The 55,416-nt window shown below is 45.5% G+C and overlaps 1 protein-coding gene and 1 pseudogene across 1 annotated transcript, besides 25 other annotated features; one reads left to right on the top strand and one right to left on the bottom strand.

Moving 5' to 3' along the window:
• CYP2A7P1 (cytochrome P450 family 2 subfamily A member 7 pseudogene 1) lies at positions 9,345 to 13,357 on the top strand (annotated as a pseudogene).
• Positions 10,425 to 10,953: an enhancer, noted in NCBI's record as "H3K4me1 hESC enhancer chr19:41532560-41533088 (GRCh37/hg19 assembly coordinates)". NCBI's record gives its function as "activates a minimal SCP1, AML or CMV promoter by ChIP-STARR-seq in naive and primed H9 embryonic stem cells {active_cell/tissue: H9 hESC(naive and primed)}" and the evidence as "EXISTENCE:reporter gene assay evidence [ECO:0000049][PMID:30033119]".
• On the bottom strand, positions 19,210 to 46,326 carry CYP2B6 (cytochrome P450 family 2 subfamily B member 6). Its single transcript, NM_000767.5, has 9 exons — positions 46,132 to 46,326; positions 33,445 to 33,607; positions 33,162 to 33,311; positions 30,543 to 30,703; positions 28,213 to 28,389; positions 27,473 to 27,614; positions 25,123 to 25,310; positions 24,793 to 24,934; positions 19,210 to 20,962 (listed from the first exon to the last, which is right to left on the bottom strand). Exons 1-9 carry the CDS (start codon positions 46,300 to 46,302, stop codon positions 20,781 to 20,783), a joined length of 1,476 nt encoding a protein of 491 aa, NP_000758.1. The 5' UTR covers positions 46,303 to 46,326; the 3' UTR covers positions 19,210 to 20,780.
• Positions 46,287 to 48,555: a promoter, noted in NCBI's record as "-2253/+16 promoter". NCBI's record gives the evidence for it as "EXISTENCE:reporter gene assay evidence [ECO:0000049][PMID:15722458]".
• Positions 46,321 to 47,986: a promoter, noted in NCBI's record as "1.6 kb promoter". NCBI's record gives the evidence for it as "EXISTENCE:reporter gene assay evidence [ECO:0000049][PMID:12571232]".
• Positions 46,372 to 46,396: a protein binding site, noted in NCBI's record as "-94 to -70 TATA box". NCBI's record gives the evidence for it as "EXISTENCE:protein binding evidence [ECO:0000024][PMID:15722458]".
• Positions 46,372 to 46,396: a protein binding site, noted in NCBI's record as "-94 to -70; Cebp binding site found on minor C allele of rs34223104". NCBI's record gives the evidence for it as "EXISTENCE:protein binding evidence [ECO:0000024][PMID:15722458]".
• Positions 46,380 to 46,384: a TATA box. NCBI's record gives the evidence for it as "COORDINATES:motif similarity evidence [ECO:0000028][PMID:15722458]".
• Positions 46,545 to 46,557: a protein binding site, noted in NCBI's record as "DR1". NCBI's record gives the evidence for it as "EXISTENCE:protein binding evidence [ECO:0000024][PMID:18303024]".
• Positions 46,561 to 46,584: a transcriptional cis regulatory region, noted in NCBI's record as "OARE". NCBI's record gives its function as "mediates induction by okadaic acid" and the evidence as "EXISTENCE:site-directed mutagenesis evidence [ECO:0005528][PMID:15563456]".
• Positions 46,570 to 46,581: a protein binding site, noted in NCBI's record as "CA1; CACCC probe". NCBI's record gives its function as "positive regulation of promoter activity" and the evidence as "EXISTENCE:protein binding evidence [ECO:0000024][PMID:18303024]".
• Positions 47,797 to 47,806: a protein binding site, noted in NCBI's record as "CA2". NCBI's record gives the evidence for it as "EXISTENCE:protein binding evidence [ECO:0000024][PMID:19467232]".
• Positions 47,840 to 47,856: a protein binding site, noted in NCBI's record as "CA3". NCBI's record gives the evidence for it as "EXISTENCE:protein binding evidence [ECO:0000024][PMID:19467232]".
• Positions 47,959 to 47,971: a transcriptional cis regulatory region, noted in NCBI's record as "A2 ERE". NCBI's record gives its function as "may mediate induction by estrogen" and the evidence as "EXISTENCE:site-directed mutagenesis evidence [ECO:0005528][PMID:20079471]".
• Positions 48,013 to 48,032: an enhancer, noted in NCBI's record as "NR1". NCBI's record gives the evidence for it as "EXISTENCE:reporter gene assay evidence [ECO:0000049][PMID:10037683]".
• Positions 48,013 to 48,032: a protein binding site, noted in NCBI's record as "NR1, also known as DR4". NCBI's record gives the evidence for it as "EXISTENCE:protein binding evidence [ECO:0000024][PMID:11502872]".
• Positions 48,013 to 48,032: a protein binding site, noted in NCBI's record as "NR1, also known as DR4". NCBI's record gives the evidence for it as "EXISTENCE:protein binding evidence [ECO:0000024][PMID:11502872]".
• Positions 48,013 to 48,032: a protein binding site, noted in NCBI's record as "NR1". NCBI's record gives the evidence for it as "EXISTENCE:protein binding evidence [ECO:0000024][PMID:11991950]".
• Positions 48,015 to 48,062: an enhancer, noted in NCBI's record as "PBREM". NCBI's record gives the evidence for it as "EXISTENCE:reporter gene assay evidence [ECO:0000049][PMID:10037683]".
• Positions 48,045 to 48,064: a protein binding site, noted in NCBI's record as "NR2". NCBI's record gives its function as "positive regulation of promoter activity" and the evidence as "EXISTENCE:protein binding evidence [ECO:0000024][PMID:10037683, PMID:11502872]".
• Positions 48,045 to 48,064: a protein binding site, noted in NCBI's record as "NR2". NCBI's record gives the evidence for it as "EXISTENCE:protein binding evidence [ECO:0000024][PMID:11502872]".
• Positions 48,075 to 48,099: a protein binding site, noted in NCBI's record as "ARE". NCBI's record gives the evidence for it as "EXISTENCE:protein binding evidence [ECO:0000024][PMID:19833192]".
• Positions 48,077 to 48,099: a protein binding site, noted in NCBI's record as "A1 ERE". NCBI's record gives the evidence for it as "EXISTENCE:protein binding evidence [ECO:0000024][PMID:22484313]".
• Positions 48,077 to 48,099: a protein binding site, noted in NCBI's record as "A1". NCBI's record gives the evidence for it as "EXISTENCE:protein binding evidence [ECO:0000024][PMID:22484313]".
• Positions 54,670 to 55,080: an enhancer, noted in NCBI's record as "-8 kb enhancer fragment". NCBI's record gives the evidence for it as "EXISTENCE:reporter gene assay evidence [ECO:0000049][PMID:12571232]".
• Positions 54,859 to 54,874: a protein binding site, noted in NCBI's record as "NR3". NCBI's record gives the evidence for it as "EXISTENCE:protein binding evidence [ECO:0000024][PMID:12571232]".
• Positions 54,859 to 54,874: a protein binding site, noted in NCBI's record as "NR3". NCBI's record gives the evidence for it as "EXISTENCE:protein binding evidence [ECO:0000024][PMID:12571232]".

The following is a 55,416-nucleotide window of genomic DNA, read 5'->3' as shown; positions in this document are numbered from 1 at the left end:
TTGGTAGGCTATTAATTATTGCCTCAATTTCAGAGCCTGTTATTTGTCTATTCAGAGATTCAACTTCTTCCTGGTTTAGTCTTTGGAGGGTGTATGAGTCCAAGAATTTATCCATTTTTTCTAGATTTTCTAGTTTATTTGCATAGAGGTGTATTCTCTGATGGTAGATTGTATTTCTGTGGGATTGGTAGTGATATCCCCTTTACCATTTTTTATTGCATCTATTTGATTCTTCAGCTTTTCTTCTTCCAGTTTTTATTCTTATTAGTTTTGCTAGCAGTCTATCTATTTTGTTGATCTTTTCAAAAAACCACCTCCTGGATTCATTGATTTTTTGATGTTTTTTTTTTTTGGTCTCTATTTCCTTCAGTTCTGCTCTGATCTTAGTTACTTCTTGCCTTCTGCTAGCTTTTGAATCTGTTTGCTCTTGCTTATCTAGTTCTTTTAATTGTGATGTTAGGATATTGATTTTAGATCTTTCCTGCTTTCTCTTGTGGGCATTGAGTGCTATGAATTTCCCTCTACACACTGCTGTGTAGGGAAAAGAAAGAGAGATCAGACTGTTACTGTGTCTATGTAGAAAAGAAAGACATAAGAGACTCCATTTTGAAAAAGACCTGTACTTTAAACAATTGCTTTGCTGAGATGTTAGTAATTTGTAGCTTTGCCCCAGCCACTTTGCCCCAGCCACTTTGACTCAACCTGGAGCTCACAAAAACATGTGTTGTATGAAATCAAGGTTTAAGGGATCTAGGGCTGTGCAGGACGTGCCTTGTTAACAAAATGTTTACAAGCAGTATACTTGGTAAAAGTCATCACCATTCTCTAGTCTCAATAAACCAGGGGCACAATGCACTGCAGAAAGCCACAGGGACCTCTGCCCTTGAAAGCTGGGTATTGTCCAAGGTTTCTCTCCATGTGATAGTCTGAAATATGGCCTCATGGGATGAGAAAGACCTGACCGTCTCCCAGCCTGACACCCGTAAAGGGTCTGTGCTGAGGTGGATTAGTAAGAGGAAAGCCTCTTGCAGCTGAGATAGAGGAAGGCCACTGTCTCCTGCCTGCCCCTGGGAACTGAATGTCTTGGTATAAAACCCGATTGTACATTTGTTCAATTCTGAGATGAGAGAAAAACCGCCCTATGGTGGGAGGCGAGACATGTTTGCAGCAATGCTGCCTTGTCATTCTTTACTCCACTGAAATGTTTGGGTGGAGAGAAACATAAATCTGTCTTACACGCATGTCCAGTCATAGTACCTTCCCTTGAACTTAATTATGACATAGATTCTATTGCTCACATGTTTGTTGCTGACCTTCTCCTTATTATCACCCTGCCCTCCTACTACATTCCTTTTTGCTGAAATAATGAAGATAATAATCAATAAAAACTGAGGGAACTCAGAGACCAGTGCCGGTGCAGGTCCTTGGTATGCTGAGCACCAGTCCCCTGGGCCCACTGTTGTTTCTCTATACTTTGTCTCTGTGTCTTATTTCTTTTCTTAGTCTCTCGTCCCAACCCGACTAGAAATACCCACAGGTGTGGAGGGGCAGGCCACCCCTTCACTGCTGTAAATGTGTCCCAGAGATTCTGGTATATTGTGTCTTTCTTCTCGTTGGTTTCAAAGAACATCTTTATTTCTGCCTTCATTTCGTTATTTGCCCAGTAGTCATTCAGGAGCAGGTTGTTCAGTTTCCATGTAGTTGTGTGGTTTTGAGTGAGTTTCTTACTCCTGAGTTCTAATTTGATTGCACTGTTGACTGAGAGACAGTTTGTTGTGATTTCTGTTCTTTTACATTTGCTGAGGAGTGCTTTACTTCCAATTATGTGGTCAATTTTAGAATAAGTGTGATGTGGTGCTGAGAAGAATGTATATTCTGTTGATTTGGGGTGGAGAATTCTGTAGATGTCTATTAGGTCTGCTTGGTGCAGAGCAGAGTTCAGGTCCTGGATATCCTTCTTGACCTTCTGTCTCATTGTTCTGTCTAATATTGACAGTGGGGTGTTAAAGTCTCCCATTATTATTGTGTGGGAATCTAAGTCTCTTTGTAGGTCTCTAAGGACTTGCTTTATGAATCTGGATGCTCCTATATTGGTTGCATATATATTTAGGATCGTTAGCTCTTCTTGTTGAATTGATCCCTTTACCATTATGTAATGGCCTTCTTTGTCTCTTATGATCTTTGTTGGTTTAAAGTCTGTTTTCTCAGAGACTAAGATTGCAACCCCTGCATTTGCTTGCAACCTCCATTTGCTTGGTAGATCTTCCTCCATCCCTTTATTTTGAGCCTATGTTTGTCTCCACATGAGATGGGTCCCTGAATATAGCACACTGATGGCTCTTGACTCTCCAATTTGCCAGTCTGTGTCTTTTAATTGGAGCATTTAGCCCATTTACATTTCATGTTAATAGTGTTATGTGTGAATTTGATCCTGTCATTATGATGTTAGCTGGTTATTTTGCCTGTTACTTGATGCAGTTTCTTCCTAGCATCGATGGTCTTTACAATTTGGCATGGTTTTGCGGTGGCTGGTACTGGTTGTTCCTTTCCATGTTTAGTGCTTCCTTCAGGAGCTCTTGTAAGGCAGGCCTGGTGGTGACAAAATCTCTCAGCTTTTGCTTGTCTGTAAAGTATTTTATTTCTCCTTCACTCCTGATGCTTAGTTTGGCTGGATATGAAATTCTGGGTTGAAAATTCTTTTCTTTAACAATGTTGAATATTGGCCCCACTCTCTTCTGGCTTGTAGAGTTTCTGCTGAGAGATCAGCTGTTACTCTGATGGGCTTCCCTTTGTGGGTAACCCAACCTTTCTCTCTTGCTGCCCTTAACATTTTTTCCTTCATTTCAACTTTGGTGAATCTGACAATTATGTGTCTTGGAGTTGCTCTTCTCAAGGAGTATCTTTGTGGCATTCTCTGTATTTCCTGAATTTGAATGTTGGCCTGCCTTGCTAGATTGGGGAAGTTCTCCTGGATAATATCCTGCAGAGTGTTTTCCAACTTGGTTCCATTCTCCCTGTCAGTTTCAAGTACACCAATCAGACATAGATTTGGTCTTTTCACATAGTCCCTTATTTCTTGGAGGCTTTGTTCATTTCTTTTTATTCTTTTTCTCTAATCTTCTCTTCTCCCTTTATTTCATTCATTTGATCTTCCATCACTGATACCTTTTCTTCCAGTTGATCAAATCGACTACTGAGACTTGTGCATTTGTCACATAGATCTCTTGCTGTGGTTTTCATCTCCATCAGGTCCTTTAAGGACTTCTCTGCATTGGTTACTCTAGTTAGCTATTTGTCTAATCTTTTTTCAAGGTTTTTAACTTCTTTGCCTTGGGTTCAAACTTCCTCTTTTAGCTCGGAGAAGTTTGATTGTCTGAAGCCTTCTTCTCTCAACTCAACAAAGTCATTCTCCATCCAGCTTTGTTCCATTGCTGGTGAGGAGCTGCATTCCTTTGGAGGAGGAGAGGCGTTCTTATTTTTAGAATTTTAAGTTTTTCTGCTCTGTTTTTTCCCCATCTTTGCAGTTTTATCTACCTTTGGTCTTTGATGATGGTGATGTACAGATGGGGTTTTGGTGTGGATGTCCTTTCTGTTTGTTAGTTTTCCTTCTAACAGTCAGGACCCTCAGTTGCAGGTCTGTTGGAGTTTGCTGGAGGTCCACTCCACACCCTGTTTGCCTGGGTATCAGCAGCGGAGGCTGCAGAACAGTGAATATTGGTGAACAGCAAATGTTGCTGCCTGATCATTCTTCTGGAAGTTTTATCTCAGAGGAGTACCCGGCTGTGTGAGGTGTCAATCTGCCCCTTACTGGGGGATGCCTTCCAGTTAGGCTACTCAGGGGTCAGGGACCCACTTGAGGAGGCAGTCTGTCTGTTCTCAGATCTCCAGCTGCGTGCTGGGAGAACCACTACTCTCTCCAAAGCTGTCAGACAGGGACATTTAAGTCTGCAGAGTTTTCTGCTGCCTTTTGTTTGGCTATGCCCTGCCCCTAGAGGGTGGAGTCTACAGAGGCAGGCAGGCCTCCTTGAGCTGCGGTGGGCTCCACCCAGTTCGAGCTTCCTGGCCACTTTGTTTACCTACTCAAGCCTCAGCAATGGCAGGCGCCCCTCCCCCAGCCTCACTGCTGTCTTGCAGTTTGGTCTTAGACTGCTGTGCTAGCAATCAGCAAGGCTCTGTGGGCATAGGACCCTCTGAGCCAGTCACGGGATCTGATCCCCTGGTGTGCCATTTGCTAAGACCGTTAGAAAAGTGCAGTATTAGGGTGGAAGTGACCCGATTTTCCAGGTGCCATCTGTCACCCATTTTCTTTGGCTAGGAAAGGGAATTCCCTGACCCCTTGCACTTCCTGGGTGAGGCGATGCCTTGCCCTGCTTTGGCTCACGCTCTGTGCACTGCACCCACTGTCCTGCACCCACTGTCTGACAATGCCCCATGAGATGAACCTGGTACCTCAGTTGGAAATGCAGAAATCATTCGTCTTCTGCGTCACTCACACTGGGAGCTGTAGACTGGAGCTTTTCCTAATTGGCCATCTTGGCTAGACTCTCCCCCATTTCTTGTATCTTCATATACCTAGTAATTTGAGATTTCATCCTGGATATTACAAGTGATAAGTTGGAGAGACCATGGATTCCATTATGTTCTGTTGAAAAATACTGATTTTGGTTGTTTGTTTAATTTGGAAAGCAGTTAACCTGGCTAATCTCAAACCCTCAGCTCTGAAATCTCAATTAAGTTCCTTTAGCCTTAGCAGGGTACCTGGAGTTCTCCAGCAAATAAGTAGTTCAACAATTGGTCAGAAATTTGGACAGAGTTTATTTACAGAATTTGGGGCTCCCCCTCTCTGGCTCTTTCCTTTTTGCAATTCTACCACCACTATCAGTAGATGCTATAATCACCTTGAATTCTGTCCTCTGGTTCTTGAAGTCAAAAAAATTAAAACATCTCTATCTGGGATTAAGCCACCCCACAAGGCACTTTCCAGGGTCTGCCTTTAGGCCGAAAGCATTAAAAAAAACACCCAAAATAGGAAACCTGCTTCATCCAACCCCCTTCAGTATCTGCTGCTTTCGTTCACTCTCCAGTAATTTCAGAGAACTGGGTTCTTAAAAATGTTTTCTTCAGAGTTAATAGCTGTTATTCACAGGATGCTTGATCCAATAGAAGCTACTCAAACATTACCAGAAGAAACTCTCCAGACACTTGGATACTGACACCTTCGCCCTGTGATTTAAAAAGTTGTTCATCCCTGTCATCTACCCAACTTCTTTCCTACCTCTCTACTCTAAGCCCTGACATTCTACTGGTAGGGAAGCCCTTTATGGCCAGGAATGTGAGCTATCCAAACACTCAGGAAGAAAGAATCTTGACTTTCCTCTCTTCTTTGACCTTCTTCACTCTATTTCAGCCAATACTTCCACAGGCCCACCTTTATCCTTGTCATCACTCTGAAATATGAAACACAGACATTTCACTCTCCGCCCACAACATCTAGTTTCCCAACTCCTGCACTGTCTCACTGCCAATGGCCTGAGGGGTATACCAGCTGACCGTATCTTTGGTTAATCTTCCAAAGAATGCAAAAACTAGAAGTTGAAGTCTCCCTCCTATTAAAAGACTTTTTTTCCCCCTGACATTTTGGAATCTTTTGTTATGTGCTTACAGGGAAGTTTTTCAAGAACCACAGGAGATTAGGGGCAATTTTCTGATGTTTCATAAAGAAAACAGGTGGGGCTTGGCAGTCCAGGGTGGTGGTTGACAGCATGGACTTGACAGTCACACAAGGCCGTACTCCAGCTCTACCCTCATTCATTGTAGAACCCAAAGCAAGGGACTTCCAATTTTGGGAGCCTTATCCAACTCATTTGCAAAATGAAGATGATAAAACCAACCTCACAGGCTTACAGTGCAGCGTGTAATTAAGATCATGCTCATAAAAAGCTTCACATGGTTTTTTTTTTTAGAAGAGAAATGGATCTGGGCTAGGGATATTTTTGAATCCAGACACAGAGAGGTACAGGCAAATACCACATGTTCATGTGTACACAACAGGGCCCACATGCCTGCATACAGACACCAAAATGTATGCATAAAACATCCAAACACTTATATGTAGTCACCCAGTTGTGCATGAATCCACACAAATGTGAACATGCAGCCATACATCAGGTTGGACAAAGAAATGCACGTCATAGGTACCCCCCAAGTGGCATAACACAAAGCATGCACTCAGGCTACATGCACAGACAGACAGAGACTGGCAAACATTCAGGAAAGGTGGCAGGAACACACATGCACCTCATCAGGTACTCACAAAGATGTGCATGTGTAGACATAAGTTGGAATGGATGCCCACTTATCAAGCACAAACACACACTCCACAAAGCCTGGTGCATGCATAAATTCATCTGTCAACAGGGACATGCTGAAACATACATGCACACAGGAACCTCAAACATGCACTCAGACTGACACACACACAGACAGACGTATAAATAAGGATAAACATGGCAGAGGCATCTAGGAGAAACCACTGGACAAAATCATGCAAAGTTGCAAAGTTGCAGGAGCACACAGGGCAGTTAAGGGTAAGGTTGACTTGCAGGGAACGAGAAAGAGGAAGACAGAAAGACAAGATCAGAGAAAACGGGAGAGAGACAGGTGAGCAAAGTCCTGTGCAGGGCTCCAGGCCCATCCAGAGTAATCTGAGGGCCTAACACTGGCCTTTCTTCCTGCGGATACTGCTTAACTCAGCGCCATGCTCTAGGAGGCAGCCTAAGTTCAATTTCCTATTCACAGCTTCATGGGTAAGGCTTGGCTATGCTAAGGAAGGGATGTGGAGAGAGGTTCCCAAAAAACTCTGTCTCCCTTCCCCCTTCTCAAAGGAAAAGTTTTGATAACGTTAGAGCAGAGAATTGTAAAAGCCAGGAGGGGGCTTAGAGAACATCTCGTCCATTCTCTTCAACATACAGATGAATAAAAACAGCTAATATTCATTGAGCACTTACATGTACCTCCCCTGCTTTGACCCATATACTTCTCACCTAAATAGCTGAAGAGCTAGGAGCTGTTTTTGGCTCCATAAGGTTCAGAGAGACGAAGTCAGCTGTTCAAGGTCACACAACAAAGACGGGATAAGGTTTGGATTCCAATCCATGCCTTAACCTTGCTCTTAACCACTGTACCATCCATCCAGAAAGGCAAACAGAGGCCCAGCAATGGAAAGGGATTTTCCTGGGTTCACCACTAACTCACTCTGAAAGCCTGTACCCGCACCGCCACTGGGACAAGTCCCTCCCACTTAATTTCAGACACCGTTCTCTTACTCCACACTTCAGAGTAATCAACAAGGCCAAAATTGCTTGAACTCTATGTCCCCAAATACTAGAGTTCTCCCAACCTGACTCTCCCCACCCCCACCCTGGCCAGGTCATGGCAGCCTGTCTGAACACTCAGTGCCCTTCCTAGTGCCAAACTCACTGAGAAACAAACTCTCCAAATTTCTACCTCTCTCCTTTTTAAGAAACAAGGGAGAAGAGGAAGGACCCAGGCTTGTGGCCAGCCCAAGTGCAGGCTGGTGACCAGGATTAGATGGATTGATGTCTGCCCAGCTGGTGCTAATCCTCCTTCCCACCTCTTCCCCCACAAAATCAATAAACAGCTTTCCTCTCTCTGCTTTGTTCTCTGCTCTTTGATTCCTCCACACAGGTCTCAGAGCTCAACAGCCAATTTGAGCCAGTTAGAGCCAGTCCTGGGAGTGTCAACCTCACCCACATCCACTTGTCCAAATTTGGTGACCTAGAGGAGAGGTGCAACCCTGGAAGGACCAACCATCAGAGCCTGTCCTGTGGCCATCTGGGGCCCCTCTCAGGATCTGGCTGAGGCTCATCTCAGACCCACATAGGACCAATATCAGCACCTGCCTCATGCTCATGTCACAGCCCACTGGGACCAACCTCAGACCCTATATGGTGCCATTCTTACGCCCTCCTGAAGCAGGACACACTTATGCCCTCAATGAAACCTGAAACAACACACAGAGCCCTCTTGGCACCAAACATGACTTCAATATTCTCCTGGTATCAAGTTCAGTACCAACTTGTTTCCCATCCTCGCATACACCTGGGGGCAGTCCCAAAGCCAACACGATGCCTTTCCCTCCCTGAACACACCTGATGCTGATATCAGAACCCGCCAATGTCATCAGTGTGTCCACTGCTGATGCCAGTCTCAGCACTCACCTCCTGCTAAGCCTGGCCTGCACTTGACTCCCAGGGTGATCTAGGCCAGTCAATGACGGGGGATGAGAAGAAAGTTCACATCCCAGCTCCCTCACTTATTCCCTGTGTGACCTCACTCAAGAGGATTTATGGAGTCTAGATCTGCTCATCTTCAAAATGAGGATGATCATGATGAACAAACCTCACTGTTACAAAGATTCGACCAGATCATACACACCTAGACTTAATCTTCCCATATACGACCATGCTCACCAAAGGGTAACTGCCCCGTTTACTAAGGAAGAATTTCCCTGAGGGAAGGACAGGAGGGCTACTCATCCCTTCTCCACTCACACCCACCCCAGGATCTACCTCTGTGCCTAACACTGGAGTTTACCCCAATCTCTTCTGCGATTGTTCCCTCTGCCTGCTAATAGTAGTAGCCCCTGACAAAGCAGGAATCGCCCTTAAAGGAGACTTAACTCACCCTCAAATATGATCTTTTCCTAAATACTCCCTTTCTACTGGTGGGAAAACCAAATCCAGAAAGGGGAACTAAGTACTCAGAGCAGGAGAGATGGGAGTTCAGGGCCACTCATGCATGTCCCCTGCCTACTGTCTGTTTTCTGTCCTCTGTAGACCCTTATATAAAATGAGAAAGATAAACAACAATCATAATATTAATAGGGATGATACAATCAATCTAGTGGGTTTCCCTAAGGATCTGGGTTGGAAACCAGTGGAGGTCTTTGTAAATTACAACCCTTGGGACACTTGAGCTTTTTCCACCATTTGGGGGTTGTTGTTACTATTTCTCCAGACCTGGCCAATCCCTCTGCCAACTGATAACACAAGGTACTCTTCTCCAGGTGTGTGGAAATTTCCCTTGAAATATGGCTCTGGTCTTCCACCCCTTTGCCAACCAGAGATGGTCAGTGGAGTTTCCATGGCACCCATCCTGGCCTCACTCTGAGGTTCCAGTGAGGATTCCGGGCATCAAGAGACAGCTCTGGGCAAAAGCAAAATCAAGTCAGCCCCTGGGCCCAGTGCTGGGCTGCTGGGCTTTCTGGGACGACCTACTGGGCTTGCTACACACTCCTCCTCCCAGAAACTCCACACCCACAGCCCTGGGTCTTCCTAGCCCCAAGACTCTCAAGTCCATATGCCTGGAATCCCCCCTCCTGAGACCCTTAACCCTGCATCCTCCACAACAGAAGACCCCCAGATGCACAGCCACACTTCCATCTCACCCTAATAAAACCCAGACCTTTGCATTCTTCTCCTCGGAACCCCCAAATCCACAATTTTGGGGTGCATTCTCACTCCCAGATCCCAAATCCAAAGCCCAAGTGCTCCCCTATGCAAATATTCCCAACTCCTTTGTTCTACAGCTTATCTGTTGCCCGCTCCTAAATCCACAGCCCTGGGGCACCCCTCCTGAGGTACCACAGATTTAGTCGGGAGGTACCCTCTCTGTTCAGCTTCCCTGGGGTCCCCCTCCTCCTCCTTTGCTGGTTGTGTCCAAAGCTAGGTGGGGTTCACGGAGAGGATGTAGTTGGGAGGTGAAATGAGGTGATTTTATAACCAGCCAAAGTCCACCCCTTTTTTTCAGGCAGTATAAAGGCAAACCACCCCAGCCGTCACCATCTATCATTCCACTGCCACCATGCTGGCCTCAGGGCTGCTTCTGGTGGCCTTGCTGGCCAGCCTGACTGTGATGGTCTTGATGTCAGTCTGGCAGCAGAGGAAGAGCAGGGGGAAGCTGCCTTTGGGACCCACCCCATTGCTCTTTATTGGAAACTACCTGCAGCTGAACACAGAGCACATATGTGACTCCATCATGAAGGTGTCCCAAGGCAGGGAGATGGGTGGCACGGGGTGGGGGCTGCCCAGTTGGCTGAGGCTTTGTGGCAGGGGATTGACCAGTGTGGACCAGAGTCTTAGGAAAGGGAGTTTTGGAGTTTCAGCATCAGGGTCCTAGGCTGGAAAGACAGGATCTTGGGATGTCCAGCTCCCTGACTGTGAGAACCTGGGGGCAAAACATCCCAGTACATGATATCTCGGTGCTGCGCCCATTCAGAGTGGGGGCTGCTCCCTCTAACCACTCCCACCTGCCTCCATCAGATCAGTGAGCGCTATGGCCCCGTGTTCACCATTCACCTGGGGCCCCGGCGGGTCGTGGTGCTGTGCGGACATGATGCCGTCAAGGAGGCTCTGGTGGACCAGGCTGAGGAGTTCAGCGGGCGAGGCGAGCAGGCCACCTTCGACTGGCTCTTCAAAGGCTATGGTGAGGGGGTGCCCAAGAGGGGGAAGGTGGCCAGGCCGACTCGATGGCCTCCGTGTCCCCAGCCTTCTCCCTGACTCTCCTGCCCACTGAAGGCTGCGGCAGAGCCCCCTGTCTGGCCTTCGCTCCCCAGCTCCCTTCATTGCGGCCTCTCCCTCTTGCCTGTCTCCAGCATCCCTGTCCCTGTCCCTGTCCAGATTTCTCCCTGCCTCTCTCACTGGAGTCTCCTCTTTCCCCATCTCTGAGGACAATCCTGGGTTTCTGTTTTCCAACCCTGGTTCTCTGTCTTCATTTGTCTTTTTGTCCTTCTCAGCTTCTGTGCTTCTCTGAGTTTCTCCTCTGTCCACTGACCTCTCCTTCTTCTTCCTCTGTCTTAGGATTTCGCGGTATTCCTACTTCCACATCTCCAGCCTCCTCTCCTGATAACAGTCTCTCCTCCTTCCCGACCGTCTCTGTTTCTCTTTCCGTAGTTTTCTGTCTTCACCAGCTCAGCTTAGGAGTCTTTCACCATTTTTACGCTTGAACCTGGAAGGTGGAGGTTGCAGCGAGCGGCCAAGATGGCGACAATGCACTTCAGCCTGGGCGACAGAGCGAGAATCCGTCTCAAAAACAAATAAACAAACATACAAACAAAAAAGACTCTTTCACCATTTTTATTTTCTCCTCGCAGATCTCCCCATACCTCACTTCCCCCCCTTCCATCATCTTCTCCCATCTCTGTCTTTTTCTCTCCCTCCTTCCCTCCCTATGCTCCATGGAGTGTCCCGTCTCCCTCTGTTCTGCTGTGCATCTGTCTGTCTGGCCTGTCTCTTTTCTGATCCTCTTGTTCCTGTTCGGTCTCTGTTTCTCTCTGTGTTTCTCTGACTGAGTTTGCAGTTCTCCTGCGCGAGGCTTCTGTGCCTGTTCCCACGGCCTGACCTCTCCCCACCCCTGCGTTCCTCTCCCAGGAGTGACCTGCCGCACCTGGGAGCGCACCAAGCCGCTCAGGCGCTTCTCCATCGCCACCCTGCGGGACTTCGGGGTGGGCAAGCGCGGCATCAAGGAGGTATCCAGGAGAAGGCGGGCTTCCTCATCAAGGCCGTCTAGGGCACGCGCGGTGAGCAGAACACCCCGAGTGTGGAGGCGGGAGAAGGAAAACGCCCAGGGCGAGGAACCCGCGCGCGTTCTGTCTGGGGACCGGGCCTTGGTGGGGAAAGGCGCCCGCGCTCCCAGCCCTGTAGTCTGGCGCTGGGAATGTGGCTCATCAGGGCAGTGCCTCCTGGAATTCTCAGACTAGCATCAGAGCTCTGAGTTGACTCTCTTCCCAACCCCCTTCTCCCCCAATACACCGCCACACCCGCAAGCTCCAGCATCTATCCCACCTTCTTCCTAAGCCGTACCACCTCCAATGTCATCAGCTCCATTGTCTTTGGGGACCGCTTTGACTATGAGGACAAAAGTTCCTGTCACTGCTGTGCATGATGCTGGAAAGCTTCCAGTTCACGGCACCCTCCACGGGGCAGGTAACCGGCTGCAGCCTGGCTGTCACGCCCCTACCACAACCTGCCAACTGCTCCCCTACATGGGGACAGGTGCCCCAAACTCCCACCCCCCTCCAGACAGTGTCCCCTCAAAATCAGCCCCCAATATTGGACAACCGGAAAGTTGCACCAGAACCCAGGATGGGTGCCCAATACCCAGTCTCCAAGGACACCTGGATAGCTCAACAGATGATCCCCAAAACAGAGCCTGAAGGCAGGATGCATACCCTCAGCTCAGCTCTCTCACCTGGGCACATGTTCCCATCCCCAACTTACCATAATTTCTAACAGATGCTCCCTACCCAGTTCTTCTGAATATTTTAACACCTGGACAAGTGACTGCCTCAACCCGCCTCCTGCATACCTGAACACCTGGTGCTGCAAAATCCAGCCCATCATAATCATTTCACATCTACACAAATGTCCCAGATTAGCCCACTGGAATATCTGGCCAAGCGCCCTCTACTTCACCCACTTAAATACCTGAAAACATGGACAGGTGCCCTAACCAATACCCTAAACACATAAATATCTAGACAGATTATTCCCCAGACACCCAAATAAGTGTTCCCCAACCCTTTCCAATCACACACCTTACAGAGGTGCCCCCAGTGCATCCCACTTGGATAGGTAAACACCTCAACAGGTATCCCCTCCTCTTCAACATCTTCACCAGCCCCACTTTAATACCTGAACATCTGAACAAAAGCCCCCAATCCAGACCCAATAAGTATCTCGGTAGTTGTCTTCAACCAGGCCCACCTGAATGCCTACATACCTAGACAGGTGACACTCCCCTCATACCAGCCCCGTCTGAGTAGCTAAACAGTTGAACAGGTGTTTTCCAACACATCCTGCCTTGAATGTCTGAACACCTAGCTGTGCGCTCCAATCCACCTTCATTGAAACCTGGATGTGTGCCTCAGTCCATGTTACCTAAATTTCTGGACAGTAGCCTTCTCACTTAACCCTCATGAAGACTTACATATATGTTCCCATCCAGCCCCACTGAAATACCTAAACACCTGGGCAGGTAGGTGCCTTTAACCCAGTGCCTTTCTTGCTCTGACACAGGTCCCATTCCCATCAGTTCCTGCCTCCTGACAGCGGTCCTTCCCTTCCCATCCTCTCTCTGCAACCCCAGCTCTATGAGATGTTCTCTTCGGTGATGAAACACCTGCCAGGACCACAGCAACAGGCCTTTAAGGAGCTGCAAGGGCTGGAGGACTTCATTGCCAAGAAAGTGGAGCACAACCAGTGCACGCTGGATCCCAATTCCCCACGGGACTTCATTGACTCGTTTCTCATCCGCATGCAAGGGGTACACCCCAGCAGCCAATGGGAGGAGCTGCAAAGCCAGGCAGAGGGAAATCAGGCTGGCAGTGGGGAGGGCAGACAACACAGGCCCATTCAAATTAGCCCCTGTCATAATAATCCTCACAATCCCAACTATATCAACCATCGCTGTTCCATCTACTGAGCCCTCACCCACAGGCAGGACCTGTGCACGTGAATTAAAATAGCAAGCACTTCTACAGAACTACCATGTGCCAGGCACTGCATTAAGTGCTTTAAGATAGTATCCCCTATAGCACTCACAACAGCTCTTGAAGGAGGTTCAATCACGGCCTCAATTTTACAAATGAGGAAACTGAGGCCCAAAGAGTATAAGTGGCTTACCTGAGGTCACACAGAGAGGAAGCTGAGGTCCCCCAAGCTCAAATCCTGGTCTCTCTGAGTCTAAGGCTGGTGCTTTTTTTGAGACAGAGTTTCGCTTTTGTCACCCAGGCTGGAGTGAAATGGCGCAATCTCAGCTCACTGCAACCTCTGCCTCCTGGGTTCAAGTGATTCTCCTGCTTCGGCCTCCCAAGTAGCTGGGATTACAGGTGCCCACCACCACACCAAGCTAATTTTTGTATGTTTAGTAGAGATGGAGTTTCACCATGTTGGCCAGGCAGGTCTTGAACTCCTGACCTCAGGTGATCCAAGGGCTGGTGCTTTTAGCCACCACACTCTCTAACCTATCATGCCCTGGTTATCAGACACACCTCTGTGGACAGGTGACCTGGCTTTACATTGCAGGGTCCCCACCTCCATCTGGATGTCAGTTTCTCATGTGGGAAGGCTTAAGAGAGTCTGAAGCTCAGGGATAAAGGATCGAGCTCACACCAGCAGGGGCCTCCCTCACCCACCTCCTGCTCACACCAGCAGGGGCCTCCCTTACCCACCTCCCCTCTCTGAGGTGTAGCCTAGTATTTCTCCAGCTTGGAAGTTCCTGTTAGAATCTACCCTTGAGCCACCAGCTGATACTCCCTTAACTACAAAGCACCCAGTACCTGCGCCCAGGCAAAAGGGAAGGAAACATCATACCCCTTTCAGAGGCAGGGAAAACCAAGGCCCAGAGTGAATCAGAGATTTATTCATCTAAGGTCACACAGCAGATTCTTCATATCCCTAAAAAGTAGATGACGACACAGCAGTCATATTTACGAGTGTATCTGGAGGAAGGAGCACCTAAACCTCCCATTATTTTTCTAGTACCTCTTGTGTACCAGGCCCTGACAGACCTGATCTCTTTTAATCCCAACAACAAGTCTCAGTGATAATCATTACAGCTCATTCTTACAGCACACAATGATATCCCAGACACTTTTTGCAAGTGCAAAAAGCTCTTTGCACATACCTCACCGAATCGTCAAACAGCCCCACATGAGAGGTGCTATGATGATCTCCGTTTACAGAGGCAGAAATAAGGCACATGGAGGGCTAAAGTCACTTCTCAAAGGCACCAGCAAGGAGCTGGGATTCAACATCCAGACAATCTGGCTCCAATCAGTGATATTATCTCCTTCATTCCTGAGAGACAGAAAGCTGAGAACTCTAAAGATGTGGCCCCCAGATTTGGAGAAGTGGGAGTTCTTATACAGGCATCAAAAGATCAACCAGAGGAGCCAATGAACACCCTGAAATAGTCCTGCAGCTGGGTGGCATCGTGCCCACCTAGAAAAACTCCGTGCAAGTATTTTGGACCCCTTGAAGGCTCAGCTCTTATTTATTCTACAAATATTTATTGTGAACCCTACCATGTGTCAGGCACTTGTTTCAAAGGGTGGGGGAACCCACAGGGACCAAAGCAAACCATGACAGCAGTAATACTTAAATAAATGAGAACCAGCCAGGTGCAATGGCTCACACCTGTAATCTCAGTGCTTTGGGAAGTCAAGATGGGAAGATCATTTGAGACCAAGAGTTTGAGACCAGCCTGGGCAAAATAGCAAGACTCCATCTCTCCAAAAAATTTAAAAGCCAGCCAGAGGTGGTGTCACACACCTGTAGTCACCACTAATCAGGAGGCTGAGGTGGGAGGATTGCTTGAACCCAGAAGTTGGAGGCTGCAATGAGCCATGATCATACCACTGCACTCCAGCCTTGGTGATATGGTTTGGCTGTGTCCCCACCCAAATCTCATCTAGAATTGCAGCTCCCATAATCCCCACGTGTTGTGGGAGGGACCCGGTGGGTGATCATTGAATCATAGGGGTGGTTTCCCCCATACTGTTCTCATAGTAGTGAATAAGTCTCATGAGATCTGTTGGTTTTATAAGGGGAAACCCCGTTCTCTTGGTTCTCATTCTCTCTCTTGCCAGCCACCATGTAAGACGCAACTTTTGCCTTTCAGCATGATTGTGAGGCCTCCGCAGCCATGTGGAACTGTGAGTTTATTAAACTTTTTTTCTTTATAAATTACCCAGTCTACGGTATGTCTTTATCAGCAGCATGAAAATGGACTAATACAATGGACAATAGAGCAAGACTCTGCCTCTATAAATAAATAAAGACAGACGGATAGATAGATATATGATAGATAGATAGATGATAGATAGATAGATAGATAGATAGATAGATAGATAGATAGATAGACAGGAAATAAGAACCCTGCCTTCCTAGAGCTGTCATTTTAGCAGGAGAAGGCATTATCAGAGCCAATGCCTTGTTGCTCCTGGAAGGTTCCAAGCTTGCTTTCTTACCTCTGGGTCTTTGACCTTGCTGTTCCCTCAGCTGAGAAGGCTTCTCCCCACACCTTCCCATGGCCAATTCTCAGAAGTCTTCTCAAAGGAGCCCTCTCTGACCACTCAATCTGAAGTAATCCCCATGGAACCCTTGTACACTGTTGGTGGTAATGTAAATTAATAGAGCCACTTTGAGGAACAACATGGAGTTTCCCTAAGAAAAAGAAAAAAAAAAGTAGAATAGGCCAGGTGCGGTGGCTCATGCCTGTAATCCCAGCACTTTGGGAGGCTGAGGTGGGCGAGTCATCTGAGGTCAGGAGTTCAAGACCAGCCTGGCCAACGTGGTGAAACTCCATCTCTACTAAAATTACAAAAATCATCCAAGCGTGTCGGCAGGTGCCTGTAGTCCCAGCTACTCAGGATGCTGAGGCAGGAGAATCGCTTGAACCCAGGAGGTGGAGGCTGCAGTGAGCTGAGATCATACCACTGCACTCCAGCCTGGGTGACAGAGTAAGACTCCATCTCAAAAAAAATGAATAAAGAAATAAAATAAACAAACAAAAAGAAAGAAAACCACTAAAAATAGAGCTACCACACAATCCAGCAATCCCACCGCTAAATCTATATCAAAAAAAAGGAAATCCGTATACTGAAGAGATATCTGCACTCCAGTGTATTTTGCAGCTCTGTTTGCAAGAGCCAAGTTATGGAATCAACCTAAGTGTTCATATGGTGCCCATACAGAAGGGAGTACTATTCAACCATTAAAAAAGAATGATATCCTGCTATTTGCAGCAACATGGATGGAACTGCAGGACATTATGTTAGGTGAAATAAGCCAGGCACGGAAAGGCAAACTTTGCACATTCTCACTCATTCGTGGGAGCTAAAAATTATGACAATTTAACTCATGGAGATAGAGTAGAATGATGGTTACCAGAGACTGGGAAGGGTGGAGGTGAGGGACTGGGGATGGCTAATGGGTACAAAAATAGAGTTCGATACAATGAATAAGATCTAGTTTTTGATAGCACAATAAGGTGATGGCCGTCAGCAATAATTCATTGTACTTTTGTTTGTTTGCTTGTTTATTTTTTTGAGATGGAGTCTCACTCTGTCACCCAAGCGGGACTGCAGTGGCACAATCTTGGCTTACTGCAAACTCCACCTACCAGGCTCAAGCAATTCTCCCGCTTCAGCCTCCAGAGTAGCTGGGATTACAGATGCATGCCACCATGCCTGGCTAATTTTTTTTTGTATTTTTGTAGAGACAGGGTTTCACCATGTTGCCCAGGGTGGTTTCGAACTCCTCAGCTCAGGCAATCTGTCTGCCTCAGCCTCCCAAAATACTGGGATTATAGGCATGAACCACTGTGCCCAGCCTGTGGTACATTTTAGCATAACAGAGGGAATATAACTCTAATGTAACACAAAGAAATGATGAGTGCTTGAGGTGATGGTTACCCCATTTACCATGATGTTATTATTATATGTGACTATACACTTTATGCCTGTCTACATTGTATGCCTGTGATTATACATTGTATGTCTGTATCGAAATATCTCACTTACCACATAAATATATACACCTGCTATGTAGCCACAAAGATTTTTAAAAATAAAAATAATTGCATAGACTCCTCAAACCCCAATCTCCAGTACTTTTCTTGTCTTGCTCCACCCCAGGACCACATCTCAAAGCCTCAAGTCTATCAGAATTTCACCCTCCAGTCTGTCTCCTCTCCATTTCACCTTATAAAATTCCAGAAGCTTCTGTAGTTAATATATAAGCCAGAAAGGAATTCCCAAGCTTGTCTGTGGAATCCCACCCAAAGTACGACCCCAACTGCCTTGCTGCCTGTGAGCTGTTTCCCGTCTACCCACCTCCTCCTTTTCCATCCCTTCCACACTCTCCCATCTCACCACCTGGACAGACTTCAGAAAGCCCTGTGGTTTATTTGCAAAATGCTCCCCCAGGAAGGGCAGAGGCCAGGGCCTAGGAGAGAGGCAGCCCTGGGAGGTGGGATGGCCCCAGAACCAGAGTAGCAAGAGGCCACTGGGGACAATGAGGAGTGAGAAGGCTGAGGGCACCGTGGTCCTCATTCTTCCCGCCTTCCATTCTGCTGTCGCTCTTAAAAGACATGTTGCTCTGTTTGTTATTTCTGTGGTTGGTGAGGGAATGTGTGCCATGCATTTGTACTGGCAGAGTCTCTGTTAACTCTTCAGAGGCTACAAGGAGCCCAAAGATGGCAGATGCTGCAGACGCCAAAAGGTTAGCATCTCAGGGTGGAGTCCCAGGGCCAGCTTCCCACTGGCCACAGGCTGGCTGATGTATCCTTGTGATAATGATATTAAACTTGCAGCACCTCCCTCAGGGAAGGGTGGTGGTCCTGCTGGTGGAATGTTTGGAGGCTGGATTTATTTATTTATTTATTTATGAAACGGAGTCTCACTTTGTCACCCAGGCTGGAGTGCAGTGGCGGGAACTTGGCTCACTGCAACCTCTCCCTCCTGCATTCAAGCGATCACCCTGTCTCAGCCTCCCGAGTAGATGGGACTACAGATGCACACCACCATGCCCGGGTAATTGTTGTATCTTTTTTAGTTGAAACACGGTTTTTGTATGTTGGTCAGGCTGGTCTCGAACCCCTGACTTGAAGTGATCCACCCGCGTCGGCCTCCCAAAGTGCTGGGATTATAGGCATGAGCCACCGCGTCCAGCCTGGAGGCTGGATTTAGAGTGGTTCCACTGCAAGAATAGCGCTAAGCTTTATCAAAAGGTGGCATTGCAGCACGGGGTATCGAGAGTAACTGGTAGGCAGAATGGGGGCATCCTGGGCCCTTTGGGGATGAGAATTTATTCTGGACCTCACAAGAAAGTGGGATATGGAGGAGATATAGTCTGATGGAGGAGGCCTAGCTCCATTTTGGGTGGGCTGTGGGGGTAGGGGGTGGCTGATTTAGCCACTCATTCATTCATTCCTCACCAAATATTTTGAACACCTGTCATATGCCACACGCTGTGTTGAGAGTACAGGGATGAGCAAGACAATGGTTTGGCCCTTCACAGAGTTGGCATTGAGGTGAGAGAGGCATTCTCACCAACATTCCTTCCAGAAAAATCCCTAGAGACCCGACAATAAAAGAATCACACACAAAATGGCACAGATCACCTCTTGACGTGGGGAGGTCAGGCTTTAGAGATGTTTATTTAATTCTCAGCAGATTTGAAGGAACATATCAGGGAATCCAAAGCACCAGTGCAGAATCCCACAGCTCAGGGAACCTGGGCCAAGGGGGCTTTTTGATAGACGGAAGCAGTAGGAAGAGGCAGCTGGGAATGAGGACTGGGGAAGACTACAGCAGTGTGTGACTGTGGTCTACAACAGGCATGAACCTCAAAAATAGCATTCAACATGAAAGCAACCAGACACAAAAGATCACATATTATGCCTGTAATATCAGCACTTTGGAACACTGAGGTGGGTGGATCACCTGAGGCCAGGAGCTCACCACCAGCCTGGCCAACATGTCCCTACTAAAACTACAAGAAAATTAGCCAGGCATGGTAGTACATGCCTGTAATCCCAGCTACTTGGGAGCTGAGACTGGAGAATCTCTTGATCTTGGAAGGCAGAGGTTGCAGTGAACAAAAATTGCACCATAGCACTCCAGCCTGGGAGACAGAGCAAGGCTTAGTTTCAAAAAAAAAAAAAAAATCAAATATTGTATGATTCTGTTTATGGGAAATATTCAGAATTGGTAAGTCCATAGTGACAAAAACCAGATTGACAGGGGCCGAGATGAAAAAGAGAATGGGGTATGGGGAGTGACAGCTTGATAGGTATGGGTTTTGTTGGGGGAGAGATAATGAAAACATTTGGAGCTAGGAGAATCACCTGACATCAGGAGTTCAAGACCACCTAAAAATACAAAATTTAGCCAGGCGTGGTGGGGGACGCCTGTGATACCAGCTCCTCCAGAGGCTGAGGCAGGAGAATCACTTGAACCCAGGATGTGGAGGTTGCAGTGGACAGAGATGGCACCACTGAACTCGAACCTGGGTGACAGAGTGAGACTCCATCTCAGAAAAAAAGAAAATGTTTGGAACTAGATGGTGGTGGTTGTACAGCTTTGTGAATGAACCACACGCCACTAAATTTTACACTTTAAAACAGCTAATTTTATGTTATGTGAATTTCAGCTTAATTTTTAAAATTATATATATACATGGCTGGGCACGGTGACTCACGCCTGTAATCCCAGCACTTTGGGAGGCTAAGGTGGGTGAATCACTTGAGTTCAGGAGTTCGAGACCAGCCTGGCCTACACAGTGAAACCCCATCTCTACTAAAAATACAAAAATTAGCCAAGCGTGGTAGTGCATGCCTGTAATCCCAGCTACTAGGGAGGCTGAGGCAGGAGAGTTGCTTGATCCCCGGGGGTGGAGGTTGCAGTGAGCCGAGATCACGCCACTGCACTCCAGCCTGGGCAACAGTGTGAGACTCTGTCTCAAAAAACAAGAACATATATATATATATGATTTTGTATATTATAATTTTCGATAATCTCACTCCTGCACTCACTTGCAATGTGACCTCAGACAACTGGTGCCATGGAGGGGAAGGAAGCTGGCTTGTAGCAGGTCTCTCAGAGGCAGGAAGTTGCGGGGAGTCAGAGCCATTGTCTACAGAGGCGGGGACACTGAATGACCCTGGAATCCTTTGACCCCCTTCCCTCAGCCCCTTCAGCGGGGCAGGAAGCGGATCTGGTATGTTGGGGGTATTTTGCCCACACCACACTCCTGGGGTGTCAGATCGATGTCTTCTGGGGCCACGGGGCTGGCCATGGAGAAGTTCTGGAGGATGGTGGTGAAGAAGAGGAACAATTCCGCACGGGCGATGCCTTCACCAAGACAAATCCGCTTCCCTGTGGACACAGAAGGTCACCAGTGTGGGCACAGGGCAGGTGCATACACTTCGCTCTGCCATGTCCCTAAGCCCAGACACAAATGTCCACTGCAACAGATTTGCATAAGACTGGCCTTTAACCTACAATTCAGGGTGGACTTTTAGGAAGCTGCTCTGAAACCAGATGCAAATCTTTGAGTGGATGTGCCACGTTCATTTCTCTCTCTCTCTTTTTTTTTTTTTTTTTTTTTTTTTTTTTTTTTTTGAGATGGAGTCTCTCTTTGTCACCCAGACTGGAGCACAGTGGCACCATCTTGGCTCACTGCAACCTCCACCTCCCAGGTGGTTCAAATGATTCTTGTGCCTCAGCCTACCAAGTAGCTGGGATTACAGGCACCTGCCACCACGCCTGGCTAATTTCTTCTATTTTTAGTAGACATGGGGTATCATCATATTGGCCAGGCTAGCCTCGAGCTCCTGACCTCAGATAATCCACCTGCCTTGGCCTCCCAAAGTGGGATTACAGGCATGAGCCACTGCACCCGGCGCCATGTTCATTTTTATATAAGAGAGTTTCTAGCTTCTGTTACAGTTCCAAAGGGTTGGTGAAACCCACAGAGTATAATGACCCATTTCTGGTTCTGTGTGTGTGTGTGTGTGTGTGTACCTGTACATGTGTGAGTGTGAGCACATTTATGACAACATTCTTAGTGTTCTTCACTTCTCATATGGGGAGAATGGCACCTCCCTCAAAGGGCTCTTGTGAGGTTAAAGGAGACAATTGTAAAAATTCTTAGAATAGCACTTGGCTTGTGCTAAGGAGGCTTAAGGTTTGGTTACTGCCTTGTGTTTGTTTCTGGGGTATGTGTGGGGTATGTGTTTCTGGCCATGTGTCTGTGTCTGTGTCTCTAGGCTGTCTTCTAGTCTCAGCCTGAGATCCACAGGCTTCAAGAGCTCAAGGGGGGAAAAGCCCAATTGTATATAAATTGTGAATGGGACTGATGCGTATGAGACAGGGAGGGTCTATGGCTTCCACTGATTCTCAGAGGTGCAAGGAACCCCCAGTAGATTCTAAACCACAGATTGGGAGAAAAATAAGAACAAAGGGTGCTGGAAAAAGCTCAGGCAGAGACAAAGGGAGCCTTTCCCTTCACTTCAGTGTTTCATAATCTGCAAACCTTGGAAAGGCCATGTCAAGTGTGAGTTTTCAGGCATTCCCTATGCCTGTCAAGTTGTTGGACAAGTGTGTCTATGTGGAGGTGTTTGGAAAAGTGTCCACATCCCTTTGGCATACCCAGAAGGTGGGTGACATGAGCTTAGAAACAGGCAGGTCTCTGGGCCTGTTCTTCTGTAACTCTTTGTGTGACCTAACATTTTTCACAACAGCCTGAGGCTTATTATCTCCCTCTCATCACGCCCTCCCCATCTCTGGGGCCGTCTGTTTGGACACCTTTCGAATTTCTTTGGCTGCAGTACCCTTTTGGCTTGGGTTATACCTTTCTTTCTGCCCCTGGCAGCCCTACTCCTGTCTTTTTCTCTGTCTATACCTGTCAGACACAGCTTTTCTTCTTTTCCTCTCCTTTTTTTGGCTTTCTTCCATCTTGCTTAACTTCCTATCTCCATCTATTTGAATCTGATTTCTCCCCAATCTCTTTCTCTCTCATTCTTTCTTTTCATCTCCCTCTAAAGATACCTTATTTGTCTTGTTCATTCTTTCTTCCTCTCTTTTTATGTCACTCTCTCTTTTTCCTATCTCTTATTCTGTTTCTCTCCTTTCCCTCCTTTCTCCCCTCCTCCTTCCTTTTCCTACTCTCTCTCCTCTTATTCCTCCTCCTCCTCCTTCTCCTTACGTGACTCTCTCTCTCTCTGTGTCTCTCTCTCTTCCTCTCTGTATACTGTCTGAGGTTTGCCCTCTGTCTTTCTGCCACTGGCTCCCCATCTCTATCTCTATGTGTTCCCTCTTTGTCCCTAACTCTGTTTCTCAGTCTCATTATCTTTGTTACTTATCTGTCTCTGTCCTTATTTCCCTACATCTCTGCCTCTCTTAAAACAAATTAGCAGGCCAGTCGCAGTGGCTTATGCCTGTAATCCCAGGACTTTCAGAAACTGAGGTGGGCATATCACAAGGTCAGAAGATCAGCACCATCCTGGCTAACACGGTGAAACCCAGTCTCTACTAAAAATAAAAAAAAATAGCCAGGCATGGTGGCATGCGCCCGTAGTTTCAGGTACTCGGGAGGCTGAGGCAGGAGAATCACTTGAACCTGGGAGGCAGAGGTTGCAGTGAGCTGTGATCGTGACACTGCACTCCAGCCTGGGCAACACAGGAAGACTCCGTCTGAAGACAAAAAAAAAAAAAGAAACTTCAGATAGCAAAATTGAGAGAAGACATTGACATTCAAGCCATCACCACACATGTTCCCAATTTTCATTGAAGATAAAATGTGGAAGGAGGTCACTGTACTGCGCAAAACCGGGGGCTGGGCCAAACCCTGGATCACTGAAGTCACTGATGAAACTCAAGACTGGGGGTTTGTTTCTGGGGCCTTTCATGGATGGTGCATGTTAAATTCAATTAAATTTGGCCTAAAGCAGCCTCCCTACATAACAAATTGTAATGTAACTCAACATGTAAACAAACTTGAGAGTATATTCTTGTAACAAGTAACCTTGGACAATCAGGGCAGCCAAGCTTCAGCCAGTCACAGGCTACAAGCTGCCCAGACATGCTCAGATAAGGCAAACACAGAGCTGTAACCAATCAGGCTGTTTCAGTACCTCAGTTCCTTTCCCTGTGGATAAATAGTGCCTGACCACATTGCTGGATGGAGCTCTCTGAACCTTTACTGGTTCCTTGTGCTGCCCAATTCATGAATTGTTTCTTTGTTCAGATAGACTCTGCTAAGTTTAATTTGTCTAAAGTTTTTCTTTTAACCAGCCAAAGAGTAGAGGATGAGAACTGGGACAAGTCAGAGCACGTCAAGACCTTTTCCACCTTCCCAGTGCTAGACCATAAATCCAAACTCCTCCTGCAACCTTCAAGGTCCTGCCCAGATGAGCCCTTTGTCTTATTTCCTTCTGCAATCTACACCCAAGGCTCACTGGACTTCCTATAGGTTCTCAATGGTGCCATATCACGTTTCTACCTTTGGCCTTTGTCCTTGCTGTTTCCTTTGCCTGGAACACACTTTGCAATGGTTGATTGATGCTCACCCATGAACATGTTAGCTTGGAAGCCAGTTCCTCTGGTAAGCTTTTCCTTACGGACCCACCACAAGATTAGCTACTATTTCCTATTTTGTGCTCCCAAAGCTCCCTTTAGAGCACTTATCACAATTATGTCTAATTATAATAATAATTGCCCTTGTGAGCATGTCCTTTGTGCCAGGCAGTTCTAAGCATGTTGCAGGCATTCATTCATTTCATGAGATGATTATTTTATTATTATTTGATGAATGCCCATCTTCCCTGCTGGACTTTAAATTTCCTGGGGCAGGAACCCTGTCTCTGTGTGACTTGTTTGATGCATTATCTTCAGCCCCCAGTACAGCACTGGGCTTACAGTGGTGCCCAACAGATTTTTTCTTTTTAAGAAAATGAACTCACTGAGGTTTAGAGATGTTAAAATACTTGCCCAAGGTCCTGCTTGCCAAGATGTGCCTTTGGGAATGTAATCTTCTTTCTCAAGCCTCCTTATAGGGTTGTAGTGAAGATGGAATGGGATAAGGCAGGTGAAGCAATCAGAATATATTAAGTGCTCAAATAATCAGTATCTCTCGTTGTTTTTCTCAAGTTGGGGATAGTACCTGCCCTCTGGTGTCTGGGAAAGAAATTGTGGGTCCAGCTTACCTAAGGAGAAGGGGATAAAAGCTTCAGTCTTTTTCAGTGCCCCATTGGCATCCAGAAAGTGGTCAGGATTGAAGGCGTCTGGTTTTTCAAAGTAGTGTGGGTCATGGAGAGCAGTGCTCAGGATGAGAAATACTTCTGTGTCCTGAGGGAGGATCACAAGATCAAAAGATATTGCCATTCCCTCCAACCCTCCACACACTCCACAAAAAAGAAATACAAAAAACAAAAACAACGGGACTCAATTAAGGAGCTAACAAAAGGTTGAGTTCGGGGATTAAGAGAATCCAGGATGCCCAAACAGGAGGGCTATGGGGTTCCAGCCGGTCTTACCTTGGGGATGATGTACCCTCGGAAGCTGGTGTGTTGGGTGACAATGTGGGGCACACCCATGGGGAGAAGGTCGGAAAATCTCTGAATCTCATAGATGACTGCCTCTGTGTATGGCATTTTGGCTCGGTCATGAAGCTCTGGAGGGCGATGTGGGCCAATCACCTGTTCAATCTCCCTGTAGACTCTCTCTGTACAGAAAAGAAGACCAATGAATCTCATTTTAAAGAGGCATTTCAGGCCAGGCATGGTGGCTCATGCCTGTAATCCCAGCAATTTTGGAGGTTGAGGTGGGTGGATTCCTTGAGGTCAGGAGTTCAAGATGAGCCTGGCCAACATGGCAAAATCCCGTCTCTCCTAAAAATACAAAAAATTAGCTGGGTGTGCTGGTGCACACCTGTATTCCTAGCTACTCAGGAGGCTGAGGCAGGAGAATCACTTGAACCCAGGAGGTGGAGGTTGCAGTGAGCCGAGATCATGCCACTGCACTCTAGACTGGGTGACAGAGCAAGACTCCATCTCAAAAGAAAAAAAAATTTTTTTAAAAAGAGACCTTTCAGCAAGGACACTACTTTCTATTGACCAATGAAAAACCTATAGTAAAGGGTTAGATCCTTGATACCCCTCAAAGTAATCAGCATGGGGTGAGGGGAGGAGGGAGGAAGCAACAAGAATTCTCACTGCTTGAAATCTAATGAATATTACAGATCCTCTTCCCACATGCCCAGGTACACACACACACATGCACACACACACCACGATTTTGCATGGAATTTCAGATTAAGAACTCCAGGCTACAAACCTCTCAAAACACCCTCTCTAAGATGAGTAGAAAATGAACTAATATTTATTGTGTTTATAATATAGTTGAGACACTATTCTTGGTCCTCAGGTATATAACAGTGTAATAGAACAATAGATGAATTCATGAACAACTGGATAAAAACATCAATCAATCAATCAATAGATCAATTCATGGATGGAAAGATTGATGAATAAATGAACAAACCAATAAATGGATGTCTGTATTTACTTATCAATTAATAGATGGATTGATTAATTAATCACTAATGAATGATCCATAGACAAAGAAATCAATGAACCCAATTAATGAATAATCACATGAATGGCTAGATTTATGGAAGAGCAAGTGAATAATTAAATTAGTGAAGTATGAGTAAATAAAGGAGTAAATGAAAGGCTGGATTGAATGATAAGTAGATCAGAGGTGAATAAATGAGTGAATTATTGTGATAAATGAAGGAAATCACGGATGGATTAAGGGTGAATTGAAAGGTTGACTCATGGAAGGATAAGAGTGAAACCTAGTTCGTAGAAGGATGGATGAATGCATGAATGAATGAATGAATGAGCCAATGAATCAATGACAAATAGTCCATCAACATACCACTGTTTCAAAGGATCAACTTGTGGATCAAGTAATCCAAATAAATGAATGACAGTATATGTCCTTAGATGAATCATAAATGAAAGAATCAGTAATTATACATTCTTTAATTAATGAATTAAAGAATGAATAGATGAAATGATAAGTGGATGGATCGATTTTTAAGTGATGGCACAGAAAGTCAAATATTGCATGTTCTCACTCATGAGTGAGTGCTACAAAATGTGTACACATGGACACAGAGAGAGGAATGATACACAGTGAAGACTCAGAAGAGTGAGGGAGCAGAAGGGGGGTGAATGATGAGAAATTACTTAATGGGTACAATGTACACTGTTTGGGTGATAAATACCCTAACAGCCCAAACTTGACCATTACAAAACCTACGCATGTAACAAAACTGCATATGTACCCCCTAAATTTGTACATCATGAGGTCAGGAGATCGAGACCATCCTGGCTAACATGGTTAAACCCCATCTCTACTAAAAACACAAAAAATTAGCCGGGTGTGGTGGCAGGCGCCTGTAGTTCCAGCTACTCGGGAAGCTGAGGCAGGAGAATGGCGTGAACCCTGGAAGTGAAGCTTGCAGTAAGCCAAGAGCATGCCACTGCACTCCAGCCTGGGTGACAGAGCGAGACTCTGTCTCAAAAAAGACAAAAAAAAAAAAACCAAAAAACAAAAAACAAACAAACAAACAAAAACCTTAGAACAAAAAATCCTTAAGTGATGGAAGAAAACAGTGGGAGAACGCATGGACAGATTCTTCATGCATCCATGCATCCACCAACAGAATTGGCTTGGTTGGAATCTAGCCCAGAGCCTACAGTGCTCCCAGAATAGGAAGCCAGCATCCCCTCTCTCATCCAGGTGGTACCCATAGCCCCATTTCTGCAGCTCAGAAGGAGGTCAGAAGACCCCCTTGACTGGCTGTCCCTGGCCCACCTGCAACATGAGGGTATTTGAGCATGAGCAGGAAGCCGTAGCGGAGAGTGGTGCTGGTGGTCTCAGTGCCAGCAAAGAAGAGCGAGAGCGTGTTGAGGTTGAGGTTCTGGTGGCTGAATTCACTGTGTGCGTTGGATTTCTCCTGCGTCCACAGTAGGGAAGGAAGGGGAGGGTCAGGGGAGGCTGTAGCCTTGCTGTGTATACGCCCATCTCCCTGGCTGCCCTCCGTTGGCCTAAAGGTCTTTGACACTATCTGGCCCAGTTTGCTTTTCTCTGTCCTCTACACATCCAACCGCGTATCTCTAACTCATCTCTCTCAGCCTCTCTTTAGTCTTCCTAACTCTGTTTCTATCTCTCTCCACATCTCTTTGATGTGTTTCTCTCTTTTTGTCCCCGTCTCTTTCTGCCTCTGTGAGTTTTTTCTCTTGTTGCTGTATTTTTGTCCCTTGCCCCGAATTCCTTCCTCAGCCAGTCTTCTCTCTCTCTCCCTCTGTCTTTCATTCTGTCTTCCCACCTCCCCTCTCTCCCTGTCTCAGTTCCTCCTCCCTATTTTCTCCCTCCTTTCACCTCATCTTTCTTTCCTTCCTCATGTTCTCTCCTCCCTTTCCCTATTCTCCCCTCCCTAGTCTTTCTTCTTCCCTCCCCATCTTCCCCTTCCCTACCCCTTTTCCCTCCCTCTTCTCACCTCTCCATCTTGCCCTCCCTCCCCTCCCTTCCCTTTTTCCTCTCCCAGACCCCACTTTTTCCATGTGGAGCAGGTAGGTGTCGATGAGGTCCTTGGGGGCGCTGGGGTCCAGGGTTTCACGGTGCTTCTCCACACTGTGGCCAATGTAAGCATTGATTTCCTGCAGGTTTTTGTAAACTTGCCTGTGTGCCCCAGGAAAGTATTTCAAGAAGCCAGAGAAGAGCTCAAACAGCTGCAAGAAAGAAGGGGTGGTGAGGTTTGCCTAGGGCTGAGCTAGCAGGTCACAGGGAGAGAGCGCCTCCTGGGCCCCAATCCCTCCATGGGAACCCCACTTCCCCACTCCCCTCTGCCTCTGAACCCCTCACTCACTGACTCTATATCTCCTTTGATCTATCTCACATTTACCTCTTTCTGCATCTTCCTCCCTCATCCTTCTGTCTTTTTCTTGGCCTCTGCCCCATCTCCCTGCCTCTCTCCTTTCTATCTCTCTTAGTCTCTGTCTCACTTCCTTTCTGTGTCACCCATTGTCTACCTCAGCCTGTTTATTTGTCTTTCTCATACTTTTCTCTCCCTCTTCCCACCTCTCCTCATCTCCCTTGCTGTGTCAGATATTAATAAAATGATTCTTACACAAGATAAGCCTGCTGACATGTTAGGACTACGTATTTTGGAGGTTATTTCTATTACTTTGATGAAGAATGGAATGCCTAATTTATTGCAAATAATTGCAAAAATGCAAACATATATAGTCAGATGTAAATTTCCTTCTTAATCTCTCCTTCTAGAGATAACCATTGTTAACTGTCTGGTGGGTCTCCTTCCAGACTTTTCTCTGTGGTTCTCGGTGGGAGGAGAACATTAGAATTACTGGTCGGGCTTGTTACAAGTACTCACCTTGGGCCCCATCCCAGACTTTCCAGATCAGACCGCCCAGAAAGTAGGGTCCTGAAAATCCATAACTGTGACAACCCCACATGTGAATCCAACATACATCCCTGCTTAATAGCTGTAGCTATGTTGACCAGCCTGGCCGACATGGTGAAACACCATCTCTACTAAAAATACAAAAAAATTAGCTGGGTGTGGTGGCGCTCGCCTATAGTCCCGGCTGCTCGGGAGGCTGAGCCATGAGAATTGCTTGAACCTGGGAGGTGGAGGTGGCAGGGAGTTGAGATCACACTACTGCACTCCAGCCTGAGTAACAGAGCAAGATACTGTCTGAAAACAACAACAACAACAAACTACAGCTATGCATACTGTTCTGCAGCTTGATATTCTTAAATTTAATATGTAATAGGCATATTTCCAGGTTAATAAATAAGGAGACATTTTAGTATTTTGTTTTAAAAGAGCAGAAGACTGCCTTTACAATCTGGGGAAAGTTAAAAAAAAAAACACAGAGGGAGAAGGAGAAATGGGAGAAAATGAAGAAATGCTGTTCCTTATTGTCATTTATCCTTCATTTTCTTTAGGTGGAGAGCTTTACCAAAGACTGAGAAGCAAGGATACAGAAGAACCAGAAGCAGTCTGGGCATGGTGGCTCACACCTGTAATTCCAGCACTTTAGGAGTCTGAGGCGGGCAGATCACTTGAGGTCAGGAGTTAGAGACCAGCCTGGCCAACATGGCGAAACCCCGTCTCTACTAAAAATACAAAAACATTAGCCTGGCATAGCGGCAGGCGCCTGTAATCCCAGCTACAGGAGGCTGAGGCAGGGGAATTGCTTGAACCAGGGAGGTGGAAGTTGCAGTGAGCTGAGATTGTGCCACTGCACTCCAGCCTAGGCAACAGAGCGAGGCTCTGTCTCGAAAAGAAAAAAAAAAAAATTAGCCAGGTGTGGTGGCACATGCCTGCAGTCCCAGCTACTTGGGAGGCTGAGGCAGGAGAATCACTTGAACCCGGGAGGTGGAGGTTGCAGTAAGCCAAGATGGCAACACTACACCCCAGCTGGAATGAAACAGCGAGACTCCGTCTAAAAAAAATAAAACAGAAATGACATCCAGGAGCAGAATAGACATGAAGCCCAAAGCCTTATTCGTTCTCTCTCTCTCCCTCTCTTTCACACTCATTCTCATCAACTCTGTCTCTCAGAATCTCTTGATTTCTGCTCTTCTTTGTCTTGTTTTTGCTCATCTTCCTTCTCTCAGTCTCTCTCTGACTCTATTTCTGCCTCCCCATCACGCCTCATTCTCTCTCTCAGTGTCTCTATCCCTGTCTCACCGTCTCTCCTCCCTCCAGGTCTCCATGTCCCTGATTCTTCACATGTCTGCGTTTCTTCCAAGGATAAGCTGCATTTCTGAGCCCCCAAGACAGGTCATCCTTTTCTCGTGTGTTCTGGGTGTTCACCTCACCCCCACACCCCCTGTCCCTCTCCGTCTCCCTGACCTGGCCGAATACAGAGCTGATGAGTGAAAAAGTCTGGTAGAACAAGTTCAGCATCTTCAGGAACTCTTGATCTTGGTAGTGGAATCGTTTTCCAAAGACGATGGAGCAGATGATGTTGGCGGTAATGGACTGGAAGAGGAAGGTGGGGTCCATGAGGGCCCCTAGGAAGAAGCAGCAGGTCAAGGACACAGACTGAAGTGCCTGGGGAACATCAGGCTGTCACCTATCTCTGTGTGATTGTCTGCCATCACTCAGTAATGGTAAACATGAGAATAACCGTAACAGCTAATTATGTACCAGCACGTCACGCGTAATTCCATTGAACTCTCACTACAACAATGTGAGGCAGATGCAATTTGATTATTAGCTCCAGTTTATAGATGGGCAGACCGAGAGGCTGAGTAATTTGACCAAAGTTGCACAGCTACTCATTACTGAGGCCAGGATTTAGACCCAGGCAACACAGCTATAGAGTCCATGCAGCCGGTTCTCACTCTGCACCTCCTCTCAGGCCCCACCTCTGACTCTGGGAGTGAGTACAGTTAAATCCCAGGGATAGGGGCTGGGCAGAGTAGGTGTTCAATCAATTGCTTATATAAATTAAAAAGCCCTGGGTGGGCACAGGGGCCCATACCTCTAAACCCAGCACTTCGGGAGCCTGATTCAAAAGGATCAGGAATTCAAGACCAGCCTGGGCAACATAAGGAGACCCTGTCTCTACAAAAAAAAAAAAAAAAAAATGTAGCTAGACATGGTGGCACATGCCTGTAGTCCCAGTTGAAATAGTCCAGGGGCTGAAGTGGGAGGATCACATGGGCCCAGGAGTTTGAGGCTGCAGTGAGCTATGATCGTGCCACTGCACTCCAGCCTGGGTACAGAGTGAGACCCCGTCTCTAATTTAAAACAAATAAAAAACCATCTTTCCACCCCTACCTATTACTCCCCCTTAATCTCTTCTTTCCACATCTAGGGCTCTCCAGTCTTCTGGGAATTATTCTGTACTTGTTAAGTGATACCTGTATACACCAGGCTCAGCACTGGCCCCAGCTGGAGGGAGAGTGGTCTGTAAGGACCCAAGAACATCAGGTTAGTGCAGCCTCTCTCTGGTTCTCACTTGCCTGTCTTCTCTCATTCCTCTGCAGACCTTTTCCTAAGCTTTGTCTGTCTGTCTCTCTAATTTTCTCTGCCTCAATTTCTCTTTGCCTTTGTTTCTTTCTGTCTCTCTGTGTGTATATTTGTCTCCCCCCTGCCGTTCTTTATTTTATTATTATTATTATTATTTTTGGAGACAGAGTCTCACTCTATCATGCAGACTGGAGTGCAGTAGTGTGATCTTAGCTCACGGCAACCTCCATTTCCCAGGCTCAATCAATTCTCCTGTCTCAGCCTCCTGAGTAGCTGGGATTAAAGGCACGTGCTACCAAGCCTGGCTAATTTTTGTATTTTTAGCACAGATGGGGTTTCACCATGTTGGCCAGGCTGGTTTTGAACTGCTGGCCTCAAATGATCCGCCAGCCTCAGCCTCCCAAAGTGCTGGGATTACAGGCATGAGCCCCATACCCAACCTATATTTTTTTGTTTTGGTCCCTCCATCTGTCTCTTTCCTCCTGCCTGTGTCACTGTTTCTTCCTGTCCTTCTCTTCAGTCTTCTTGTCCCCGTTTCCCTATAGCTCCTGGGTCTCTACCTCCCCATGCAGCCTCTGCATTTACATCCCAGAGTCTCTTGAGAAATTTTGATAAGAGAGATGGTAAACACCTGGCATGAATGAGATGGAGGTGCTAGCCAGAGACCCTTCACCTACATGTCTCACAGACACCAAGTTATGGAGAACTCAAAAATAACCTAGTGATTCTTTGATGACCCCTCCAGCTGCACCCGGGCAGAACACCCCACCTGGCCTGTCTGCTCACTGCCAGCTCATCAGCACTTCACCCAGGGCAAGGAAAACACAGTTCATTATTTGTTAAATGTCTGTAGTTTTTTTCTTTTACTTAACTTCCGTTTTTGACTTTGACAGACACAATTGATCCATGAAATTATATGTCTTTGAGGGTTTGTTTGTTTGTTTGAGACAGGATCTTGCTCTGTTGTCCAGGCTGGAGTGCAGTGGTACAATCACAGCTCACTGCAACCTCAACCTCCTGGGCTCAAGTGATCCTGTAGTCCCACCTTAGCCTCCTGAGTAGCTGGGACTACAGGCACACACCACCATGCGTGGCTCACTTCTTTTCTATATTGTGTAGAGACAGGATCTCATTATGTTGCCCAGGCTGTTCTCCAACTCTTGGCCTCAAGCAATCCTCCTGCCTGAGCTTCCCAAAGTACTGGGATTACAGGTGAGAGTCATCACATCCAGCCTCTTTGAGTAACTCTTGGACATTATACACCTGGCATCTCTCTCTTTCCCTGGCTCTCTGTGTTTCTCTCCTGCCCATCCCCATCCCTCTCTATTCCCCTGTCTCTCTCCCTCTCTGTCTCTATCCCTCTGTCTGATGGTGTCTCCAGTTTCGTCTGTCTCTGTCTGTGCCCTTATATACCTCTCTGTCTTTCTATTCCCGTGCACCTGCATCTCTCAGTGTTTCATTGTCTTTCTTTCCTATTCATCCCCCAGGACTCACCCTTGGATTTCCGAAGCTCCTCTATCAGACACTGAGCCTCCTCCTGAATCCGCTCCTCCACACTCCGCTTTCCCATCCCGAAGTCCCTCATAGTGGTCACAGAGAATCGCCGAAGCACCTTCCAGCGGTTTCCATTGGCAAAGATCACACCTGGGGTGCAGGGGAGGTGTGGGTTGGTTGTAGAAGAAGTTGGAAGAAGGCTCTGAGTCCTTCTTCCTCCCATATACTCCCTTCCCTGATGCACCCCCCACCCGCCCCCTCCCAGTGCCTCTGAGGCTCTCACCATATCCCCGGAAGAATGGGTCGACCATGGCGATTTTTCCCCGGCCAGAGAAGGCCTCAGCCTTGTCCACAAGGGCCTCCCGTATGGCCTCTACTCCACACAGCATGACCACGGGCCTCGGTCCCAGGTGTACCGTGAAGACGTCCCCATATTTCTCTCGGAACTGCCAATCACATCCACACCAGGGGTGGCTGTTAGTCAGCATACACCTCATTTGTAAAACTATCAAAATACTTACATACCAGATTGGTAATTAGCCCCTCCCCAACATCCGCCTCCCCAGGCTGCCCTTTCCCCTGCTGGGACCCAGCAATTAAGGGTTAATGGTTAACGCTGTCCAAGGGAGAGAATACAGTCATGGGTTCTTAGTTTCCGTTTCTGGTTGGGCCAGTAAAGCCCCTTCCTCATCCTTCCTTTCTGTGTATCACTGGAGACAGAAACTGAAAACCATGGCTTCAGGCTGCTAAAAAGCTAAAACAAAACAAAACAGAACAACAACAAAATAAGGCAGGTTGGACAAGCTTAGGTTAATGGGTGGCCCAGCCAGGGTCTGCTCTGATTGGCTTGTGCCCTAAACAGTAAAGATGGTTGATAAAATACGATGAATATCACCCCCACCGCATACTTCTTATGATCTGTGGTTTTGCTTTTTGCAGTTTCAGTTACCTGCAGCTAATCGCAGTCTGAAAATATTAAATGGAAAATTCCAGAAATAAAGAATTCGTAAGTTTTAAGTTGTGCATCATTCTGAGTAGGATGATGATATCTCTCACCATCCACTCTGTCCCACCCCGGACACGAATCATCCTTTGTCCACCATGTCTGCACTGTGTATACCACCCTCCCTATATAATGTGATTGTATAGGAAAAAAAAAGAGTATGCATAGTGCTCAGTATTATGTGGGGTTTCAGGCATCCACTGGGGGTCTCAGAAGATATCTCCAGTGGATAAGGTGGGATTACTGTGCAGCCACTTGGGGAACTGCTGGGCAGTATTTCCTGAAGCTGAACAAATGGATACCCAGGAAACCAGCCACTTCACTCCCAGGTACATGCCCAGCAAAAATGTGTATGTGTGTTCACCAAAAAATGAACAAAATATTCACAGAAGCTTTCTTAATAAAATGCTCATCAATATAGATATAGACAATCAGTGAGGGTTCTCACAATAGACTAGTATACAGCAACAAAAAAGAACAAACCACAGCTACAGGCGACAACGTGGCTGAAACTCACAGGCATAATGTTGAGTGGAAGCAACTAGGCACAAAAGAGTCAATGCATCATAATTTTATGTGTATGAAGTTCAAACACAGGGCCAGGCGTGGTGACTCACATCTGTAATCCCAGCAATTTGGGAGGCTGAGGCAGGCTGATCACGAGGTCAGGAGTTTGAGTCCAGCCTGACCAACATGGTGAAAACCCATCTCTACTAAAAATACAAAAATTAGCCAGGCATGGTGGCTCTCACCTGTAGTCCCAGCTACTCGGGAGGCTGAGACGAGAGAATTGCTTGAGCCCGGGGAGGCGGAGGTTGCAGTGAGGCGAGATAGTGCCACTGCACTCCAGCCTGGGCGACAGAGCAAAATTCAATCTCAGGAACAAACAAACAAAAACAAAAAAGAAGTTCATACACAGATAAAATCAACCCATGATCAAGATGGTAGGTGGATAGTGAATAGAAAAGAACAGGGTGCAGGGTTTCGGGGCATTCTTGCTACTTGGCCTGCATGTCAATTACATGAGTATGTTCAGTTTGTGAAAATTCATTGAGCTGTGCGCTTTTTACAGTGATGTTCAAGTTCAATAAAAACTTGACATAAAAGTCATAAAATTTGTTAAGTTTACTTACAAATGCCCTGCATTGATCTCTGCAAAGCCCCTTCACTGGACTTCTGGATGACATGCTTACTCCACTTAACAATTGTTTCACTGCCCCACAAGCCAGGGTAACCCCACTAAAATGTAAAATAATTAATATCCACGTGCTCACCAAGGCCTACAATATTCCCACTTTGCTGAGAATAAGATCTGAAGTCTCCACTGAGGGTTCACATGGTCCTACATGACGTGGCCCTATTACCGCTCTGACTTCTCCTCCCACTCATTCCTCCATGTTGTTCTCTGACATTTTTCCTGTTTCAGGATTCTTGTAGCCACCCCTGCCTCCTTCTAGTGCCTTCCACCTGAATCTTTCATTGTCTCTGCTCAGAAAAAAAAACAAGACAGTCTTCCCCTAACCACTCAATCTAACGTAGTTCTCATCACTGTCTGAAATATCCCCCTGCTTTAGTTTAATTGTAGCTCTTCTCCACCTAACATTTCCTTATCTGTTTATTTTTTGCTTATCTGTCTCTGCCAATGGAATGTCCATAAGCGCAGTGACCTCGTATGTCTTGTCCAAGATGCCACATCATCAATTCCTAGACTATTTCCTGGTACATAGAAAGTGCCCAGTGAATTGTTATTGGATTCGTGAATAAATGAATGAGTGGATCAAGGTAGTTGCCATTTAATGAGCACTTATTATATACTAGCTGTATGCAATATCCCATTTAATCCTCACAACCACCTTAGGGGCACACATTCTCATTGTCATGATCTTAACTGACGGAAGAGAAAACTGTGACTCAATGCATACGGGTTGAATCTGAGACACGAGCCCACATCCCTCTGACATCAAAAAGAATCTGGAAGCTTATTGGGAAATGGAGAAGCAACAGCGCCACCTTCCTCAGCCCTGATGCACACTTGCTCATGCCCTCCCTCTTTACCCCACCCCCAAGAGATGCAATCATAATAGATGGTCGTGAATACCTAGAGGATCCTTGGAAGGTTTATGAAAGAGTTTTAGGGAGTGTGTGAAGCCTCACAACTTTATGCAAACATGTATGTGCCTATTTGGAAAAGAGGGGGCCACAGCTTTAATCAAACTCTATGAGAATTTCATAATCCACAAATTGTTAAGCAGCTTTAGTCTAGGAGGGCTTTGGAGACAGACCTCCTGCTGGATCTCAGCTTCCCCTTTTCCCAGTTGTGTGCCACTGGACAAATGCTTTCCCCAGGCTGAGCATCACTATCACTAATTTTGTTTGTTTGTTTGTTTCTGTTTGGGTTTTTTTTGAGATGGAGTTTCACTTTTGTTGCCCATGATGGAGTGCAATGATGCAATCTCAGCTCAGGGCAAACTCCGCCTCCTGGGTTCAAGCAATTCTCCTGCCTCAGCCTCCCGAGTAGCTGGGATTACAGACATGTGCCACCATGCCCAGCTAGTTTTGTGTTTTTTAGTACAGACAGGGTTTCTCCATGTTGGTCAGGTTGGTCTCGAACTCCCGACCTCAGTTGATCCACCTGCTTCAGCCTCCCAAAGTGCTGAGATTATAGGCATGGGCTGCCATGCCCAGCCACCATCCCTAATTCTAAGATGAGGGTAGCACCTCATCTTGTCCACAGGTAGTTGTAAATGACACCTGGAAAATCCCCATGACAACACAGATAATTCCTAGACACATTAGTCTAGTGAGAAAACTAAGTCCATTGATTCACATGATTGCGTGATACTCTTGTCACACATGGAAAATGATGAAAAGAAAACAATAGGCACTTGGGACCTTTACCTGTATGATGCAACTCTATTTGGTGAAGAGGGATCCCCAGATCTGCCACCCCCTACTGAGGGCCAGGCAGCACTTTGTAGGCCCTGGCCGACTGCCAGTTCCGCTGAGTCAGGCTTGGAGCTTTCACTCACTGACTCCTTCATTTGTTCCTGTTCACATATTTACTAAATGCCTATTGTGTACCAGGTACTATGTTCAGCACTGTGCTGATACCTCACAGGCCTTCCTTGTCTGGAAGTGTGAGGGAGAGCTCAGCCACAGGATCACAGGTAAATGCAGCACTATCAAGGACATAGGCTCAGTAAGGAGGGGCAGCTGGTGTATGAGAGCATATGATGGGGACCTGGGGGTCAGGAAGTCTTCTCAAGGGAGCTGCTGCCTGCCTGAATAGCTAAGGAACCCCAATAATGAGGAGCAGACACCGTTCTTGCACTGACATTAACCAAGATGACCCACCCACATCCTCAAATAACAATAACAACGACAAAAACAATTTGCCCCAAGTCCTCCCTGTGAGAAAATGGAAATCTTTGCTGCAATAAAGGAAGGGAGAGGGTCAAACATGTCTATGCAAAACTTATCCCAATGCTTTGGGAGGTTGAGGCAGGAGGATTGCTTGAGTCCAGGAGTTCGAGACCAGCCTAGGCAACATAGTGAGACCGTCCCCCAAACACATCTCTACAAAAATAAATAGTGGGGCATGGTGGCTCACACTTTTAGTCCCAGCTACTCTGGAGGCTAAGGTGGGAGAATCTCCTGAGCACAGGAGTTCAAGGCTGCAGTGAGCTATGACTGTGCCATTGTACTCCAGCCTGGGTAACAGACTGAGACCCTGTCTCTAAAACAATTAAAATGAAAAAAATTCTTTAATATCATTCCAGACAAGCCTCCACTTTCTATGAACTAATAAGGTAGCCACAAAGATCCTTTTGAAAACTCATTTTAGTATACAAAATCAATTCAAGATGGATTAAAGACTTAAACGTTAGACCTAAAACCATAAAAACCCTAGAAGAAAACCTAGGCATTACCATTCAGGACATAGGCATGGGCAAGGACTTCATGTCTAAAAAACCAAAACCAATGGCAACAAAAGACAAAATTGACAAATGGGATCTAATTAAACTAAAGAGCTTCTGCACAGCAAAAGAAACTACCATCAGAGTGAACAGGCAACCTACAAAATGGGAGAAAATTTTCGCAACCTACTCATCTGACAAAGGGCTAATATCCAGAATCTACAATGAACTCAAACAAATTTACAAGAAAAAAACAACCCCATCAAAAAGTGGGCGAAAGACATGAACAGACACTTTTCAAAAGAAGACATTTATGCAGCCAAAAAACACATGAAAAAATGCTCAACATCAATGGCCATCAGAGAAATGCAAATCAAAACCACAATGAGATACCATCTCACACCAGTTAGAATGGCAATCATTAAAAAGTCAGGAAACAACAGGTGCTGGAGAAGATGTGGAGAAATAGGAACACTTTTACACTGTTGGTGGGACTGTAAACTAGTTCAACCATTGTGGAAGTCAGTGTGGCGATTCCTCAGGGATCTAGAACTAGAAATACCATTTGACCCAGCCATCCCATTACTGGGTATATACCCAAAGGACTATAAATCATGCTGCTATAAAGACACATGCACATGTATGTTTATTGCGGCATTATTCACAATAGCAAAGACTTGGAACCAACCCAAATGTCCAACAATGATAGACTGGATTAAGAAAATGTGGCACATATACACCATGGAATACTATGCAGCCATAAAAAATGATGAGTTCATGTCCTTTGTAGGGACATGGATGAAATTGGAAATCATCATTCTCAGTAAACTATCGCAAGAACAAAAAAACCAAACACCACATATTCTCACTCATAGGTGGGAATTGAACAATGAGATCACATGGACACAGGAAGGGAAACATCACACTCTGGGGACTGTTGTGGGGTGGGGGGAGGGGGGAGGGATAGCATTGGGAGATATACCTAATGCTAGATGACGAGTTAGTGGGTGCAGCGCACCAGCATGGCACATGTATACGTATGTAACTAACCTGCACAATGTGCACATGTACCCTAAAACTTAAAGTATAATAATAATAAAAAAGAAAGAAAGAAAACTCATTTTAGGCAAATACAAATTTCATTGACAGTTTTGCTTGTTTCCAAATTTGTAAAGGATTGGGATATTCAATGACCATACCAGCTTTCATAAAGAAAGCGGGCAGTGGGATACCAAGAGCTAGAAGGAACAGCAAATTCTGTTAACAGAGGCATGATTTGTGCCCAGATAGCGTCTGCAGAGCTTGGGAAAAAACCCTTAGAGAGAAGGTTCAGCGAATTGTGTAGGATGTCTTTGACCAGCATTTAAACCTATACACACGTTCCTAAATGTTATCACTCCTCACATTGCAGATGATTTTTTTTTAAGAGACAGGGTCTTGCTCTGTGCCCAGGCTGGAGGGCAGTGACGTGATCATAGCTCACTGCAGCCTCAAACTACAAGGCTCAAGTCATCCTCCTGCCTCAGTCTCCCAAGTAGCTGGGACTACAGGCACATGCCACCATGCCTGGCTAAATTTTTAAAACTTTTTTGTAGAGCCAGGTCTTGTTTGGTTGCCCAGGCTGGTTTCTAACTCCTGGCTTCAAGCGATCCTCCCACCTCAGCCTCCCAAAGTGTTGGGATTACAGGTATAAGCCACCACCTCTTTGAGTGTTGCCCAGTGGTGTCGTGAGCCACCCAAACAACATCTTATCTAATCATAAGACTCCTTGGCTCCCTCCATGTCATTCCCCTGAAAAATCTAAATGTTTCATAATTTGAGAGTCTGTGACCAATTACCTTGTATCTTCCAGGTAAAGTGACAGTGTCTAACTGATAACCAAAGACCACATGTTTTGACTAAGTGTCTAAGATAAATATATATGTATGACAATTATCACATTCATCATTTGTATGTCCATGTATTCTGTCTGAGCAAATAATTTAAAAATTCATAGTAGTATTGGCATATATACTCTGTACTTGGTATCATTAAAAAGACCATTGATCAGAAATTAAAAAAATAACTCTATTAATAGTAAAAGGATAACGAGCCTAAGATTCAGGAGTATGGTCAACATGGGAGGGGGAAGGGGAAGAGGAGCTGGAAGGTATTGTCAGTGTTCTAATTCTCCCATTGGAAAGTGGGTTGATGGATTAGTAATGATAAGTAGATAATTAATCATAAAATCAGGCATGGTAAGCAGTGATAACCCAGGTAAATACTGAGCCAGTGGCAGTTACCGGTATAGGGCACTATGTGTACTGTTGATGAGCACTCCCTACCCACACTCCTCTCCTGCTCTCCCTCTCTCCTCCACTCTCCTGGCACTGACATGGGCTAGTCTGCTCTCTCTCATTGGCACAGCAAGATCTATTTGATTCGTGCCACCACCTCTTTTACCTCATTCTTTCAGTGGCAGGCAGGTACCCAGGATGTAACAGAGGATGGCAGAGAAGAGTGAAATTCTATACCTGTGGCTCATACCCAGACACCTCTTCATGCCCATTCACCCCTCCAAGGACAGTGCCCCCGTGCAGTTCCAATTCAGAGACAGGGTCTCAATCTGTTACCCAGGCTGGAGTGCAATGGCACCATCAAATTACCTATGATAACCTATTTAATAAACCAGTGTTATGTACCTGAATTAGAGAAGCATAAATTGCAACTCATTGTATTAAAATTTGTACTTTAGAGTCTGTAATTCCAATGTGAAGCATGCACTCATGGAGACCCTAGATGGCCGCCTGGTCCTTCCTGAGTTCTTAAAATTTCCATTACTAAAAGCTCCGTATTCCATGACTCATCATAGAAGAGAGAAAATGATCCAAACAGTGAAAAAATATTGATGAGGTGACTATTCTAAGATTACTAAATGGTTTATAACTAATATTTGGTTTATCAAATCCATAATTCTAGTAAGACAACAAAAACCTCAGGTGATATATTTCTGGCACTTGGTAGATCATTTGAACACTTGAAGCTGGAGTTAATTCAACTGCCAGCTTCATTGCATGTTTTCTGGTTGTATTAAAGCATTTCTATGCACAAAGATCAATCAATGCCATAACCGTAGATAAAAGGTTATTAGAAAATGTATTTCCTTACTGGGCATTCCTGGAGAACTCTCCAGTGACAGAGGTACTTGTTTCACTAGACAAGTGGTAAAACAGTTAAATAAGGTATTGAAGAAGGAATTAATGAAATCAACTATAACCTAATAGTAGTAGTAATATAAATTTTAAAATCCTCTTAAGGTTGCTGCAAAGTATGACCACACCTTACATTCAAGTTAAAAGAGAATATTAACAGCCTGTCTTCTCTCTGTGGACAGTGGACCTTACCTATACTCCCCAACTCCACATCCCTCAAAGTTTATTACAGGCCCAGTGAGTTCCTGCACAGCTGCAGGGTCACCGGACCGATAAGGTTAGGTTGCAAGACATGTCTTTCTCAAGATGTAAGAAATGTTATTTAACTGCTTTGTTTCTCACTTCTGAAACTGGCTTCCTGCCTCATGTAGTTCCCACCTTAATATGTTTAAAAGTAGGAAAAGCCTTTGTTCGGGGCTCAGACTTTCTGGATGTATGTCTGGCTGAACCGGTGATCACCTTAATTTAATAAACTCTCCTGAACCTTTTTTGGTCTCTCCAGTCTTTGATTGTCCCGCAACAGTATTACAAACAAATATCATTAGGCAAAGCATGCTGAATTGATTGGAGTCCCTTGGTCTCAGGTATTATTGATTGATGGCAATCAGATCCACTCCTACTGGAAAGACATAGATAGATCTCTTGTAAAATAGTAATAGAGGGCCTATGCCCCTAATAATAGAATCTCATGTATCTCCCACTCTTATAAACTCTGATATGACTCAATAATGCAAGGCTATAATACTTTATGCCAAAGCATGTTTTCACCAGGTAAAATGAGTCATTGATGACACATCGGTTGATGACAACCAGACCTTTCATGATCTAGAATTTAGAGGTTGGGCCCTTTGGAAATGACACCAGACAAACTGTCCTTGAACTCCATTGGAAGAGACCGTACCAAGTTCTTCTAAGACTGTTCCTTGTACTCCATTGGGAAGGACAATGCCAAGTTCTTCTCTGTAGCAAAATGTCAGGGTCTCGGATCTTGGATCCACATCTCTCCATTGGAAAGGACCCTTCTAGACTCCTAGAACTGTATGTCTGTTGGAGACCTTAAGGCAAAGCTGACCAGGGAAGTTTTTCCCCAGAAGCAGTTGGCATCTTATATGCGGACAGCTTTTCCAAGATTGTGGATCAAGATTTCTCTTCCATCATGAAAGCATTATCTTTTATCCTTTCTTCCCCATTTCTTGCTGTCCTAACCCTTTCCCTTTCCTTACAAGAAAATCCATAGGACTATAATCTGTGAATGGCTTTAGCAAAGGCTTATACTCTAGCAAAACAAGCAAACAAACAAAAAAAACAAGGAGTTGTTGAGTTTCTGAACCAACGCCCCAAAATCAGGAAATAATTTCACTGGTGCCAATGCCTCTTCATGTTCCCAATGAGAATCACCCAGAAACCCCAAAGGAGGAGTGGAAAGCTATATCTTGATATTCTAGACATCATTGCCACTTGCTTTTTTGCACTCACTGGAAATATTTAGTAGTGATTATGTTATTAGTTAGTTAATATAATAACAGTACGTAATAACATACTATTAACTAGCTAATAACATAATCACTACTAAATATAGGAAATGTATCTGAATAATGGCTGCAAAAGGCATATTTTGCTTCCAGGCATCCCGTATGCAAGACCTGGGGACTACCTATGGGGGTGTGGGCAATTGCGTGTGTAATGTTACTGGATTAAATATGTAAAGTGGCCAGGCATGGTGGCTCATGCTTGTAATCCCAGCACTTTGGGAGATTGAGATGGGAGGATTGCTTGAGGCCAAGAGTTCAACATAGCACGACCCCAACTCTATTAAAAACAAATAAATAAGTAAATACAGTAAAGTCTCTTTCCAACTAAATGTGGTTATGCACCTTCGCAGCATGCTAGAAAAAGACCACAAAAAAGTAAGTTTCCCACCTTGTTCAGGAGCTATGCAGACTTATGGGTAAACAAATCTAACTGATCTCTGCTCTAATGCCAGTAGGTGACCCTCTTTTCCAACACCACGAGTGCCTACCTTGAGTATCTTGAGGTTTGCTTACTCTGTTCTTTCTCCTCACAGGTCCAGAACTTGCTATTTGGCCTAGCTCACTGCTGCTTTCCAAATTGTTTCCCTGAGAGTTTCCTAATACCTCCCATAGTTAAAAGCCAAAACAGTCAATAACTGAAATTACTATCAACCTCAAAATCGACGAAGATAAGTTGGTTTCTGTTCAGAAAAGGTTCCAGTTGGGTTCCTGGGTGCTCATTCTTGGTGGTATTTGGGTGACAGTTGTATGGAATCTGAGGCTAAGTTATACATTAAGGGACATCTTGAATTTTGCAGCTAATTGAACCTCCAAGGAGTTCAGATGGGTAGAAGCCACTCTCCAAACTGAGATGAGAACATTTGTGGCAACAAAAACGCTTAATGGAACATCACGCAATTTTAGATCTCCTCTATGCCCATCTTGGAGGCTTGTGTATGGTGCTGAAGAAAACCAAATATTGCTCTTATCTTTCCAGTGAATTCACTAGTGCAGATAACTTAATTTAAAATGCGGCTGACACTGCTGTTTCTCTAGACACTGCCACAAATACACTAAGGACATTTCTCAGGGGAAAGAAACAGATATGTGTTTACAGGTGCAGCTAGCAGTTGGTTTGCAAGCATCCTGAATGGTGATGGTAAGTGATATGGTTTGGCTCTGTGTCCTCACCCAAATCTCATCTTGAATTGTAATCCCCAGGTGTGGAGGGAAGGACCTAGTAGGAGGTAACTGGATCCTGGGGGCGGTTTCCCCCATGCTGTTCTTGTGATAGTGAGTGAGTTCTCACAAGATCTGATGGTTTTATAAGAGGCTCTTCCCCCTTGGCTCTCTCTCTTTTTCCTGCCACCTTGTGAAGAAGGTACTTGCTTCTCCTTCACCTTCCATCATGATTGTAAGTTTCCTGCTTCTCATTCACCTTTTGCCATGAATTGTATTTTCCTGGGGCCTCCCCAGCCATGTGGAACTGTGAGTCAGTTACATCCCTTTTGTTTATAAATTACCCAGTCTCAGGTATGTCTTTATAACAGTGTGAGAATGGACTAACACAGCAAGCCTGGCTATCCCAAACTTTTCTACTCTTAATGTTTCTTCTAGTGGGTCTCCAGGATACTATATGTTACCAGGCCAACTACAAATGAATGTCTCTATAAATCAAGTTATTTTATAGCAAGCTCTGGTCCTTAATTACCATCATGCCCTGAACAAAATCTATGACCAATTGGACTCTAATACTATTGAACTATCTTTATTGTCTGAACTTCGAATTATTCGATTTTGATCAGTTTGGTTCATGGACACACTCAAGTTAAAAGAGACTATTAACAGCCTTTCTTCTCTCTGTGGACAGTGGACCTTATCTATACCCCCAAGTCCACATTCCTCAAAGTTTATTACAGGCCCAGTGACTTCATTTTCTTCGTATTACCCTCCTGAGAGCCATCATAACAGTCTCCCTGATGTGTTGTATTTTCTCAAGAGTCTTGGCCGGGTGCGGTGGCTCACACATGTAATCCTAGCACTTTGGGAGGCCGAGGCAGGTGGATTGCTTGAGCCCAGGAGTTTAAGACCAGTCTGGGCAACATGGCAAAACCCTGTCTCTACAAAAAATACAAAAATTAGCTGGGCGTGGTGGCATGCACCTGTAGTTCCAGCTACTTGGGGGGCTGAGGCAGGAGGATCACTTGAGCCTTGGGAGGTCAAGGCTGCAGTGAGACGTGATCATGCCACAGCACTTCAGCCTGGCTGACAGAGTGAGGCCCTGTCTCAGAAAAAAAAAGAGTCTTAAATGCTCATATGCAGCCATTCTTTGTACATCCAGTGGGCTCATTACAGTGGGAACAACAAAAACATGAAGAAAAGGTAAAGAATCACTCAACTACGTTGACATTGTCCATTGTGAATTCCATACTGAGAGCAGACAAGTCCATTATGATGGTGACAGAAGTAATGTTGATGCCCAAGGTTTTGGTCAATCTCAAAATTTTGAGGCTGACCAAAAGGGGAGAATTGTTTAATTAAATTAAATTTGACCTAAAGCTCTCTCTGTAGAGTGAACTGCAACCTAACTTGGGAGTATATTCTTTTTTTTTTTTTTTTTTTTGAGAAGGAGTCTCACTCTGTCACCCAGGATGGAGTGCAGTGGTAAGATTTTGGCTCACTGCAACCTCTGCCTCCTGGATTCAAGTGATTCTCCTTCCTCAGCCTCCTGGGTAGCTGAGATTACAGGCACGCATCACTATGCCCAGCTAATATTTGTATTTTTAGTAGAGACAAGGTTTCACCATGTTGGCCAGGCTGGTCTCGAACTCCTGACCTCAGGTGATCCACCACCTCGGCCTCCAAAAGCACTGGGATTACAGGCATGAGCCACTGCACCTGGCCCAAATGAATATATTCTTGTGACAAGTAGCCAAGTGTTGGCTAATCAGAGCAGCTGGGCTTTCAGTCCACACAGGCTGCAAACTGCTCAGATTGTGACCAAGTAAGGCAAGCTGTGATCTGTGGCCAATCAGGCTGTTTCTGTATGTCACCTCCTTTTTCTGCCTGTAAATACCACTTGACCATACTGCCGTGTGGTGTCTTTCCTGGTTTAGGGAGCTGTCCAACTCATGAGTCACTTCTTTGCTCAAATAAACTCTGCTAAATTTAATTTGATGCTTTTCTCCTAATAATACCACCCATCATGCTTCACCATGCTCCGTACTCACCAACCATGCCCGTGCCACCCCTGACTCTGGAAGTCTGCCTCATTCTGTTTGGTGAAGCTTCCCCAAGTACCAAGGCAAGAAGCAGCTCACCCTCAGACCCCATTCGTCTGTGTCTTACCCTCAGAAAGGATTTGAGTAGGCCTCTTCTATCCATCTGCAGAAGGTTTCCCAAAAGGGGCAGAGGGCGGGGCCCTGGTGGGAGGCGGTCATGGGTGTTAGGGTGGCGCTGAACCAGGAGTAGCAAGAGTCCTGTGAGGAGTGCAAGGAAGAGGAGGACGCTGAGTTCCATGGTCCTGGTCTGACTGCCCTGCACCCTGCTGCAGCCTCCAACTGGGCCTTTTATCCTGACCCTGCCTCTGCACCCTGTTATAAAATTTCATCCATTCCCCACCTCCTTTTTCATCATCATCCAGGAGCATTAGCTTAGAAAAAGTTGTTAGGGAACCCAGACTTCCTGCTTGGGCAACCCAGTGACCTGATGCCTATCCCTTTACCCACTCTGTAGATATTGGCAGGGATACAGTGGTAGAGATATCAAAGTCCAGGTGAGCAAGTGAATGTGTGGGTGTGTGGGTTTGTGGGTATATGTATGTCTATTTTTGTAAGCATAGGTGAGCTTGCACTTTTTTACTTAGCTTTGTCTGTTTGTCTGTGCTTGCATGCATTTGTCCATGCCTGCTTGCATCCCTGTATGTGCTTATATGATTTTTACATGTAAAGGGGTGTTTGAATTTATGCAAATGTACTGGCGTATATTTCTGTGGTTGAATCTGGGGGTGCTTATGTGTGTATCCTTGCATGTGTATGAGCTTCCTTGTATTTATACAGTTTTATATACGAAAGTGCATTTACATTTGTGTGTTGTGGAGGTGGTGGTAGTGCATGTTCAAAACTGAGAGGCTGGCTGGGTGCGGTGGCTCACACCTGTAATCCCAGCACGTTGGGAAGCTGAGGGGGGCAGATCAATTGAGGTCAAGAGTTCGAGACCATCCTGGCCCACATGGCAAAACCCCATCTGTACTAAAAACACAAAAATTAACCGGGCGTGATGGTGGGTACTTTTAATCCCAGCTACTCGGGAGGCTGAGGCAAGAGAATCACTTGAACCTGGGAGGTGGAGGCTGCAGTGAGCCAAGATTACACCACTGCACTCCAGCCTGGGTGACACAGCAATACTCCATCTCAAAAAAAAAAAAAAAAAAAAAAAAAGGAGAAGCTGATGAAAATAAGGAATTATTCAATTCAATCAAATTTGGCCTACTGCCTTTGTAGCATAGCAAACTGTAACCTAGCAATACATGAACCAATTGTGTGTATCTGTGTGTGCTGGTGTATTTGTGCTGGTGTGTTGGTGGATCTCCTAGCCCCTCTCTTTGGAAGCCTGCAGATGCTGAGTCTATCTCCAGTGTCCCCTCCTTCATCCGCCCTTCTGTGACAGCCACAGGTGGAAGTGGTCGGAGAAACAGAAGGAGGAGCAAGAGATGCAGAACTGGTGAGTCTCAGAGGAAGAGGTGGTCAGTTGGAAGGAGACAGAAACTGAGACCTGGCAGGTACAGCGATCAGGTCCTCTTGGTTTCTGATCACTCTAACTAGTGCTAAGGAGTTTCTTCCCTGCCTCTGACTATCTTCACGGTGCAGGAAATTTCTCTGGCTCTCTCTCTGTCTGACTTTGTGTCTCTGTTTTCCCCCTGGAGACTCTTGAGCTCCAGGTGTGTGCAAACTGAGTCCAGTTTGATTGATGTCTACTGGACTCCCATATGTCTCTATCCTCACTGTGCACCTTCACCCACACATCCTCTGACAGGGTCAGTCCATCTTTGCAAAACGTGGGTGTGAATGTGTGCGTGTCTGCCTGTCTCATCCTACGCCTGACTTTTGACCATGAGGCAACATCTTTCTTGCAATGTTAAGCAAACCCTTTGCTGGATCCAGGACCTGAACCCGAAGTTACTTTGACCCAGGAGGAGCAGACAAACAGTCCTATTTGTAAGAGGTGGAAACTGTACTTTCCTGACCCTGAAGAGGTGGCAGCATGGACTTTCCTGAACCAAGGGCCTCGGTCTTGCTGTGCTGTGTCATCTGACACTAAGATTGGGTGCTCATTGCAGCCCCAGGGTGAAGCACCGATGGGGAGGCGTGAAGTGCTTTACACACAGTAACTCAGTCTTTACACTCTTAGTGAGGTATTGTTGCCATCCCCATTTTATAGATGGAGATATTGAAGCAATGACAGTTTGCAAGTCTTACCCAAGGTCATACAGTGGGTTGGGGCTACATTGTCCAATGTGATAGTCACTTGCTGCATGTGGCCACTAATTAAGTACTTGAAATGTGGTCCAAATGCTATTTACAATAGCAAAAATAGGGAATCAACAGATGAATGGTTAAATAAAATGTGGTATATATACACCATTGAATACTATTTAGCCATAAAAAGGAATAAAATAATGTCTTTTATAGCAACATGGATACAACTGGAGGGGATTATCTTAAGTGAAACAAGCCAGGCACAGAAAGTGAATATCACATGTTCTCATTCATAAGTGGGTGCTAAACAATGTGTACACATGGACATAGAGAGTGGCATTATCAGGGGAAATTCAGCCAGATATCGGGCAAAATTCACCCCCAATATTCCACGTAGGTTCTTTTCTGTTCTCCCTAAGTGTCGGCCAGCCTGAGAAATAAAGGGACAGAGCACAAAAGAGAGAAATTTTAAAGCTGGGGGTCCGGGGGAGACATCACATGTCGGCAGGTTCCATGATGCCCCCTGAGCCGTAAAACCAGAAAGTTTTTATTAGTGATTTTCAAAAGGGGAGGGAGTGTACGAATAGGGTGTAGGTCACAGAGATCACATGCTTCACAAGGTAATAAGATATAACAAGGCAAATGGAGGCAGGGCGAGATCACAGGACCACAGGACCGGGGTGAAATTAAAATTGCAATGAAGTTTCGGGCAAGCATTGTCATTGATAACATCTTATCAGGAGACAAGGTTTGAGAGCAGACAACCGGTCTGACCAAAATTTATTAGGCAGGAATTTCCTCATGGATCCTTTGCTCGATTGATCCTTTTATCATTATGTATTGACCTTCTTTGTCTCTTTTTACAGTTTTTGACTTAAAGTCTGTTTCCTTTATAAACATAGGTATTGCTGCTCACTTTTGGTTTTTATTTGCATGGAATATCTTTTCTCATTTCTTTACTTTCACTATATATGTCTTTCCTGGTGAGATGTGTTTCTTGTAGGCAGCATATAGCTGGGTCATGCTTTTTAAATCCATTCAGCCAGTCTCTTTCTTTTAAGTGGAAAGTTTAATCCATTTAATTCAAGGTTATTATTGATATGTGAGAGCTTAATCCTGTCATATTATTAGTTGGCTTCTTTATGTATGTATATCCTTTCTTCCTTTCTTTTTCTCTTATTGTTTATCATTGTAGTTTTGAGAGACAGGACTAGCTGGATTTCCAGATCTGTTACTATCCGAGGGGTCCTAGGACAAGCAGTCACTAGTTACTTCGCCCAGCCACTAAGTTGTAACTGGGGGACTTTACTCTTTTCACATGCCTTTCTAATTATGCCTGAAAGCCCCACTCCTTTGTTAGGGAGAGACATCCTAGCAAAAGCAGGGGCCATGATACACTAGAATTAGGAGAAGGGAAAAGGGTAAATATATATAAACACTCTAATTATGCTTACCTTCTCCTCCATGCCTACACAAAAATATGGTGAGAAATGGAATTCCTAACTTCTGAGGGAACACCTATTAAACATCAGGAAGCCATTATGAGTTATTATGGGCTGTACGGAAACCTAAAGAGGTGGCCATCTTACACTGCTGGGGTCATCAGAAAGGAAAGGAAAGGGAAATAGAAGGGAACCACCAAGCAGATATTGAAGCCAAAGAGCCACAAGGCGGGACCCTCCATTAGAAATGCTTATAGAAGGAACCCTAGTATGGGGTAATCCCCTCCAGGAAACCAAGCCCCAGTGCTCAGCAGAAGAAATAGAATGGGGTACCTCACAAGGACATAGTTCCCTCCCCTCAGGATGTCTAGCCACCAAAGAAGGAAAAATACTTTTGCCTGCAGCTAACCAATGGAAATTACTTAAAACCCTTCACCAAACCTTTCATTTAGGCGTTGATAGCACCCATCCAATGGCCAAATCATTATTTGCTGGACCAGGCCTTTTCAAAACTATCAAGCAGGTAGTCAGGGCCTGTGAAGTGTGCCAAAGAAATAATCCCCTGCACTTCAGGCCAGACATTTCAATCCCTGTGTCTTTAACCTCCTTGTTAAGTTTGTCTCTTCCAGAATTGAAGCTGTAAAACTACAAATAGTTCTTCAAACGGAGCCCCAGGTGCAGTCCATGGCTAAGATCTACGGCAGACCCCTGGATCTGCCTCCTAGCCCATGCTCCAATGTTGATGACATCAAAGACATCCCTCCTGAGGAAATCTCAACTGCATGACCCCTATTATGCCCCCATTCAGCAGAAAGAAGTTAGTACAGTTGTTGGCCAACCTCCCCAACAGCACTTGGGTTTTCCTGTTGAGAGGGGGTACTGAGAGACAGGACTAGCTGGATTTCCTAGGCCGACTAAGAGTTCCTAAGCCTAGCTGGGGAAGGTGACTGCACCCACCTTTAAACAAAGGTCTTGTAACTCAGCTCACACCTGACCAATCAGGTAGTAAAGAGGGCTCACTAAAATACCAATTAGGCTAAAAGTAGGAGGTAAAGAAATAGTCAAATCATCTATCATCTGAGAGCACAGGGAGAGGGACAATGATTGGGATATAAACCCCAGGCATTGGAGCCAGGGGTGGGCAACCCCCTTTGGGTCCCCTCTCTTTGTATTGGAGCTCTGTTTTCACTCTATTAAATCTTGCCAATGCACACTCTTCTGGTCCATGTTTGTTCCAGCTTGAGCTGAGCTTTTGCTCGCTGTCCACCACTGCTGAATGCCGCCTGCCGATGTGCCACTGACTTCCACCCCTCCAGATCCAGCATGGTGTCCGCTGCACTCCTGACCCAGCAAGGCACCCATTGCTGCTCCCAATCAGGCTAAAGGCTCACCACTGTTCTTCCATGGCTAAGTGCCTGGGTTTGTTCTAATCGAGCTGAACACTAGTCACTGGGTTCCACGGTTCTCTTCCATGACCCATGGCTTCTAATAGAGCTATAACACTCACTGCATGGCCCAGGGTTCAATTCCTTGGAATCCATGAGGCCAAGAACCCCAGCTCAGAGAACAAAAGGCTTGCTGCCATCTTGGAAGTGGCCTGCCCCATCTGGGAGCGGCCCATCACCATCTTGGGAGCTCTAAAAAGAAAGACCCTCCTGTAACAGTTTGGTGGGTTTTTTGTTGTTGTTGTGCTTCCATTTGAGTCTATTCTCTTCCTCATTTGTGTGTTTTCTCTACCAATGGGTTTTATATTTTGTGTGCTTCCTTATGGTAGATATCCTCCTTTTGCTTCTATGTGTAAGATCCCTTTAAGCATTTCTTGTAGGTATGGTTTAGTGATGATAAATTTACTCAGCTTTTATTTGTTTGGGAAAGACTTTATTTCCTTTTCATTTACAAAGTATAACTTTTCTGGGTACAGTATCTTGCAGATAGTTTTTTTCTATCAGTGGACACCATGCTGGATCCGGACGGGTGGAAGTCAGTGGCACGTCTGCAGGCGGCATTCAGCAGTGGTGGAGAGCGAGCGAAAACTCAGCTCAATGAATATATGATCCCATTTTCTCCTGGCTTGTAAGGTTTCTGCTTGCAAATCCACTGTTGATGGGCTCCTTTATAGATGGCTAAATGCTTTTTTCTCACTGTTTTTAGAATTTGCTCTTAATCTTTGACTTTAAGCAATCTGAATACAATGTGCCATGGAGAAGAACATTTTGCATTGTAACTACCTAGGGGTCTCTGAACTTCGTATATCTAGATATCTAAATCTCTTGATAGATTTTAGAAGAATTTAGCTATTATTTCATTAAACAGGTTTTCTATCCCTTTTGTTTCCTTTTTGCCTTCTGGGATAGTCAAAATTTGAATAGTTGGTTGCTTTCTTATGTTTTATATATCAGATATGCTTTGCTTATTGTTTCTTATTTTTTTATTTTTTTCTGGACTGAGTTATTTCAAAAGACCTGTCTTCAGGTTATGTAGTTGTTAATTTTTTTTTATCTAGTGTATCATTGAAGCTTTTGAATTTGTTTTGTATTTAATTCAATGAATTCTTCAGTTCCAGAATTTGTTTGGATCTTTTTTTCTATGATAGTGATCTGTTTGGTAAATTTCTCATTCATATTCTGAATTTTCTGACATTTTTGTATTTTTTTTACTTCTCTTGTGTTTCACTGAGCTTTTTAAATATCACTCTTTTGAATTTTAAGGCATTTTATGGATTTCTTCTTCCTCTTCTTCTTTTTTTTTTTTTTTTTTGAGATGGAGTCTCCCTCTGTAGCCTAGGCTGGAGTGCAGTGGTGCGATCTCAGCTCACTGCAAACTCCACCTCCCAGGTTCAAGCAATTCTTATGCTTCAGCCTCCCAAGTAACTGGGATTACAGGTGTGTGCCACCACTCCTGGCGAATTTTGTATTTTTAGTAGAGGTGGGGTTTCACCATGTTGGGCATGTTGGTCTCGAACTCCTGACCTCAAGTGATCCACCTGCCTTGGCCTCCCAAAGTGCTGGTATTACAAGTATTAGATACCGCACCTGGCCTAGATTAATTTTTTTTAGAATCTCTTGCTGGAGAATTATTGTGTTCCTTTGGGGGTGTCATGTTTTCTTGCTTTTGCATGTTTCTTGTGTCTTTACATTGATATCTGTGCATTTGGGATCATGGTTGCTTCTTTTAATTTTTTGAATCTGCTTTCATAGGGGAGGACATTTTCCCTGAAGTTGTACCTATGGTGTTGGTTGGGTTGGGCACTTTGACTTTGACTCTGAGTGCACGCATTAGTGTGGTTCCCATACGATTTCTTCCTCTGTAAACAGTGTCAGTAGTGTCTGTGATTTCCCCATTGGCTTAGGGTGTGGTTGTTAGTGGAAGCCGTGGTAAAGTTGTTCTGAGATGGGGACATTAGGTGCGCCAAGGGGTGGCAGCAGCATGGTGAGTATGCCTGTCCTTGGGTCTGAGGGTAGCATACACTGGCAATGGTGTTAGTGGATCTAGGTGGGCCAATTCTTGGGCCTCCAGGTGACTTTCTCAGGTTCTGACAGTGGAATGGTGGGCTGGGCTGGTAGGTGGGACCTCAGGCCCCTGCGTGGTGGACATGGCATGAACAGTAGCTGTGGCAGGATAATCCTCTAGCTCCAAAATGGTCCATGCTTTTGTGGTTGGTGGTATAATGGGCTGGATAGGCCAGTCACCAGGCCTGCTGGTGGCACATGCAGGTGGGTGCCAGCCATGGTGGTAGCGGCAGGTTGGGTGGGCCCACCTCCTCCCTGGGAGGAGTACTCAGGTGCCGAGTACTTTGGTACTTTGATACTCAGCTGCCAAAGGTGTTGGATGGAGCAGGATGATACCTAGTCCCCCGTATGACATGTTTGGGCACTAGAGGGGTGGAGCTGGATCAGGTGGGCCTGTCCTCAGACCCCTCAATTGTGTGTGGGCACTGACTGAGGTAGGCAGGAGGGGCTAATGCCCGGGTCTTCAGCAGATGCTCAGCGGGGTCTCTTGAGGAGAGCAGGGTTGCTTTCAGTGGCTGTGGAGCATTGCTTCACCCCCAGGTGGGAGTCATAAACCACTTAGCAATTTTCAAATTTAGCAAATTTCAAGTAATTGCTTTTCAATTAATGTATAGTTAACACAATCCATTGTTATTAACTATAGTCACCCATTTATGTAATAGATCTCCTGAACTTATTCCTCCTAACTGACATTTTGTATCCTTTGATCAACATCTCCTCACCCTCTCCACCAACTCCTGGTAACCCCCATTCTACTCTTTGCTTTTGTGAGTTAAACTTTTTTATACTCCACTTAAAAGTGAGATCATGCAGTATATATCTTTCTGAGCCTGACTTATTTCACTTAATGTAACATGGTCCAGGTTCACCCCTGGTGTTGCAAAGGACAGGATTTTCTTCTTTCTTAAGGCTAAATAATATTTGTGTGTGTGTGTGTGTGTGTGTGTGTGTGTGTGTACATGCATGCATAGCACATTTTCTTTATCCATTCATTCATCTGTTGATAGACACTTAGGTTGATTGTATATATTGGCTGTGTGAGTATGCTACAATAAACATGGGGTGCAGATAGCTCACAGAGGAACTTTACAGTAACTAAACGTTCTTTAAGAAGAAGAAAGATCTCAAATCAATGCAACCCCCCTCTCTTCCCATTGCCCCCTACCTCTTCCCCACCCTCTTCTATCCCCTTCTGTGTCTCTGTTTCTCTAGAATCTGAGATCCAGAAGCACAGATACTGGGTCCAGTTTGATTGATGTCCCCTAGGCTTGGGTCTGTCTCCATCACTGCTGTGAGCCTGTCCCCTCCCTGCCCCTGGCAGGGGTCAGTCCCTAATCACCCAACATGTGAATGAATGTGTCCACATCTGCTGTCTCTGCCTGCTGCTTTTTTTCTCATTTAAAATGGGAAATCTGCATCTTGCTTGCATAGCTAAACAAACCACTTGCCGCCACTGAAGATGCTGATTCAGGGAATGGAGGTGGCTGAGTCACCCCACATCCATGTGGATTAGACACAGGCAATGCATTATCTGAGGCTGAAAGTCAAAGCTGCCAGGAGCAGCTGCACCCCATACTTCCCCAACCCACGAGGAGAGGACCAACAAAGTACAACCCACACTTTCCTGACCTAGGAAAGATGCCACCATGGACTTTCCTGACCCCAGGACCTGTCTCCTGCTGTGTTGTGCAATCTGGCACAGTCTTTATAGCAACACAAGTATGGCCTAATACGGGTACTCTGGGTCCTCATTCCACCCTTGGGGAGCACTGATAAGGAGGCATGAAGTGCTTTCAATAGAGTAATTCACTTAGTTGTCACCCTTTGATGTAGTAATTGTTTTCACCCCCATTTTGTGGATGGAGAAAGTGAAACACAGAGGGGTTGAGACTTCTCCCAATGTCACGCAGCAGGCTAAAGGTAGAATCAGTTGTCAAACCCAGAAAGTTTGGTTCTACAGCCTACTGTTTTAATCACTACCCCATGATGCCTCTCTCAGCAGAATGTGGAGACAGAGAGAGATAGTAAAGAGTAGGAGGCAGAGAGAAAGAGAGAGAGTGTGAGAGGCAGAGGAAGAGAATAAGTTCTGGAGAAAAGGGATTCTGCAGGTAAATAGCAAGGGAGAAACTGGGTTAAATGACAGGAAGCCAATTTCTCACCTGCAGGACTTCTCAGGGTCTTTAGAATGTTTATGTGCCTTTAAAA

This window comes from Homo sapiens, chromosome 19 (assembly GCF_000001405.40).
Source record: "Homo sapiens chromosome 19, GRCh38.p14 Primary Assembly".
NCBI lineage: Eukaryota > Metazoa > Chordata > Mammalia > Primates > Hominidae > Homo > Homo sapiens.
Note: the sequence above shows the minus strand (reverse complement) of the source record. Positions and strands in the feature narration are given on the sequence as shown.

Excerpts from the sequence above, each read along its gene's own strand:
- CYP2B6 (NM_000767.5), bottom strand. The coding sequence starts at position 46,302 with ATGGAACTCAGCGTCCTCCTCTTCCTTGCACTCCTCACAGGACTCTTG. Across the intron at positions 33,312-33,444 it reads CCCATTCTTCCGGGGATATG|GTGTGATCTTTGCCAATGGA; the intron begins GTGAGAGCCTCA and ends CCTGCACCCCAG. Across the intron at positions 24,935-25,122 it reads GAGGGTACATCATCCCCAAG|GACACAGAAGTATTTCTCAT; the intron begins GTAAGACCGGCT and ends ATCCTCCCTCAG.